Source organism: Natator depressus, chromosome 23 (assembly GCF_965152275.1).
Source record: "Natator depressus isolate rNatDep1 chromosome 23, rNatDep2.hap1, whole genome shotgun sequence".
Classification (NCBI taxonomy): domain Eukaryota; kingdom Metazoa; phylum Chordata; order Testudines; family Cheloniidae; genus Natator; species Natator depressus.
Window position 1 is genome coordinate 17709849 of NC_134256.1, and position 71006 is coordinate 17780854.

Consider the following 71006-nt stretch of genomic DNA (forward strand, 5'->3'; position numbering starts at 1 on the left):
TAGTTTCAGTTTGGGGCTGGGTGGAGGAACACAGGGAACCCCAGGGCTGGGGTCTAAGCTCCCTGCTCCCCCAGAAGGACTTCACTGAGGGGTCCTGGGTGTACCCACAAGCTCTGTTTTGGACTGTGTTCCTGTTGTCCAATAAACCTTCTGTTTTACTGGCTGGCTGAGAGTCTCAGTGAATCCCAGGAAGAGGGGTGCAGGGCCTGGACTCCCCCACACTCCGTGACAAGCACCATCTCCACTAACCTACTCAAGGGGTCATGGCTTCCCTCTCACCCAGTTCAGCAAATCCCCCCACCCCGATGCATAATAATTACATGGCAAAGAAGTTGGGGACCCAGTGGGGTCAGTTCTGCCACTAGCCAGATGCAGGGGCTCCTTGTCGTGGGGACTGTCACCAGTGAGGTGGGAGAGGAGGGCAGCGGGTAACTGAACATAGCGTGATGGTCTCGTGTGCCCAAGGGTGAAGGGGCTGCAAAGGGCGGAAGGAGCTGTCACGTTCAATAGCTGTGGTTTTCTTTCTGTGGCACAGATGAAGGTTTGCGTACAGGGAGCTCCTGGTCAGTGCCAGACAAGGACGGGGTGCGGGCTATTGGGGCACCGCTCCAAGAGGGCAGAGTTTCGGTGGCGTGGGTTCTTACCTTCACTCCGTGCTGCCCAGTGCTCACGAGTTTGAGTTTTGCTGAATTTGACATCCTGGAAGGACACGAACCATTGCTGGGCAACATTAACTGTGTGTTAACAAAGCTTTTTGCTATTTAATTTCCCAGCTTTTGGAACAGAAAGAGAAAGCTGTTGGTGGAGTTAGTGGTCCGATGGGTTGTTGTAATTATCACCTAGGTGTGCAGTTCAGACGCCCCTGCAGACAGATAATGACAACACCTAGATCTTACAGAGCGCTTTCCCTCTGTAGCGCTTAAGCAGGGGAAACATAATTATTCACCTAGTCATAGGCGCTGACTTTCCCTCTTTCCCGTGGGTGCTCGACCCCCCTCTGCGCCCGGCCCTGCCCCCACTTCACCCCTTCCATGAGGCCCCACCCCTGCTCCGCTCCCATTCCAACTCCTTCCCCAAATCCCTGCCCTGCCCGGCCTCTTCCCCGCCTCCTCCCCTGAGTGCACCACGTTCCCGCTCCTCCCCCCACCCCGGAGTGTGCTAACACAGCCAAACAGGTGTTTGGCGGCAGCTGGGAGGGAAGTGCTGGGAGGTAGGCAGAGAAGTGGGGATGCGGCGTGCTCAGGGTGGGAGGAGGAGGTGGGGCAGGGAGCGAGGGGAGCCCTGGAGAACCCACAGGGTTCATGCCTATGCACCTAGTTTACATGTGGAAACTGAGGCACAATGTCACTCTGCAGGCCAGTGGCAGAGTCCCAGGCTTTCTGAGTCCCAGTGCACTGTTCTCCCCACTAGACCACACTGCTGCTGAGTGATTTCTAAATACTCTCCACCCTCTGTACAAGTTGTGGTAGTGGACTGGGGAGAATGGTCATGCTTTTAAATGGTTGGAGTCTGTAGCTGCTAACAGAGCCAGTGAGAGAAACCTCCAACGTTGTCTGTGTCCCAAGAACTCATCATTTGTATTACGTAGTGGTTACAGTCACTTTGCATCTGTCTGTGCCCTCCAAAATGCTGTATGAATCTGTGAAGTTTAAGCCAAGCTATTTTTTTGTGGCATTGTCTCAGGAACTTCTTGCTCAAATGACCCCAGATTTGGATCTCTAGCCTTGCCCCATGCCCCCAGCTTCCTTAGCCCCATGCCTTTGGTTCCTTAGCCACTGGTATCAGCTATTTCTTTTTTGTTAGTGGCAAAGGGGGCACAGGATGGGGGTGCAGGGGTTGGGGTGTCTATGGGTGCCAGGGAAAATGGGGGGGTGGTGCTAGGCCCATGGGGGCCGAGCTGCCAAAATACAAATTTGCCCAGGGTGCCATTTTCCCTAAGGCTGGCCCTGGGTGGTAAGGTGTTGTTCTGGACTTCTTAATTCCTGCCATCCTTAGCACTTCCTGCAGGAGGTGACTCTCAAAGTCCCATCCCTGGTCAGAGTGTATCCGAGCCAGGAATCCATACACTGAAAAATATTTCTCCCACAACAATCAAGCAATGGTGGTGGCCCTCTGGTCACGTGTAGGATATGCCTGAGCATAGTGGGTAAAATGGTCAGTCACTACTGAAATGTTCCCAACATTCCTCCTGTCCACTTCTAAAGACAAGAAATCAATGCATACCAGCTCCAAAGGTTTGCTGCTGGTGATATTCTTCAGATATGCTACTCTAGTGGGCAGAGTTTTCCTTTGAACACACCGGGCGCATGTCTTGCATTTCTTGCATACATCCTCAGCCAGTAGAACCTACTATGGATAAGTTCCAGGGTTCTCTCCATTCCCAAATGTCCAAAGTCATCATGCAGGGCCCACGGCCAGGGCTCTGTATCCTTTTGGTAGCACTGATCGCGTTAGTTGATTCTGTAAAGGGTCTACTGTGATCCGGTGCAGCACGCCCTGTATCAGTCTTACTTTGCTCCATTTCCTCAATCGCAGTCTACCCTTGGGGGAAGATGGAATAATTGCAACAGGGTTTCGCCCCTCTCTTTTTGCAAGTCGTGTGTCAAGAATGTCAATATCTTGCCCTTGGGCTTTTTGCCAGTCAGCGGCATTGAGCATGGGCAACGGAGATTGGTCCAACACCGTATAGTTCACTGAAGCAAAAGGCACACTCTAAGGGGGCAGGCCCAGAGTTTCTGCAACACAACCATGAAGGCTCTCATGAACCTCTGGCTCTCGACGACTCACACTGCAAATTGCTCTCACTCCATCCATAGGAATCATAGCAACTTCCGATGGCCGCGGATGCCAGGACAACGCATCTGCATCTACATTGCTTCTCCCTGATTGGTACTGAATGCTGAACTCATAGCTAGTCAAGGCGGCCACCCATCTCTGCCCTGTAGCTTCCAGTTTAGCCCTTGTCAACATGTAAGTCAGCGGATTGTTGCCTGTCCACACTTGAAACCTAGCACGATACAAGCAGTCACAAAACTTCTCACTGATGGGCCAATTCAAGGCCAAGAACTCCAGCTTGTGGATGGGGTAGCGAGTTTCACTGTCACACAGCCCTTGGCTGGCAAAGGCCACAGGTTTATGTTTGCCTTCAACCTCCTGGTATTGGACCGCTCCTAAACCCTCCAAACTGGCATCTGTATGTAGGATGAATGGCTTGCTCAGGTCAGCAAAGACTAGGACAGGAGCATGAGTTAAGCAGTTAATGATTTCTCAAAAAGCCCTTTCACTTCTCTCGTCCCATCATGGTCCAAAGAGCTCTAGGGACCCATTGTGTCTCTGTTCAGGAGGCCTTGGGGACTTCCCCTTACTCTTGGTCTTACATTTGTTCTTGCTGGATGGGTATCCCCTGGTAAGACCATTCAGAGGCTTTACGATGAGGAAGTGGGGCTGAGGCAGGTGACAGGGGAGGTCTGACCACGGTGATCGGCTACTTGGGCAGGTGGGTCGAGCACCCACCACACAACTGCACCCGCCCTGCTGTTTACAGGCACTAGCATGGGTCCGTCTACATGAGCTGAGAGTGACCCCTCCCAGCTTCTGTGCAGACAAACTTCCCCGTCATGTCAGTCACCTGTGGGCCCTGGCTCTGTGCACACACTGGTGGGGTGTCATTTCTGTGGCTGCCTTCAGTTTTGGGCTGGCTCTTAACAACCTTATGAAGAGCACAAACGTTATAGATCCAGCTTAGAGAGGGGCAAACTGAGGCACCCAGACAGGAGGGGACCCGCCAAAGACAGCGGCAGAGCTAAGGCTGGAACCCCAATGCCCTAGTACCCGGACCAGGCATCACCCCCAGAATCATTCTCCCCACCCTCTGCAACAGAAGGCCGGTGTCTGGTCAGTGCCCTGAACAAGCTTCTGATACATTGTTGAAAAATAGAGGGGTGTGTGTGTGTGTGTGCGTGTGTGTGTAATAGCATCGTTCACAGACCAGATATTCCAAGAATGCTGTTTTTAGGAACATCCGTATTTTTAAAAAATACTTTAAAGTGATCGTAATCAGTTTTGTGCCTCAGGTTTTTGAAGCTGCCAAATTTGAATTTGATGACAAAATGTGGTGTGGGAAAAAATGTCCAGGACCCAGGTCTCTAAGATGACAAAAGCCACTGCTACAGCCCCACGCTGTTTTCAGAGTGACTAACCCAGGTTAGGGGCTCAGATTTCTAACCACTAAGCCACACTCCCCTCCCAGAGCCGGGGGGAGAATCCAGGATTCCTGGGCACCAATACGCTGCTGACAAGTGAATACTATGATAACCCAATGAGAAAACATTGCTCACGTCCTTCTCTGGTGGCTGGTTGAGGAAAGGGCTAGTAATTGCTCCTGCAGCTCAGAGAACAAGCTGGGGATCTGAGCAATTGAAACTCTGCTGCTGATCTATGTGGGGGCTGAGTGTCTTTTCATTCTGCGCTTGTACAGCGCCTAGCACAATGGGGCCTGTTCCAGGGTTGGGGTCCTAGGCGCTACCATGCTCTGGTTTCATGCAATTCACACAGTGAAAAGCCCCCTTGAAAATGGGTTTGTGCTTCACAACTCTGTCGCTCGCTGGGTCAATTATGGTGTGAATCCCTGACACACGCATGTCAGGTGATTGTCGCACGTTTTGCCTGTGGAGCTCTTCTCCTCCAGTGCAGGTGTGTGGTCGGTCTCCCACGTCCTGCCCCACATGCAGACACTCAGCCTGGGAGTCTGGCACTTTGGCATGAGCTGTAAAGATTCGTGTGTTTAGCTCTGGATTCATTGGTCTCGTCCCCAGCGTTGACCAAGGTGGCAGCCAGCCCACTGGCAGGTGTCCCTCATTAGCCTGCTCCAAGGGGGTGAAGTTTGGTTCACAAGGGAGGGCAGGGGAGAGTCCGGGCAGATCGGCTGGTGCCGCAGAGGCCTGGCTGCTCCTGGCCACAGCCAATTTCCCTGAGCTCTTTGGCAGGTGAGCGATGGTGCACTACGTCCCCTGAACTGCCTCGCTAATGCAGCCCCTCAGCAGTGACCCCTCTGCTTGTATCTGTGTTACAGCAGCCCATCTCTTGACCCCACGCTCCCTGCACTGGCGACACCCTTGCGCCTTAGACCCAGCAGAGGTCACTGTGCCGGTGCTGCCTTCCCTGCAGTTTCGGTGGAGCTGAGGACGGATTGTTCTTGGGTGTCCGTTTGCGAAGGCCGTGAAAAGTGAGTTATGGGCAGCCTTGTGGGCAATGAGAAGGTGGGGTGCACAAGTCTTTCCCTGTCACTTCCTAATTGTGCAATTGAACGATCCTTGTAATTTCCCATTAAATAGAATTCTTTCTGATTGCTACAATCCCATCCCTGCGCACTGTCCAGATTTTAAAGCTTTACGGGGTTTCTCTTGTGTTTGATTGGAGCCGCCTTCCCAGAACAGAAACCTGTTTCTTCTCCTCTGAATTGTCTTATGAAGCTCGGGATTTAGCAACAGGCACCTGACCCTAGCCGAGGCCTTTACCACCCACCTGTCCACACCAGAGGATCCCTGCCTGGTTAACGAGCAGGTGAATCTGGCTCAAGGAGAGAAGCTGATGAAATGAAACAGGCCTGTACGACTCACCAAGCCAGGGCAGGCCCATGTTTCTGTCTAACTGGCTCTCCTGCCCCTGTTCCCCACCCCCAGCGCAGCACCTCAGAGTCTCCAGCCACTGACTGGAGCCTCGTCCCGTCAGCCCGGGAGCTGCATGTCCCCGTGGGGCGATGGGGCACCTACACGTCCCACTGCAGGTGGACGTGCGCCCAGCGCTGGAGCCAGAGCGCTTTGCCCAGCAGTTCTCATGGGGCAGCGCGTGTGGCCTCCATGTCATCATGCTCCCAGCCGAGGGCGTAAGGGCAGGTCTGCCCCAATCCCCTCTCAGCCCCTTCCCACACAGGGTTGGGTCTCCCTGCTGCCAGTCGGGGGCTGGCAGGAAATATGCAAACCAGGGTCTGTTCCTTGTGCTCGTCACGTGTCTTCCTCCAGTTCACCAGCAGAAGGCAGCAGATGGTCAGGTTAATCCACACCGAGCTCGGTGTTTGGCAAAGGCCGGCCTGTGTTGCTCCCAGGGGGTGACTCTGCCAGGGGTCTGGGCTCAGGGGGAGCCCCAGGCAAAAAGTGGGGGCCCAGGCCTGGCCTGATGAAGGGGGCACTGCCAGGGAGACTGGGAGGCCTCACGTGCCCTGGAAATAGGGTGACCAGGTGTCCGTTTTTTTTGACCAGAACACCGGCGGTCCTGGCAGTTCCGGTCAGCGCCGCCGACCTGGCCGTTGACTGTCCAGTTGGTGCTGCAGCGCAGAGGGGCTGACAGGCTCCCTGCTCGCCTCTGCACCGTGTGGCTCCCAGAAGCAGCTGCCATGTCTGCCCTCTTCCTTCTACGCATAGGGGCAGCCCGGGGGCTCTCCACACTGCCCCACCCCAAGCACTGCCCCCACTGCCCCCATTGGCCAGGAACCTTGGCCAATGGGAGCAGCAGGGGCGGCGCTTGAGGACGGGGCAGCGCGCAGAGGGGGGGACATGCCGCTGTTTCCAGGAGCTGCTTGAAGTAAGCGCCAGCTGGAGCCTGCACCCCGGAGCCCCTCCCAGGCCCCAACCCCCTGCTCCAGCCCTGATTCCCCTCCCGGCGGGTTGGGGCCCCCCACTCTCCGAACCCCTCAGTGCAGCCCAGAGCCCCCTCCTGCACCCCAAACCTCTTGTCCCTGGCCCCACCCCAGAGCCTGCACCCCCAGCCAGAGCCCTCAAATCCCCCAGCACCCCAACTCCCTGCCCCAGCCCAGAGCCCCCTCCCGCCCTCCAAACCCCTCATCTCTACCCCCACCCCAGAGCCTGAACCCCCAGACGGAGCCCTCACATCCCCCAGCGCCCCAACTCCCTGCCCCAGCCCAGAGCCCCCTCCCGCCCTCCAAACCCCTCATCCCTACCCCCACCCTAGAGCCTGAACCCCCAGATGGAGCCCTCACCCCCTCTCGCATCCCAACTTACTGCCTCAGCCTGGAATCCCATACTGCCCCCCAAATCCCTCGTCCCCAGCCCCTCCCCAGAGCCCGCATCCCAAGCTGGAGCTCTCACCCCCCCTCCCCCGCACCCCAGCCCCCTGAGCCACCCTGGTGAAAATGAGTGAATGAGGGTGGGGAGAGCGAGTGACAGAGGGAGGCGGGGATGGAGTGAGTGGGGGCGGGGCCTCGGAGAAGGGGCGGGACGTAGCTATGTAGGAGGGGTGGGCGGGGCAGGGGGAGGGTCAGAGGTGTTCTGTTTCATGTGCATAGAAAGTTGGCAACCCTACCTGGAAAGCTGAGACGCACGGACAGAGACGAGGGCTCTAGACGCCCGGACAGACATGAGGCCCCAGGATGCTCTGACACTTTATTGGTGCTAATCATATGGTTGGGGGGGACTGCAAGAAGAAATATCCCACCACCTCCAACCCTGCATCCCCCCATCAGTGCCCCCCGCCCCATAATCCCCCCACCCCTCCAATGGTGTCCCCACCCCGTCATCTCCCCAGCCCTCCGATGGCGTCTCCTGCCCCGCCACCTCCCCATCCCTCTGACAGCGCCTCCTGCCCTGCTACCCCCTCCCAACGGTGCCCCCTGCTCTCCCCCGCATCCTCTGCTCTCCCCTGTGTCCCCTGATTGCCCTCCTGCCCCACCGCTCACTTCCTCGGCAGGCAGCGATTGGTGTTGGGGTTGTTCCCGCTGCAGTCCCTGCAGCTTTTGTTGTCGCAGAGCAGCAGGGGCACATTGTCCAGCCGGTGCCAGGCCCGCAGCAGGCTCCGGCGCTTCTCATGCTCCCAGTCCACCCAGAAGATCTGTTGGAAGACGAAGGCCTTGTAGTTCTCGCTGATGTTGAGGAAGGTGTCCCTCACCATCTGTAGGATGTTGTAGGGCCCGTACTCCTGCAGGCACGTCCCCACGCAGGGCGAGTTGAGGGTGAAGAAGATCAGGCAGCTGCTGCTGTTGTAGGTCCGGGCCAGGAGCTTCCCCACGGGGCTCTGCCGGTGACCCCAAAGCAGGCTCCGCTCAGTGTGTTCCGCCGACCCGCCCTGACTTGTCACCTGGGCAGCCACAATGTGCCCTTCCTCCGGGTCATACAGGCTGTCCTTTTGGTTAATGGCCGCCCACATGCTCGTCAGCTCATCCTCACGCAGCTCCGGTCGCAGATCAGATGGGTTGTCACAATAGGTTCTGTTCAGGCTGACGGCGAAGGAGTATTGAGCCCTCACCCGAAACCTAAGGGAAGGCAAAGCAAAGGGCAGTGAGGGCCCGCGGGGCTCCAGACCATCCTATCCCGAGCCCTGAGCGGCAAACGTCTGCAGCACAGGACACTTGGGCTGGGTCGCATATTGCGCCGTCACTGGCCGGTTCTAGGCTCTCAGGGCTCCAGCCTGGGTCAGGGGATGTTTGCGCCCTGAGAGAATGAAATACACTTGGAGGGCGGTTTTAAGAAGATCAGAAACTGCCACAGGTACCCCCTGGAATCATCAGCCCGGTGTGAGCTTTGGTCCGTCAGCTCCACCAGGCTGAGTGTTACCACTTGAGCTCCAGGAACAAGAAGGAACTTTTATGCGGAGCTACCCCAAGAGAGGGACGTGACACACAGTTGGCCCCGGGACACACAGCGATTTGCTGGAGAGTTAAAGAATACTGGAGATCGGGGCCCCCCATTTCTCCCCCCAGCTCTGGGAGGGGACTGTGACTGTGGTTAAAGGGAGGCTAACAATGGCACCTATATGTGGCTCATTCCCTGGGAAAGGCTCTGTGTCTGCCACATTAGAGAGCTGGGTTCTAGTCCCACCTCTGCCTGAAGTGGCCTTGTGCAGCTGATTTGGAGAGGGTTGGGGGCTCATAGCTGGCCACCAGCCTGGGGTACAGGGCCCTGCTTAGTAACAAGGGCTGTGATGTGTACTATACAGCAGATCTCCTGGCTCCCAGCCCAGTGCACCTTCGCCTTAGCTATGATCTACTGGGAGGGAATCTTCCTCTAGATGGACAGAACATGTGCTTGTGGAATTACTGGGGTCACCTCTGGGGGCAGAGTTCACCCTGCAGACCCTTTATCCTCTAAGCTGAGTCCCCCAGCCTTTGGAGCAGGGGGTAGGAATGAAGCTGGGGCCCCTTGCCCCTGTGCTGAAGCTGCCCTGGGAGGGAGTCACTCACCTCGTGATGTAGTTGATGATGGTGTGGAGGTTTTCTTCTCTGATGTGTCCGAGTGTTCCCATCCCCAGCCATAGCAGGAGGGCAGCTGTCCAGGGAGCGCTATGGGGCAGCCGGCCAGGCAGCTGGGGAGAGATGGGGGCATCAGGAGTGCCGGCAATGTCCCTCCACTCCCCAGAGCTTGGCTACTGCTGGGGCGTGGGCCCCTCTGGCCGAGGGAGCGGGGGCAGAGGCAGGGCAGGCGGCTCCTTGGAACTGGATCCATGCACCTGGCCGGATGGGAACAGTCAGTCGTCCATGTGATATGCCCAGGGCAGGAGAGTGTATGAGACACGGCTGCCCCCAGCTGGAGGGGCTGAGCCCTGCTCAGTGTGTATGTGAGATGGGGGCAGAGGGCACCTCCCTGAGCTCCATGGGGCAGGAAGGAAGTGGGGGGCAGAGGGAGCTGCCCTGGAGCTCCATGGGGCACGGTGAAGGTTAGGGTGGGGGAAGAGGGGCAGGAGGCAGGGGCAGGGGGGACTCACCATTGTTTCCATGGGGCAGGAGCAGGGGGTGCCGTCACTCACTGACAGATGCTCACACTGGATCCCTAGTGATGGGCTCAGCTCCCAGCTCGTCTTCTTGTAGCCCCATTCTCCACCCTCCACCCCCTCCGCACTGCAGAGGGGCGGTGCACACTCTTGCTGTCCCCGTGCCCAGCCCAGGGGAGGTGGCATCAGGTGGGACTCAGCTGCTTCATTCAATATTCCCTTTAAAGGAAACTCCATGGGGCTGAGCTAGGGGGGCTGGGGCAGACAGGAGACGGGATGGGAGGTGGAGAGGGGTGGGCAGACAGGGATGGGGGATGGGAAGTGGCGATGGGTGGGGCAGACAAGGCTGGGGGATGGGACGTGGCAAGGGGTGGGGCAGATGAGGGTGAGGGATCGGGCATGTGGAGGGCCAGGAGAGATGGGTGGGGGATGGGAGGTGGCGAGGGCTGCGCAGACCCCAAGCTGGAGCGTTGGCCCAGTCCGGGTGGGTTGGTTTGTCTCACTCTGGGGGTGATGGGGTGAAGTTGCCAATTCCCTGCCTCATGAGCAAGGGCCACCAAGCTTCAGACCATTCCTGGGGCCTCACATCTCTGTCTGTGTGTCCGGCACCCACGTCTTTGTCCGTGTGTCCGGCTCTCTCTCACCCTGTCAGGTCGGCCACAGACAGTTGGGGACAGGGCAGGAGGCCGAATGCGCCCATCTGTCACTCAGCAAGATCAGGTTGCCGCTGTCTGTGTCAGCAGCACCAAGGAACGAAATGGGCCGTCAGGCAGGTCCCAGCGGGTGCCAATCAGCCCTGATGTCAGTGGAGCTGCTCCAGCTGGGAATCATAGAATCATAGAATATCAGGGTTGGAAGGGACCTCAGGAGGTCATCTAGTCCAACCCCCTGCTCAAAGCAGGACCGATCCCCGACTAATCATCCCAGCCAGGGCTTTGTCAAGCCTGACCTTAAAAACTTCTAAGGAAGGAGATTCCACCACCTCCCTAGGTAACGCATTTCAGTGTTTCACCACCCTCCTAGTGAAAAAGTTTTTCCTAATATCCAACCTAACTCTCCCCCACTGCAACTTGAGACCATTACTCCTTGTTCTGTCATCCTCACTCCAAGCTCACCCCGGGCTGGGGAGAGGTTCTAGTGGGGAGCTTAAAGCATGCTCGGGTTGGGGTGGGCTGGGGGTTCTAGACTGGAGTTCAGCACTTTCCAGGGAAGAGACAGAGGTTCTAGACTGAAGCACAGAGGTCGCTAAGAAGTGAGGGGAGGGTTCTAGATTGGAATCTGGAGCAGAGTCAGGATGGGGTGCGGGTTCTAGATTTGAGCCAGGCGTGCACTCCAGATGGGGCAGAGGTTCTAGGTAGGAGCCACATGCACATGGAGGCTGGGGTTCCAGATGGGAACCCGGTGCACACTCAGGACGACAGGATTCTGGACTAGCAGCCATTACACACTCGGGCAGGGGTGAGGTTCTAGACTGGAGCCTGGCACATACCTGTGGGTTCCATACTGGTGCTCAGCAGGGTAGATTTTCCCCCTGGAAAGCACCCCGCAGGGACTGGGCGGAGTCGCAGCACTGCCTTTGCCAAACCAGCTGGTGTTTGTCAGTCACCAGGATCCAGGATTGAAGAGGGCTTGGGGTGGGTCTGGGACAGTGGCTTGAGAAATAAAGGGTCTTTGTGGCTGTGATGGTGGTGCAAGAGCTGAGGGGCCAGCAGCCTCCAGCCCCTGAGGGACCAGCCTCTGGTGGCCTGGTCTGTGGCAGGGAGTGGGGAGCGGGCGCGGGCCTCCCTCCCTAGCCCCTCATCCTTCCTCGGGTCCCAGCCCTGTGATTCCCAGGAGAATGCAGCTGGGATCCAGGTTAGAAGGGGGGAGCAGGGCGGAGCAGGGGTCCGCAGCGGGCAGGATGGGGGTAGAGCGGCACAGTGAGGGTGTCTCTGGGGGGGATGCGGAGAAGGTATTTCTGGCAGGCTGGGGCAGAACAGGGGGTGCAGGGGAGAGCATGGGGCAGAACAGGGGACACGGGGGAGAGCCGGCAGTGTAGGTGTTGCTCAGTCTGCCCTTCAGTCCCCCCAGCTCAGCCCAGGGAAGCTCAGGAGGTGCCAGGCATCCAGCCTGGACACCCCCCCCCATCGGGGGAGCTGTGACCCCCCAAAACCCCATCCTCTGGTTGGCTGGAGCAGGGCCACAGCTGCTGGCCAGGGCTACAGGGCGCTCGAGTCCTCGGGGAGCCAGTGTGGGGAATTGGGGCTGGGGCGGCTTCCTGGAGGGATGGGGCGATTTACCATCACTGGGGTTCTATGTTGCTTTCTCTCTGGCTGCGTCCAAGGCCTGGGCTGGATATAGGGGGTGCAGACCTAGGACACACGAGTCCTGCTGGATGGTCCCAGCCCTGTCCTGGCCGTGGACCCTGCGCTAAGGGAAGGACATTGGCTGGGCTTCCCGCCAGTCCTCTGCTCTTCAGGAGCTCCCGGTGCCATCCCTGCCAGCGATGGCCTCGTGGGGATGGGCTGGACGTGTGACCGAGGGGAGGCCATTGGGGGTCAGGGCTTGGGAGGGAAACACTGAGTCCCTAACAATAGGGGGAGCCATCGGGCTGCGTGTCCCATCTGCGCCCAACCAGCGCCCCCGCCCCAGGGAGGATGCGTGTGGGAGCGGTGCCCCTGCAGGGAACGATGGGGCAGGGAGGGTCATGTCACTCGTTGGCTGGGCTGGGGCCTGTCCCTGTGGGACGCTCACCCTGGCAAAGGGGTTCATGGCCCAGCCTGGCTGGGCGACACCCCATCCCAACTCCCTGCACCAGGCCGAGCACAGGGCGTCCCCACTGGCTGAGTTCCCCACACTGTCGCAAACGTGACTTGGGAAACAAACGGCCCTCGTGGCGGTGATGGTGGGGCAAGAACTGTGCGGCCGGGAGGCCTCGCTCCTGAGCCTTACGTCAACCTGGCTGGGCTTCCCCTGTGGGCACAACCGCGGCTTGAGAAATAAACGGCCTTGTGGCCTTGATGGTGGCACAAGGGCTGCAGGGCCGCCGGCCTCAGCCCCGAGAGAGCAGCCGCTGGCAGCCTCATCTCCTGCAGGGAGCGGGTGAGGGCCTCCCTCCCGAGCCCCTCATCCTTTCTACGGGGTGAAGGGACCTCCCTGCCCCCAGCCCCGCCAAGGGAATCCAGCTGGAACGGGCTTTGGCCTGGGTCAGAACTGGGGAACAAGCAAAGCGCATGTCTCAGGGCATGTACCCGGCGTAGCCCCGGGCTGAGCTAACCCCAGGAACGTGAGCAGGAGCTGTGGGGCCAGGTGCTGGTGGGCCAGCTGCCAGGGGCTGAGCCGGGGCCTCCTGTGCTACAGGCACGAGCTGCTGCCGTTTGGGAACCAGCCCGGGAAGGGGTTTTCTGGGCAGAGCTGGATGCAGACGTGAGCACCTGACGTCCAGGCAGAGATGCCAGGTGCCAGGCCCCAGGGGCTTTATTGGCCTCGGTCGCCCGGCAGAGAATCAGCAACTTCATCACACGTGTCATGAACAGAGTGAGCAGGAAATTCCTCCTGACACCACCCTGATGGCACCCCCTGCCATGGGGACCCGCAACCCTGACTGCACCCCCTGCCCTGGGACCCCCCAACCCTGACTGCACCCTCTGCCCTTGGACTTCTGCCGCAGGTGCACCTATTTCCCCAGGACCCCCACCCCAATTTCACCCCCCCACCTGGAGACCCCCCCCCCCCCGATTGTGCCGTCTGCTCCACGACGCTCATCCCCAATCAGGCCACACCCTCAGGAGGCATCCACCAGGCTCAGGGAGTGGCCACCCCCCATAGCCCCATAACCCTCTCCCCTGCCCTAGCGCTGCAGGATTTGCTTGCCTCCCTTTGCACCAGTGAGGGTGTTACAGAGATAAAACTATACAGGATCATTTCAGGGGACAAGACCCTCATCCTTCCTCGGGTCCCAGCCCTGTGATTCCCAGGAGAATGCGGCTGGGATCCAGGTTAGAAGGGGGGAGCAGGGCGGAGCGGGGGTCCCCAGCGGGCAGGATGGGGGTAGAGCGGCACAGTGAGGGTGTCTCTGGCGGGGATGCGGAGAAGGCATTTCTGGCAGGCTGGGGCAGAACAGGGGGTGCAGGGGAGAGCATGGGGCAGAACAGGGGACACGGGGGAGATCTGGCAGTGTAGGTGTTGCTCGGTCTGCCCTGCAGTCCCCCCCAACCCAGCCTAGGGAAGCTCAGGAGGTGCCAGGCGTCCAGCCTGGACACCCCTCCCCTCGGGGGAGCTGTGACCCCCCAAAACCACGTCTCCTGGCTGGCTGGAGCAGGGCCACAGCTGCTGGCTAGGGCTATAGGGCGCTCGAGTCCTCGGGGAGCCAGTGCGGGGAATTGGGGCTGGGGCGGCTTCCTGGAGGGATGGGGCGATTTCCCATCACTGGGGTTCCATGTTGCTCTCTCTCTGGCTGCGTCCAAGGCCTGGGCTGGATATAGGGGGTGCAGACCTAGGACACACAAGTCCCGCTGGATGGTCCCAGCTCTGTCCTACACTGGGCTGTCCTGTGGACCCTGCGCTGAGGGCAGCACGTTGGCTGGGCTCCCCGCCAGCCCTCTGCTCTTCGGGAGCTCCCGGTGCCATCCCTGCCAGCGATGGCCTCGTGGGGATGGGCTGGACGTGTGACCGAGGGGAGGCCATTGGGGGTCAGGGCTTGGGAGGGAAACACTGAGTCCCTAACAATAGGGGGAGCCATCAGGCTGCGTGTCCCATCTGTGCCCAACCAGCGCCCCCGCCCCAGGGAGGATGCGTGTGGGAGCGGTGCCCCTGCAGGGGACGATGGGGCAGGGAGGGTCATGTCACTCGTTGGCTGGGCTGGGGCCTGTCCCTGTGGGACGCTCACCCTGGCAAAGGGGTTCATGGCCCAGCCTGGCTGGGCGACACCCCATCCCAACTCCCTGCACCAGGCCGAGCACAGGGCGTCCCCACTGGCTGAGTTCCCCACACTGTCGCAAACGTGACTTGGGAAACAAACGGCCCTCGTGGCGGTGATGGTGGGGCAAGAACTGTGCGGCTGGGAGGCCTCGCTCCTGAGCCTTACGCCAGCCTGGCTGGGCTTCCCCCGTGGGCACAACCGCGGCTTGAGAAATAAACGGCCCTTGTGGCCTTGATGGTGGCACAAGGGCTGCAGGGCCGCCAGCCTCAGCCCCGAGAGAGCAGCCGCTGGCAGCCTCATCTCCTGCAGGGAGCGGGTGAGGGCCTCCCTCCCTAGCCCCTCATCCTTTCTACGGGGTGAAGGGACCTCCCTGCCCCCAGCCCCGCCAGGGGAATCCAGCTGGAACGGGCTTTGGCCTGGGTCAGAACTGGGGAACAAGCAAAGCGCATGTCTCAGGGCATGTACCCGGCGTAGCCCCGGGGGCTGAGCTAACCCCAGGAACGTGAACAGGTGCTGTGGGGCCAGGTGCTGGTGGGCCAGCTGCTAGGGGCTGAGCCGGGGCCTCCTGTGCTACAGGCATGAGCTGCTGCCATTTGGGAACCAGCCCGGGAAGGGGTTTTCTGAGCAGAGCTGGATGCAGACGTGAGCGCCTGACGTCCAGGCAGAGATGCCAGGTGCCAGGCCCCAGGAGCTTTATTGGCCTCGGTCGCCCGGCAGAGAATCAGCAACTTCATCACACGTGTCATGAGCAGAGTGAGAAGGAAATTCCTCCTGACACCACCCTGATGGCACCCCCTGCCCTGGGAACCCACAACCCCAACTGCACCCCCTGCCCTGGGACCCCCAACCCTTACTGCACTCTATGCCCTTGGACTTCTGCTGCAGGTGCCCCTATTTCCCCAGGACCCCCACCCCAATTTCACCCCCCCACCTGGAGACCCCCCCTCCCCGATTGTGCCGCCTGCCCCAGGACCCTCATCCCCAATCAGGCCACACCCTCAGGAGGCATCCACCAGGCTCAGGGAGCGGCCACCCCCATAGCCCCATAACCCTCTCCCCTGCCCTAGCGCTGCAGGATTTGCTTGCCTCCCTTTGCACCAGTGAGGGTGTTACACAGATAAAACTACACAGTATCGTTTTAGGGGACAAGACAAGATGTCACGTTTATTATAACACAATTTGATTTAAGACCAATAACTAATATCTAATACCTATGTATACACACACACGCACACACACACATTACCCCCCCCCCCCAAAATGTTCTGCAGCTGCTAGATAGTTACCAGTCCTGAATGTAGCTTGAGTTCGTGGCTTGGGTTCGTAGCTTGTGGCGGCTAACTGGCCAGGAAAGCCGGGCACAAGGAAGAGCTGGGTCTCTGTCGGGCATGCACCGATGCCCTTCCATGTTGGCAGCAGAATGTTCCCCTCCAAAGTCTTCCATCTCACCCGTCCTTTTTGTAGGCTTTAGTTTGAATCCAGAGTCTATAGGTCTTGCTGTGTCACGCTGCCTCTGGGTCCGGGGTGATTGATCACCCGTCAATTGCAGACGTGACTTTCAGCCTAGGACCTGGCTTTGATGTTTCTTCAATTGTACTTTTGTTCTTTTCTTTTTAGGGTGGACTCTTCTTGCTTTGTCAGGGCTGTTGTCTGCATCTTCAGCCGTTGGTGTTTACACTTTATTTCATCAGGACCGGCTGGGGCTGGAGGTTGATTCCATCATCCGTACATAACTCATTCACACAGCTAAACTACACTAGTAAGATTACAGCAGGGTTTTGCAAAAAGGAAGGTTGCCGCAAGCTTTTACAAAATGGAGTGAGCATTTTAAAATGGAGTTTGGGACAAGTTAAAATGGAGTTTGAGTTACAATATGGACAAGTGTAAGGAATGGCAAACAGGGAACAGAAATTCCAATGTAGACAAGTATAATAAATGACAAACAGTGAGCAGAAGTTACAATGTTGAAGCAGTGCAAGTTTCAGCGATTTTAGCAGCAATTGGATTGAAAGTGAAACTCAATTAGCCAGTTATTGGGGTAACCGGTTTTATGAATGAATGTTGTTTCATTCCTAAAATTTGCTTATGAAGTTATATTAATAAAGTGAACAATTAAAAACAATTTCATTGATCAGTTCTACAAAGGTAGCACTGGGTCTTGTGAACAAGGGCAGCAAAGATGGCTGCTCCCTTCCCCTGTGGGAGACAGACTGTTCGGGGCCCACCCATGGGGCTCTGTTATCCGCCAGAGGCTACAGGATCAGCCTCACAGTGTGGCGGGAGGACACATGGGGGCTGTTCTAGAATCACGGTGGGAAGCCCAGGGAGCCCCTGGCTTGGCCACAGCCCGAACCCCCGTCTCTGACCCCTTTGGGCCTCCAGCCAGGACGGCTGCATCCCCACACTGGCTAGACCCTGGATGTCAGCGCGGCAGGGTGAGAGGCACTGGGCCAGTCACCCCCAAAGGGCTCAGGGTCAGGCCGAGGCCTCCTCAGCCCCACAGGTCCGTGACTGGCCCGTCTGGCATTGGCAGGGCCTCTCTGTGGGTCCTGTGGGGGCTGGACATTGCAACCGCCCCGGAAATAAGAGCTGTCTGTGAGCCAGCAGGCTCCCTGTGCTGTGCTGGGAGCGACGCACTGGCCAGGGTACAGGCAAGTCTGGGGCTGGCTCCAGGACAGCAAGAGGAACAGGGCCACCCAGTGCACCCAGCTCCAGTCATGGATTCTCCATCGCTGGCAATTTTAAAACCAAGTTTGCATGTTTTTCTAAAAGATCTGCTCTGGGAATTATTTTGCGGCTGTTCCCCGGCCTGTGCTGTACAGGGCTCAGCCTAGATCACCCCGGTTCCTTCTGGCCTCGGAATCTATTAATCTATGTGCAGAGATAGACGGAAAGTGGAATGGCCGCTCCGTGGGAAATGCCGACATTTCTGAAATCTGTTGTCAGTCCGAAAACCAGCGAAAAGCATCCCCTGCCCAAGACTGTCTTGGAGCATGGAAATGCTGAAAAATGTCAAAGCAGGAACAGCGAAACATTTGGATAATGTTGGATTGTCTCCAGAACGGCACAGAAATTTGTTTCTACGTGATGAAAATGCGTCCTTCTCGTAATTTCAATATTCAATATTGTAATTTAAAATATAGTTAGAATTAAAATTAACAAAATGTTGCATTAATGTTTTGAAACATGAAACTGTAATATACAGTAACACATATAAAATATGATAGATACCATAATATTAAGATTCAGATTTCAATATAATATTAAAAGTTGAGACGACAAGAATTGAAATGATAAATTCAAAATGAAATGTTTTCCCCTCCTTAGAAGAAAATGCTTCAAATAATATTTTGCAATAAAGTAAAATGTTTCAGTCCAATATTTAGAAAACATTATATTTTAATAAAAAATAAAATATACACTATAATATTAACATTAATATTTTGTTTCGGTACGGTAAAATGCTTCACTCTGATAATTTTGAAACATTAAACTACAACATAAAATAAAATATAGAAAATATAATATATACTATAATATGAAAATCCGGATTTTAATACAGAAGTTGAAAAGAATTAAAATAATAAATTCAAAATATAACATTCTCCCTTCATCAGAAAGACATGTTTCAGTTAATATTTTGAAATAAAGTTACATGTTTCATTTGGATAATTCATATTTTATAATAAAGTATAATGTTTCTGTCCAAGAATTTCAAAACATTATACTCTATTATAAAATAAAATATACACCATAATATTCACATTAATATTTTGTTTCAGTAAGGTAAAAGGCTTCACTCTGACCATGATGTAACCTAGAGGTACTGAGACCACTGAGAGACACATTAGAGCAGTGGTTCCCAAACTTTTCGGCATCATGCCCGCTTTTTAATTTTCGAGAAACCCTCACACCCCCCACCTCTCCTTTACCATCATCCAATGCCCCCCCGATCCTTGTCCCCTGACTGCCCCCTCCTCGGACCCCCCCCCCCGGGACCGCACCCCCTATCCAACCCCCCCTGCTCCCTGTCTCCTGACAGCCCCGACCCCTATCCACACCCCTACACCCTGACAGGCCCCCCAGGATTCCCACACCTATCCAACCTACAGTGACCAGATGTCCCGATTTTATAGGGACAGTCCTGATATTTGGGCCTTTTTCTTATATAGGTGCCAATTACCCCCCACCCCCGTCCTGATTTTTCACACTTGCTATCTGGTCACCCTAATCCAACCCCCCCGCTCTCTGTCTCCTGACCTCCTGCACAGACCCTTCGCCCCATCCAACCGCTCCCTGTCCCCTGACTGCCCTCACCCGGGACCTCCTGCCCCTTATCCAACCCCCCCTCCCGCCCCTCGCTCCCCACCCACTTACCAGGCCACTCAGAGTGGCAGGACTGGTTTATCGGGAAGCCTGGGAGGTGGGTGGGCGCAAGCGGTGCCCACGCGGCGGCGTAGCTGCAGGGGAGGGTGGACAGGAGGGGAGGGGCTGGGGGCGAGCCTCCCAGGCCAGGAGCTCAAGGGCCAGGCAGCCTCGCGCCCCCCTTGGAATTTCTTCATGTCCCCCAGTTTGGGAACCAAGGGATTAGTGAGTCTGCTCTACAGCCTAAGCTGAGCAGCACTTGGCTTTTAGCTCATGCGGTAGAGGCTCACGCACTGAGCTCCAAAAGCCCCAGGTTCAATCCTGCCTGTGGCTTCCAATGATGAAACCTTTAGCTATAAGATAAAATAAACTGTATAAAACATTATATATATATACATACAAACACACGCACACACCATATTAAAATTCACACTTTAATATAATATAGAAGTCAAAATGAAAAGAACTGAAATGATAAATTCAAACTGAAACTTTCCCCTTCATTGGAAGGAAAAATCTAATCAAAATCAACACAGTTTGCCGAACCTGCGTTTGCCGATGGAAAACTCATTCGGTCGGCAATTTTACCGACCAGCTCCACCGACGTGCATTAACTTCGTCACCCAATGACCCCAAGATTGCTCCTTTTGGTGGCGGTTTCTAATATTCATGTGACGGGAACGTAGGGACACCCAACGGTGTGCACGGCAGTGTGTACCACACAACACACGCTATCGGATGGGGCGCAGCAGACGTGCTGCTTTCCAGGCCCTGTAGCCAAAGCCGTGCAGCTCTGGGCACTGATGTGCCCCATTCGCTCCAACTCACCCTCACTCACCCTGATAATCATAGAATATCAGGGTTGGAAGGGACCTCAGGAGATCATCTAGTCCAACTCCCTGCTCAAAGCAGGGCCAATCCACAACTTTTGCCCTGGATCCCTAAATGGCCCCCTCAGTGATTGAACTCACAACCCTGGGTTTAGCAGGCCAATTCTCAAACCACTGAGCTATCCCTCCCCCTAGATTCATGGGCCTTTAGCTTTCCGTAGGGCGTCTTTCCCCTTTGATCCAATGGCGAAACAACAATAATCCCTCACTCTTACGCAGTAGATCTCCAGGTGCAAAGGAGGTCAGAGTCACTATCTCTACTGTACAGATGGAGAAACTGAGGAAGGGTCCTGCAGCAGACCCCAGGTCTTGTGCCCTCCCTCGTCCCCAGGCTGCCCCACATCCCTGCAGTCTGCTCTGGATTAACTCCGGAGGCGCAGAGATCAGGCTCTGGTCCTGACCCCAGGGCAGTCGGTGGGAGTGAATTGGGGGGTTGACTCAGTAGGGGTGAATGGACCTTCTGGTCTCCAGAGCAGTGGCTGGGCTCCCTGCATCCCTCCTGTCCCTGGCTGGCTGGCTCCCCAGCTCTGTCTCCAGCTGCTGCTACAGTGAGCATGGGACTCTGGCACGCAGAAGGAGCCACCCTCCTGGTAGATCCTGCTCAGCGGGTTCCAGAGCTGCCGCCCTGCGCGCCACGTGGCTGGGAGCGATAGAGACAGTGGCACTGGGGAGACTCTAGCAGGCTCGTGGGGGCAGCATCTCCGGCTCTAGCAGGCTCCGTGCAGTCTGGGATGATGCCGTCTGGTGTCAGGCTCCTGGCCTGGGGCTGGCTGCTCCTGCCCTTCTGCAGGGCGCTGGAAGGGGAGACCCAGCTCCATTGAGCTGTGTGATGCAGGACTGAAGAGGGCTTGGGGTGGGTCTGGGACAGGGACACGTAACTGAGAGCCCCAGGCCAGCAGCGTGTCACCCCCTCCCTCCCAGCCTCTTGTGGACATTGGGATGAAGGTCTGGTTTGTGTTAGTCCCCTCCAAAGGACTCGCTGTTTGGGACCTGAAAGTCTGCTTTCCACGTGACGGGAAACTGAGGCAGGCCTCGCCCACGGTGCCACATTTGGCCTTAAGGGGGTGTGATGGGACAGCTTGCGCTATGACCAAGCTGCTTCTGTCCATCGCTTGGCTGCCCAAGGGGGCTTGGCACGCAGGGCTCCATGCAGGCTGGGATGATGCCGTCTGGTGTTAGGCTCCTGGCCTGGGGCGGGCTGCTCCTGCCCATCTGCAGGGCGCTGGAAGGGAGACCCAGCTCCGGGGAGCTGAGTGATGCGGCACCTGCGTGGAGCCCCCGGGGCGCGGTTGGGGTGGCGGGGAGGCCAGTACGGGGGGTCCGGCCCTGCATTGCCCATCATGGGGGTGGGGTGCTGGTGTCGGGTGCCATGGCAGGGCTGGGAGGAAGTGCGTTTCACGGGCAGATGGGATCCCGGAGCAGGGCTGAGCAGGAGATGCTGGGGCTGGACACAGCACATGGGTGATGCTGAAACACTGAGAACAGCTGCTAGCCACATCTTCCGCCAGGGGCGGACGGAGCCTTCTAGAGCATCCTCCGAGATGCCCCGGGCACGGCCCAGACCCCACCTTGTGCTTTTCCTGGCATGGCCCCAGCCCCCAGCCCATGTTGCCCCCGGCAGAAACCAGCCCCGCACCCCCAGCGCTCGGTGCTTCCTGTCACTCTGGGTCTGTGTCTCTGGCCCTGTCATAAATATAAAGGGAAGGGTAACCACCTTTCTGTGTACAGTGCTATGAAATCCCTCCTGGCCAGAGGTAACATCCTGTTACCTGTAAAGGGTTAATAAGCTTAGCTAACCTGGTTGGCACCTGACCCAAAGGACCAATAAAGAGACAAGATACTTTCAAATCTTGGGGAAGGCTTTTGTTTGTGCTCTTTGTTTACGTGGTTGTTCTCTCTTGGGACTGAGAGAGGCCAGACAGAAATCCATCTTCTCCAACCCATCCTAATCCAAGTCTCCAATATTGCAACCAGTAGAGGTAAGCCAGGCAAGGCAGATTAGTTTATCTTTTGTTTTATGTGAATTTTCCCTGTGTTAAGAGGGAGGTTTATTCCTATTTTCTGTAACTTTAAGGTTTTGTCCAGAGGGGGATCCTCTGTGTTTTGAATCTGAATACCCTGTAAAGTATTTTCCATCCTGATTTTACAGAGGTGATTCTTTTACCTTTTCTTTAATTAAAATTCTTCTTTTAAGAACTTGATTGATTTTTTCATTGTTCTTAAGATCCAAGGGTTTGGGTCTGTGTTCACCTGTACAAATTGGTGAGGATTATTATCAAGCCTTCCCCAGGAAAGGGGGTGTAGGGTTTGGGGGGATATTTTAGGGGGAAGACGTCTCCAAGTGGGCTCTTTCCCTGGTCTTTGTTTAAAACGCTTGGTGGTGGCAGCATACTGTTCAAGGCCAAGGCAAAGTTTGTACCTTGGGGAAGTTTTTAATCTAAGCTGGTAAGAATAAGTTTAGGGGGTCTTTCATGTGGGTCCCCACATCTGTGCCCTAGAGTTCAGAGTGGGGAAGGAACCCTGACATGGTGGCAGAGCGGTGGGATCATTTTGAACCAAAAGCACAGACCTGAAGAGGTTTGTTTTTTAAGCTGAGAGCAGCTAGAGGGTTTTCTGTCTCTTTGCCTGGAGACAGAGGTGTTCGTTTTTTTACAAAGGGATCTTTCTTTTTTGAGCTGGAGTTTTCTCTACCTAAAGACAGGGTAGTTAACCTCCGGCAGGGAAATTCACAAGTGTTCCCCTCCCCCCGGCCCCAATTCTTGGGTATAGCTAGAGTTAAGCACAAGAAAACAGAAATAAACGTCCCTCTTAACCCAGGAAAAATTCACATAGAACAAAAGATAAACTAATCCGCCTTGCCTGGCTTACCTATACTGGTTGAAATATTGGAGACTTGGATTAGGATGGATTGGAGAAGGTGGATTTCTGTCGGACCGCTCTCAGTCCCAAGAGAGAACAACCACGTAAACAAAGAGCACAAACAAAAGCCTTCCCCCCACACCCCACCCCACGATTTGAAAGTATCTTGTTCCCTTACTCGTCCTTTGGGTCAGGTGCCAGCCAGGTTAGCTGAGCTTCTTAACCCTTTTAAGGGTTACGTGGGGTACGATCGCCCCCGGTCGATGAAGGGGAAGACGCACCATACTTTATATTTATGACAGGCTCACTCTCTCTCCCCGTTTCAGACTGCACCGCCTGCGTCTTCCCCTTCATCGACCGGGGGCGATCGTACCCCACGTGCACCTGGGACGGGAGCTGGGCCAGGAGGACACTGTGGTGCGCCAACACCTCCCGCTACGACCAGGACTCCCGCTGGAAGCGCTGCTATGAGACGGGTGAGGGCTGGGGCGTTCCCCTTCGTCCTGAGGTGGGGGCACCCTCTGGCTCCCCACGCTCCCTCTGCAAGACCAGAACCCCCGGGTGTCTGGCCACAGAACAGCCAGGAACCCACCAGTCGCATCCCGCACTCCTTTGTGGCATGGTGGGGGGCGCATCAGGAAGCCAATAGCGCTTCGGGGCCCCTGACAGTCTCCCCACCGGGAGGCCATAGGCAGGTGCTTTGAGCCAGGAATCAGCTCCTCTGGATCTGAATGTTCAGGGCTGAAATCAGGGGGTGCCCAAAGTCTCCCCCCCGGGAAGTGCCATAGCAGGTGCCAGCTCCAGCCTGACACCAAATCCTGTGGCAAAACCCTTTAGCCCCTTTGGCGCCCTGGGGAAATGCCACATCTTGTGACTGCAGAATCGCAGGTCCCAGGGGGCTGGACTGAGGGGAACAGGGCCCTTTGCACCTCTCCCAGCTGTGGTTTCAGGCTCCTTGCAGATTCAGGAAGGGTTGGTTACATTGGAGGTAGCTCCCCCTCTGGGAGCGATGGGCTCAGGCTCTCAGCAGATTCAGGCAGCCTTGCTGTGTTGGTCACACTTGGAGCAGCTCTCCTCACTCACAGCTACAGGCTCAGGTTCTCTGCAGACTCAGGCAGAGTCGCTGTGTTGGTCACACTCAGTTCACTATTTTGAGGTTTTCTCCACATCCATAAGGGTGGAAGGCGGGATTTTTTGTTGAAATGAAAAGGTGAGAAGCAGAGAGAAACAGACCCAGTGGAGATGTCCCTGGGTATGACCCACCTTGTCCACTCCCGCCCCCCTGCCACCTTTGCTCAGACTCTAGGCAACAGAAACCTATTTCCTACAAGGAAATTGTCCCCGTTCCAAAGAACTTTCCAAATTTTTCTCGGACAATAGTTCACTATGTGCTGGACTTAATGATCACTAAGTTGCTGTCTGTCTTTCCATGCACAGGAGCATCTATCGTTCCTTCCTCATCTCAAACTCAACAAACAATTCCTTTCTGTCCATGCAAACAAACAAAAAGTTTGACATTTCTGGTGAATCAAAAAGTAAAAAAAAAAATCCTTTCAGGTTGAAAAAATTGTTTCATTTCAAGCATTTTTAAAACTTTTTACTTTAAAAAATAAAATGAAAGGATATTTCAGCTTGGAAAAGAGATGATTGGGGGGGATATGAATGAGGTCTATAAAATCATGACTGTTGTAGAGAAAGTGAATAAGGAAGTGTTGTTTACTCCTTCTCATAACACAAGAACTAGGGGTCACCCAATGAAATTAGTATTCAGCAGGTTTAAAACAAATAAAAGGAAGTATTTCCTCATACAATGGACAATTAACCTGGGGAACTCCTTGCCAGAGGATGTTGTGAAGGCCAAGACTATAACAGGGTTCAAAAAAGAACTAGATAAATTCATGGAGGATAGGTCCATCAGTGGCTATTAGCCAGGATGGGCAGGGATGGTGTCCCTAGCCTCTGTTTGCCAGAAGCTGGGAATGGGTGACAGGGGATGGATCACTTGATGATTCCCTGTTCTGTTCATTCCCTCTGGGGCACCTGGCATTGGCCACTATCAGAGGGCAGGATACTGGGCTAGATGGACCTTTGGTCTGACCCAGTCTGGTTGTGCTTATGTTCTAAAGGGAAATTTTTAGGTTTTTTTGCCGAACAGAAACAACCTGCTGAGGTGGACATAAAGTTGTAAAACATTTTGGTCGACCTGAATTAGCATTTTTCACTGAAAAAAAGATTTGCTTAAAGATATTTTACCCAGATCCACTTCCAATATGTCTGTATCGTGGCCAGCAGTGTGGGGCCTGATCTCGGCTGGGTCTCTGGACACTGCAGCAAAGCTCGTCTGTAAGAACCGTGTGCATCGGTCCCCGGCGCCGTGTGTCCTGCCTGTGCCACGCAGCTGAGGGCAGCAGCTCTTGCGAGGTGGGAACGGGCTGCGGGTAATGGAACGGGCACAGCCCTGCCCAGCATCAGCCTGTGATGCCCAGAGGCCGGCTGGGCAGGGGGGCAGTAGAGGGGATGTTGCTTAGGAATCTCAGCAAAGACCTCAGCGAGCATCCCCAGAGCCCCAGGATCTCCGGGTGATGGGCTGTTCTCAGATCCTGCCAGGTCTAGGATCAGGTGAGATGCAGCCACTGTCATGGAAGGGAGACGCGTGGGAGGCATGGGAGTAATTGGCACAGCCAGCCCCCCATGAGGATGCTCCAATCCCACGGTGGGCACCGTGTTAGGATATAGATATTCAGGCCTGTCTGCAAAGGCCTATACTTTAAGAATTTAGGTGTATTCTAATCACTCAGCTAGTTATCGAGGGATAAAAGAAAGAATCAAAATCACTGTCTGCCGGTGTAAGGGCCTCCTCTTACTGTGACAGTCTGAGGGCCTGCTCTTAGGCTAAGGCCTCTTGCTAAGCAGCAGAGGCTGCCATAAGCTGGGAAGCGACCGGTCACATCTTCACATTCCAAACTAGTCTCATCGAAAGAAGGTGCTATTGGGCTGTTAGGAATACAATCCTGTCCTGATAATGCCCATCGCCTCCAGAGAAAGGGAAGTGCCTAGAAAATGTAAAAGGAAACTTAGTTTGATAGCATCCTGTCTGGCAAGAACTCACTTATCCATAGCTGGGATGTGAAATCCTCATTTCTGAGTTTGTTCTATCACTGTAGTCTCCACTTCCCTATTGTTTGTCTGCATAATCTCTGTCTGGTTCTGTGATTGTTTCTGTCTGCTGTATAATTAATTTTGCTGGGTGTAAACTAATTAAGGTGGTGGGATATAATTGGTTAAATAATCATGTTACAATATGTTAGGACTGGTTAGTTAAATTTCAGTAAAATGATTGGTTAAGATATAGATAAGCAGAACTCAAGTTTTACTATATAGTCTGCAGTCAATCAGGAAGTGAGGGGGGGAATGGGAAGAGGGAATGGTGGTGGGGGAATTGGAATCATGTTTTCTAAGGGGGGGAATGGGAAAAGGGACACAGGTAAGGGTCTGTGGTGTCAGAGCTGGGAAGGGGGACACTAAGGAAGGAAACTGGAATCATGCTTGCTGGAAGTTCACCCCAATAAACATCGAATTGTTTGCACCTTTGGACTTTGGGTATTGTTGCTCTCTGTTCATGCGAGAAGGACCAGGGAAGTAAGCGGGTGAAGGAATAAGCCCTCTAACACACCGCTGTGCTAATGGAGGGTGGGTTGGGGATGAAAGCCCACTCCTTTCGCCTCACCGTGCCTCAGTTTCCCCTTCTGCCTTTTGTTTGCAAGCTCTCTGGGGCAGGGACAATTTCTGGCTCCCCAGGGGTGTAGCAATGAGAACAGCCCTGCAGAGCCCCGAACACATTGGTGACACCTCTTTGTCCCTGTCTCTCCCCTCCCAGAATATGGAGGCAACACAGGTGGCCAGCCCTGCGTCTTCCCCTTCGTGTACCGGGGCCGGGCGTTCTACACCTGCACCGACGAGGCTGCCAAGCCACGCAGGTTCTGGTGTGCTACCACTGGGAACTACGACTGGGACTGGCTCTGGAGCTACTGCCCTGACACTCATAAGGATGGGCAGCATGGGGTGCGGGGCGGGAAGGGGGTCAGTGCAGGGTGGTCAGGGGCCACTCACTTCGCAGCCTCCCTGAGTGGAATCCCAGCTGGGATCCCTACCGCACCCTCCTCCCAGTGCAGGCATGTCTGGTCACAGGGTGACACTGCTGGGGATACTTCAGCCCAAGATGCTTGAGCAGAGACGCCAGACCCCGGTTCCCAGCCCTGGTATCTGTAGCGGGTTTATCCCAAGTCTCCCCACATTTATCGTTATTCTTATTATTTATTAGGTGTGCTATGGTAGGGCCTAGAAACCCCACTCATGCCTAGGATCCCAGTGTGCTAGGTGCTGTACATTATTTATTAGGTGTATTACGGTAGCACTAGGTGCCCCAGCCATGGCCCAGGGCCCCATTGTGCTAGGCTCTGTACATTATTTATTAGGTGTATTACAATAGCACTAGGTGCCCCAGCCATGGTTCGGAACCACACTATGCTCGGGGCTGGGCAAACCCGGAACATAAAGGCAGCCCCATGTACTTGTCAAACCCCAGCTCCTGGAGTCCTGTGACTGTGGGGGAAACTCAGGTTTTGGTTTAAAAGGAGAAAGGAGGTTTCTGCCCCTTGGAGCTGCAGGGAGAAGCTGGGGTTGGGAGAATGGTCCGGGAACCAGCCGCGGAATGAGAAGACCCTCCCGCTGTTTGTTAGCAACCTCCTGATTTTGAGGGCCAGAGTCCCCGTTGCTGAACGTGTTGGGCTGGCAATACTGAATCTGCCCATACAGCTTCCGACCCCAAACCGTGCCCTGGAGCTCAGCAGGATGAGGCAGACCCATGTCCCAGGCACGGCGTATAAGGCGGCTCGGGGGTTTTATAAATATAACAGCGCAGGGGTCCCTCCCAGAGAAGGATTTGAACTAGACAGCCAGGGGCTGGGGCTGGGGGCAGGCCGGTTTCCCCTCCATGCTGTAAAAAGAAAAGGAGTACTTGTGGCACCTTAGAGACTAACCAATTTATTTGAGCATAAGCTTTCGTGAGCTACAGCTCACTTCATCAGATGCATACTGTGGAAAGTGTAGAAGATCTTTCTATACACACAAAGCATGAAAAAATACCTCCCCCCACCCCACTCTCCTGCTGGTAATAGCTTATCTAAAGTGATCACTCTCCTTACAATGTGTATGCCGTGTCCTTCTGGTTTGGTTTTTCTTTGCTCGTTAGCTGAATAAACTCTCCAGCGCACACGGCGCCGCTTGGCTTCATAAGCAATTCGGGTTGGAACCAGAGAGAATCTTCGGCACGTTGCAGCTGACTCAGGAGCCCAGAGATTTCCCCCCAGCTTGCCTCCAAATTCACCATTTGATTTTAACTGCTTGTCCGGGCCAGGACGCCCCCTGAATGACACTTATGCCCCGGGGCACAGGCAGCCCCGTCCTGCACACAGTTAAGCAAGCGGCACCCGAGACCCAGTTCTATGTTGGCAGCGTCTGCCCAGCGCCGAGTGCCCCGCACCTGTTTCAGGAGCAGGATGGTGAGCGACCTGGGGACTGGCCCAGCTCCTGTCAGACGGGGGATCTGGTGTCACGGCTCCGTGCGTTCCGCCCCCTCTCCCGCCGTGTTGCTTTGATTGTTACATGTGGCCACTAGGGGGCCTCCTGGATGTGGGAGGTTCACTGCAGTGGAACGGGGCTGATTGACCCCCGTAGGGGATCTGGCCCTGGCTATCTAATACCTCCGCTTCTTCCCACACCAAGGGGGTGTGAACTGAACACAGACACAGCCCTGCCTGCAGAGTCCCCAGTCCCCAGTGCTGCCCATCCCCACGTCCCGCAGATGATGCCATGAGGCGGGGACCGGGCGGCCCATCCCGCAGGAACCGCAGCCCCAGGCAGGAGCCCTCCGCCCCCGGGGCAAATCCCGGGTGAGAGTGACCTGCGCCGATTCCCCGATCCTGCGCTTGGGGAATCGGCGCAGGTCAGTGGGAGTCACTGGGACGAGGAACATTGACCCAGCCCTGGATGGGTCCATGGGGAGCGATGGCGAGTGAACGGGGCTCGCTGGGAATGAGACCCCACCCCTGGGAGTGCAGAAAGTGGGGACCATGCTCAGGGGTTCGGGGGCCCTTATGAGGGGCACCATTCCCTATGACGGGGCTCCCAAACGTTCCCCCCAGGTAATGAAACTGTTCAAAAGCCGTGTGAAAAAGCGCAATTCCCGCTCTCACCACATGGGTGCAGCCCAGCTCCGGCACCCAGGTCACGCTTGCGTCGGTCTGAGAGCGCAGGCAAACTTTGCCCAGTGAAACCGGGGGGTGCTCAGCACCCACCGCATCCCCAGTTCCCGCACCTCTGGCGCCCTGGCTGCAGGCTCCAATGTGCGCTGGGTTCCAGCTGCTGGTCCTGGCTGGTCTGGGGAGGGACAGGACGTCTCCTCTTCCCCGGGAAAGGCTGCACCCGGAGCTGGGTCAGACTCATCACCGGGGACCTTCCTCCAATTGCAGGACGCTACGCAGCTCCCACCCAGGCTGCCATTTTCCCTCAGGCCTGGCCGAAGCAGATGCTTGGCCGGGCCCAGCCATCACCTTGATGGTCCTGATCACCCACCGCCAAGTCCCGATCCCAGGGGCCCCGACAGCAATGGCTCCTGGGGGTGCGGCGGTTTGGAGTGGGAATGGCTGTGAACCATCCAGCCTCCTCCAGCCACCCTGGGAGGAGCCGCCTCTCGCGGCCTGGCCTCTTCTCCTCGCCCTCTGCCCATCACCCTGCAGCTCTGCTTTGCCCTCTGCCACCCGCTGGGGGCACTGGGCTCCTCCAGCCCTGGGTGGGGGCTGTTGCCAGTCACCACTCTGCTCATGTATGCAGTTCTGGGGGTGTCAATACTCCCCATGTAGCCCCCAACTCTACCCACGGGAGACCAGCCAGGACTGCGTAGCAGCCCACCTTTGGGCCACGGCCCACAGTTTGGGAACTCTTGCCACGTGGGATCCTATAATGGGGGCACAATTCCCCACAGCTCCTCTAGGGGGCACCATTCTCAGTGTGATCCTGTAATGGGGGCCCCATTACCTTGCGATCCCGTGGGGAGGTCTCCCTTAGAGCCTGTTCCCACCGTGGAACAGGCTGCTGGACCCAGAGCTGGTGCCGGCCGGCTGGAGACCTGGGCGCTGCCCTGAGTGACCCCAGCTGAGCCGAGCCATGGGAGTGGTACAACCCCATGGCTCCTCCAGCTGCCCTTGCCCCCCAAGGGGTGAGCTCTGGGTACGTATCTGTCTCTCCAGTCAGGATGGCATCCTGGGCTGCTGCATTGCAGCCGCTGGCCCCAGTGCTGCCCCTCTTGGTCGCAACTGCAGCAGGTACCAGGGTAGGGTTGTTCCCAAGACAGCTGCTTGGGCACAGAGCTCGCTGGGGGCGCAGGTGTGGGGATTTTGCAGCCAGGAAGCTGCCTGCTGCCGTTCGTTTCTTTGGGGTCAGGCAAACGGGACATGGCACGCTTTTGTGTGCGAGCACAATTGCACCGAGAATCTCCCTGACACATTTCTCCTCCTAACAGAAACACCCAGCAGTGCCCTGGATATCAGTGCACCACTCAGGCCAAAGGCCAGGCACTCACACTTCAGACTTAATCAGACTCTTTCTGTCTCGGTGTTCCTGTGGCTTAAAACCCTGGTGCCCAGAGAAATCCCCTTCCAGACACCATCGCCCCTTGTTACTGAGCAGCGACTGCCCTGTGCACATGGCCCTGTCTCCCCGGGTGGAAGGAAGGCAGGGCCTGCCACGATGGTGAACAGAAGCTGCCCTGGGTAGAAATGAAGCAAAGACACTGCCCGGAAAGAGCCTTTATTTTCAAGGGCAGTGAAAAGTGGGAAATGCACCAGGCCGGCCAGCCCCAACCAGCATGAAGCGCTGATCACACAAAACAGCCCAGGATGGGTCTCAGGATTTTCAAGCCAGCGTCAGGATTTTGGGCACCCACGTTGTATCGCCTTAAAGGGGCAGTTGGTCAGCACCTTAAACAGAGCCTGATCTTCCACAAGCACTGAGCACCTGCCCTTTGAAGGCATCTCGAGGTGGACACCCAAAATCACTCATCACTTCTGAGAATCTTGGCCTGGGTTTTTATCCAGCAGCCCCCTCCGTCGAAGTGGTGTCACGGGACATCGACGGCTCTGGCACTGCCTGTCCCTTCAGCTCCTCCTTCTCCCTCCTCAGTCGGGACAGAAAACCCACTGGCGGTCCATGTGGTAGCTGTCAGTGGTGGCACACCAGAACCTCCCGAAGAGATTGTCAAACTTGGTACAAGCAGAGAAGCGTTTGCCCTTGTAGGTGAAAGGGAAAACACACGCTTCTCCATTGTCGTAATCTGAGGGAGACAGAAACACTGACTGGTACCACGGCCAGGGGAGATTTCAGCTCGGTTAGGAGAGGAATCAATGTTTTTTTTCTGCAAAGGACACGGTCTGTTAATTGACTGCGAAGGAGCTGTGCTGGGGGAGAGTTTCTTTTCCCCCCTCCCCCTTCAATTTCAACATGCTGTTATTAGGTTTCAGAGTGAACTGCCCTTTAGATGGATGGGGCAGTCCCCCTTCAGAGCCACGGTTCCAGGCTCTATGCAGATGCAGGCAAGCAGCACTGTACTGCTGACATGCGGGTCCCCTTTTTAAATGAGAGCTGAGAGTCTGGCGCACAGTTCTGCGGCTGCGGGATCTTGGAGCCAGGAGGCCCTGCGAATAATTCAGCCTCACAATGCAAAGCCACTGGGCTCCACACAGACCGGAGCTGGGGGAAATGGGCTGTGTCCTTCACTGCACTCTTAATGCTTTAGCTCCAGCATCTCAGCACCTTGACATCGTCACCTACATCCTGCCCCTGGCAAATGTCTCTGTGCACGGTCGCACTTGACCAGTTTCCCTGGGTCACCTCCCCGCATCAGGATCCTGATGTTCCCAGTCTCTGAAGGTTCTACCCTGCCCCGCCCTCCAGCTGGAATCGCTTCAGCAATTTCATCTCCCTTCCCAGCTCCTTCTCCCACACTCTCTGGTCTCTCTTCTAAAATGTAGTCAGTGTCGTCATTCCCCAGGCAGGCTGCAGCCGTTGGGTCTCAGGGCAGGAAGGTTTCACAGGCAGAGATAGGGAGGATTGGACCAGCCTAGGGTGGGAGATTCAAAAGTGCCTCCATGACTGAGCAGCAAACTCCCAGGGAAAATCACCTACCCGGATCAGTAGAAACTCTCGGAATCTTTCATAAATACCTCCCACCAAGCGTGTAGTTCCTAAATGCCACACAGGGCTGGGGCAGAGGTTCTGTCAGCATGAATTTGGGGTGATAAACACCGTTCCGGAATAATAATAATAATGTTTAAGTGTATTGCAGGAGTGCCTTGTAACGTCAGTAACAATCCAGAGCTCCATTATATGCTAGGTGCTGAACGTTACTAATTAGGGGTATTATAGTAGCCCTGGGAGCCCCACTCACAGGCCAGGGTAACACCGATAGACTCGGTTGTCAGCAGGTGGGATTGAACCTGGGATCTCGGGAGCTTAGTGCATGAGCCTCTACTGCATGAGCTTTAAAGCTACCTGGCTCTGAGCTAAGGCTGTAGAGCAGACTCACCATTCTCTAGGGGGCCTAGCCACCACTAGAGGGGGACAGAGCACCACTCCGAGCAAGCAGAGGGTTACAAGGGGTATTATGGTAGCACCGGGAGCCCTCTTCATGGCCCAGGACCCCATTGTGCTGGGTGCTGTGCATTATATATTAGGGGTATTACGGTAGCCCCAGGAGCCCCCGTCATGGCCCAGGACCCCATTGTGCTGGGTGCTGTACATTATATATTAGGGGTATTACGGTAGCCCCAGGAGCCCCCGTCATGGCCCAGGACCCCATTGTGCTGCACAAACACAGAAGTGGCCAAGTCAAACTCATGTGGCAGAAGCCTTTATAGAGCCCTAGACTTGAAGGCCAGAAGGGGCCATTGGCCCAGAGCCACAGAGGGACGTGGGCACCTAAACCCCAGCGTTAGGTGTCACTGCGACCACCACCCCCCCACGCGGCTACCTCCTGCCCGCGAAGGCTCCTGCCCTCGCTCGCCCCCAGTGTCTGCACTGTGAAGGCTTCCCAAGCTGCCTCTGGGCCTGCACGTCCTGCCTCCCTCCAGGCCCCCGGCTGCCTGTCACCCACCTCCTCCCCCAGCCCCCAGTGGGAGATGAGCCAGCCCCGGGCTGATTTGCCCTGAGGCCTGATCCACTGGGTGTGCTGGGAGCACGGGGACTGGCTTAGGCCCCATTCAGAGCCCAGCTGGAGAAGGCGATGGGGGTGCGTGTCTCCCTTATAATGTGTAGCCCTGGATTTCGAGCGCTCACCTGGGATGTGGGAGACCCAGGCCCAATCCGCCCTCGGTGTGAGCGAGAAAGGACTGAACCAGGGGCCTCCCATCACTCCAGGGCGGGCTTGAACCGCTGGGCTAGGGGACATTCTCATCTGCAGCACCGCAGTCGCTCCTGCTGAAGCACTTCGGATACCCACTTAAAGAGTCTTTGGGCCAAAGAGAGGAGGAAGAAGAAGAAGGGCTGTGTAACCTGGTGGTTAGAGCACCCCATGGCAGACGCACGGTCCGGTCCCCCTGCTGCAATAGCTGGACCAACCCAGTCTGGATTGGTCCAGCGTCACCTTCCAGCCATTGGCTTTGGCTCTGCTTTGGTCTGCTGGACTCCAACGGCCTTATTTTTTAACATTTGAATGCTGTCTTGTGTGCTATAAGATGTCATCGCAGCACGTGTGCTGTCTCATTCCCACCCCGCGTGCACGTGTGTGTGTTTTCGGGACACGTGTGTGGCATTGTGAGAGCACCGCTGTGTCACTGGGCCGAGCCAGAGCGGATTTTTGCACACGAAGGAGCAGTGGATATCCTCGCGAGTGGCAAGAGGGAGGGCGACCGACCGATCGTTAAATCAAACTCTCCCAGGAGGGAATTAACTGGCGTCTTGGAAAAGTTTGGCCAGCAGATTTGGAGCTGGGTCGTTCCCTTGCAGCTAGCGGGGGCTGCTTCCCGGGCCAAGCCGAACGGCCGCTGTGCCACGCAGGGGACCGGGGTAAGAGGCGAAGCCTGCCAGGACTCACCCGTCACGCTGCAGTACCTCCACCTGCCGTCCTTGTCGTAGTTCGTGGTGGTCGCGCACCAGCGCAGCCTGCTTCTGGTCCCATCCCGGGTGCAGGCCGAGTACGATTTCCCCTTGTAAATAAAGGGGAAGGCGCAGGCGGGAGAGACTGAGAAGTGAAATGGAGAGAGATCGAGAGAGACAAATCACAACCACAAGCAAAATAAATTGGCATGCTCCATTGGAGTCAATGGACCAGATCCCCAAGAGGGTGTAAATTGGCCTGGCTCCTTTTGAATTAAAAGGCCAGATTCTGAGCCCGCTGTAAATCAGCACAGATCCACTGAAGCCGGTGGAGCGATGCCAATTTACACCAGTGGCGAATCTGGCCCTGTGAGAGGGGGCAAGCAGCCAATATCTACACCGGCACAGACAGGGAGGTCTTTGTTCCCATGAAGGAACTGGTCTGATGTGCAAATTCACCCCTGTTCTTTACTTGCTTGCTCTGATCTGATTTGTTATTGCAGATTATTTACACTAGAAATGCTAAGGGATATAACTGCATCTTGTACCTAGGGACCAGATCCGGACTGTAGTTACTCCGGAGTGGATTTGGAGTCATGCTAATGACTGCAGGTAGAATCAGCCTCAGATTCTCATCTCAGGATTTATTATTAGAATGACCCCCACTGCACAGACCCCAGCCGAGATCAGAGCCCCACTGTGCCAGGCACTGCACAGACCCCAGCTGAGATCAGGGCCCCACTGTGCCAGTGGAGAAACATGGAATGCCTCACAGAGATTAAAATCAAAACAGATGAGATAGACAAAGGGTGGGAAGGGAAACTGAGGCATAGGGCAGGGTTGTGACTGACCCAAAGGTTACAAAGGAAGCCATGAATTGGTCAGAGCTAAACCCTAGGTGTCCTGACCCCCAGGGCAGAGCACTAGTCCTGGCAGCAAAAGCAGGGACGGAGAATCGTTACAAATGACAAACCTGGAGGATCTCCAGTCTCTGGAGAGCTGAGCTCATTAGCAGCAGCCAGGCTGAGCGTCTCTCTCTCTATTTCCCCTCCTCTCTTTTTCTGTCTCTTTTTTCCCATTCACGTGTATTTTCCCAGCTTTTCTTTTACATCCTCAGTCCTGTTTTCTCTCCCCCTCCCTCCTGCCGCCCGGCTCTCTCTTCCCAAATGCATCCATTGCTTTGGTTCCCCAGGGATGCTGCTGGAGTTGGTCTAATGGCCAGAAGTTTTCCCAGGCAGAGATAGGAAGGGTTGGACCTGCCCAGGGTGGGAGATTCAGCAGCAGTTCCATGACTGAGCAGACATGTCCCAAGGGAAGTCACTCACCCCATTAGACACTCTTTGAAACTTTGCTAAACTACCTCCCGCCAGACGTGTGGCAGGTAGATACACAAGGCTGGGGTGGGTTGTGTGGGAGAGGTTTTGTTGGCATGAATTCGGGCTGAAAAGCACTAATTCCTGCCACTTCTTCCTGGACAAATGTGGCCCAGTCAAATTCATGTGGCTCAAACCTTTATAGATTCTTAGATGTTAAGGCCAGAAGAGACCATTCTGGTCATCTCGTCGGCCCTGCTGTATAGCACAGTGGTTCCTACATCCAGCCAATAGCTTACAGTTGAGCTGGAGCAGATCTTTGAGAAAGACGCCCAGTCTCCAGAGAGACACCGAGGGATCCGCCATCACGTGGCAAGTTGTTCCAGTGGCTAGTTATCCATCCGGTTGGAATTTGTGCAGCTTCAGCTGCCTGCCAGTGGATCTGCTAAACGTTGGCCTGATAGATTAGAGAGCCGTGTTTCTTAATACCTGAATATCCGTGACACCACCATGCATTCCCTGCCCTGGCTCATTCCTTCTCTGTGTGAGTCTGAATGGTACAGCATCGTGGGAGTGCCATCGTCTGATTGCGCTGGGTGGGGGCACGGTAGCCTGGAAACGTTGAGAGCCACGGCCTTACATCATAAAGTCCAGTTGGCTTGGGTGATAAACTGGGGCTGGAATGTCAAGGGGATTGTCTGTGATCCAGGCATGCTCCATTATGACTGGCTTGGTGAATCTAATGATAGAATATTCCCGCAGTTTGGGGGTGTCTGCTCTGTTCGCTGGCGATCAGTCCTGAGTCTGGGCGTTCTCAGCTGCGACCCGATCTAGGCAGCGTGACACAGAGCTCAAGGACTCACCCTTCTGGGTGCACAACTTCCATTTGCCGTCCTTGTCATAGTCGCTGGTGGTCGCGCACCAGAGCCGCTTGTCGGTGCTTCCGTCCCTGGTGCAGGCCGAGTACGATTTCCCCTTGTACTTAAAGGGGAAGGTGCAGGGCAGAGAGTCTGGACCTGAGAGTGAAACGGGGAGAGAGCAAGGAAAGGCAAGTGACAATCAGCAGCGGCCATTGAGGCCAGTGGCCAGCTCCCAGCTGGCGTAAAGCAGCGCGGATCCAGCTGAGGGTCTGGCCCTAGGTATCACGGGGGTGGGGATGTGTGTGTGGAGAGGGCGGGGGAGAGGAACCAGCTCGATCCCCAGAGACAGCTACACTGCCACTCACAGGGAGTTCTCCATTCTCATTTAAGAATTGATCTGACCCCCCCAACTCCTCTCTGTCCTGTAGCAACTGGCTTTGATCTGATTTAACTGCAGCTTGGCACAAGGGGCCAGATGATGAGAGCAGTGACTCTAGAATCAGTTTGCAGACACCCCTGATGACAATGGAGTCAGACCCACATTCTCATCTCAGGATTTATTAGTAGTAAGACACTCCCCCTCCCCCCACAGCGGGGCCAACAATGACTTTTCGATTCACTGGCAGTTCTGAAAATGTTTCAGAAAAGTTTCGCTTTGGGTCGCACCCAAACCAATGTGTTTCAGATTTTTCGTCAGCCTGAAGTGGAGAAAGTGAACGGGAATGAATAGCTAGAGCGCGGCCTCGAGTCTCCTCCAGCCTCAGCGAGCGCCCCGGCACCAGAGTCATTCTCTGGAGCTGGTCACAAATTCATTAAGTGGTTTTGGGTCATCTGGTGCTGCTTTTTTTCAGCAGCTAAACTATTTACCAGGAAACTCACTCAGCTCCGTCATCAGCCAAGATCAGGGCCCCACTGTGCCAGGCGCTGTCCAGACACGCAGGGAGAGACAGTCAAAGCTCACAATCAAATTAGGGTTGACAGAGAAAGGGTGGGATGGGAAACTGAGGCACGGGGTGGGGAGGTGACTTACCCAGGGTTAGAAAGGAAGCCATTGTGTCAGTTGACCCGGGTCCTGAGACTTGCGGCTGTGTTTTTTGGGTTTTTTTTTTGCTGTGTAGACGTACCCACAGTGTCTTAGGTGTGTAAGTCCCATTCTTCAAGTCATTTAGACCCAGATTTTTAAAGGCATTCAGGAGTTGCTGCGCTCAGTGTTGCAAAGCCAACTGTGGTGAGAGACTAAACCTTGTTTTCCAAAGGGATTTAGGCACTTAGTAGATGAAACTCACATAGGAGCCAAAATCTCATTGACAATCAGAGGAACTAAATACATTTTGGAAATGACATTTAGGCTCTTAAATCAGTTGGCTTTGCAACACTAAGGCAGCAACTGCTAAATACCTTTGAAAATCCAGGCGTTAGGCACCTGGGGCTAAATTTTCAAAGGTCTTTAGGCTCACAGAGACGCAGGCAGGTGTCTAAGGGGCGTTTCCCAAGGCACCTCGCTCCAGCTGGAAGCTATGGTCTCAGAAAAGTCTGGCCAGTGGATTTGGGGCTGGGATGTTTCCTTGCAGCAAGTGGGCCTGTGTCCCTGGCATTAGGGCTGCTGTGCCGGGCAGGGGAATGGAGTGAGAAGCGAAGGCAGCCAGGCCTCACCCATGGGAGAGCAGAACCTCCATCGGCCATCCTTGGCGTAGCTGTCGGTAGTTGCGCACCAGAGCTTCTTGTCCCTTCGTCCGTCCGTGGTGCATGAGGAGTACGATCTCCCCTTGTAAATAAAGGGGAAGGTGCAGCGGGGGGAGCCTGAGCCTGTGAGGGGAGCAGAGAGAGATGGAGGAACAGAAAAATGAGGCGCTCTGCTCTCGTGAAGGCTCAGACCAGCTTTCTGTCGAAAGCTCAACTCTAAGTACACTAAAATCCGCACGATTACTCTGATTACCTTGAAACTTGGTATGTTTCATGGGGTCAGGGGGTTCGATTTCTGATCCAGATTTGGTCCCATTTGACTAAGGGGTTCCCAAGTTACAGCCCCCCTGAAAAAACCAGCTTGGCTTAAAGTTGACTTTTTTTTTTTTGCATGTGGCTAGAGATGAAGCCGGGGCTCAGACTGTCACGCCAGGGCCTCAGCCACTTGAGGCGCACTCCCAACCGAGGGCATGGCACCAATTAGCCCTCTGGGGAGAAATCTAATTCCAGTGTCATTAGCCGAAGTTTGGGTCTCCGGTTAGGCGCGTGGCGAGCAGGTTTAAGGCTCATGCACGGAGCACAGTGCACGGGGCGTGATTCACTCAGCATGGACTATCACAGCCTCTGGACCCACGCAACACAGAGCTAGCACTGTGAGCTCAAACCCGACCCCAGGCAAAAACTGAAAATTAAACAAGGGGGCATCGTGCTACGTTCTGCCTCTGTCACAGGGGAAATGAAATCTGAGCACAGCTGAGTATCCAGGCAGTGCTGTACTGAGTTCTGAACGGAGTATAAATTACAGGTGCAAATCCCCACTGGGAGGGGAGGGTTATTGGGGTGGAAAAGTAGGTGGGAATAGGCAGTGGAGGGGGGATTATGGGAAGGGGTGGGCAGGAGACAGTTGGGGGGTCAGGTGGAGTGGGACACTGGGAAGTGGGACATGGTTTGAAGGACTGGGGGAGAATAGGGGCTGTCTGCCAAGATCTGGAGGGGGGAGGTCCTGATCCTCTTTCCCTACCTTTGTGTGTGTGTGTGTTTGAACATGGGGGCCCCCTGTCCCTCTAGGTGGGTCTGAGCCCCACTGCCTGCCCCTTTTTGTGTGTGAGGCTCTGGAGCACCCCGTCTATCTATTGGAGTCTAACCCCCCGCGCTTCCTCCCCGCTCATGTGAGCAGGTTCTGGTTGGCTTGCCCTTCTTGGGGTGGCTCCCCTCTCCCTGCCCCCTCCTGTGATCTGGGACCTAGGGGTTCCTGCCCCTCTGGGGGTATCTGAGCTCCTCTCCTTGCCCCCATAGGAACCAGTATGTGGGGGAGCCCCACCCCTCTGCATGGGGAGCCGAGAACAGCCATCCTGGTATCATGCCCCGAGAACACACAGCTGAGTTGGGGTGAGGAGCTTAGGATGGGCAGGCTTGGTGCATCTCACAGTTTCCCCAGCACTGGGGAGGGAGTGGGGGACTGCCCACAGAGATGAATGGAGCAGTCCTCACATCTTAGGACCCTGGTGTCCAGCTGTGTCCATCTACAGGGGACATTCTCCTTCTGCTGACAACACCTCTCTGCTCTGAACAGGCCATGTCACTCTGCGTGGAGGCTCCCATGTCTTTGGACTGACCCTGGGCTGGGGACCTGCAGAGAGCAAAGGTGCTGCTGCTGGTTAATTTCATCAGTATCATGATGCAGCACCATTGTGCCAGAGCTGCCCCGGTGATGCCAGACACAAAATCTTGCAAAATCCACATGCTCCTCCAGATTTTCCTGAACTTTGCCTTGCCTTCTGGGGGTGTGGGGCAAGGCAAGAGATCTAAATCTGGGGTCATTTGAGCAAGAAGTTCCTGAGAAAACAGCTTGTCTTAAAGGTCACATATTCTCCTAGCATTTTGGGTGGCACACCTGGCTTCCCAAATGCAAATGGCTTAATGGGGTGGAGGCTGAACTGGAACTGATGGTGTGGGGGTGGGTGAGAAAAAATATGGCGGGGAAAGGAGAGACAGCTGTAACGCAACTATAACCACCATGTAATAAAACGGTTGAGTAGGACAATGTTGAAGATTTCTCTCGCCGGCTCTGTTAGCAGCTACAGATTCCAGCTGTTTTAAAGCACAACTAGTCACCCTAGTCCACTACAACAATGTGTACAGAGGATGTGCGGGGGTATTTAGGAATCACACAGCAGCAGTGTGGCCCTGTGGGGTGGGGATAGCACACAGACTCAGAAAGCCTGGGACTCTGCCATTGGCTTGCTGAGTGACATTGTGCCTCAGTTTCCCCCCTCAATTAGGTGAATAATGATGTTTCCCCTGTTTGGAAGCTACAGATGAAAAGCGTTTTGTAAGCACAGGGGCGTCTGAACTGCACACCTATGTGATATTTACAACAACCCATAGGACCACTAACTCCAATCAACGACTTTTCTCTTTCTTTTAAAAAAGGGTTAGAAATTAAATAGCAAAAAGCTTTGTTAACATTGAATTCAGCAAAATCCAAACTAGTGAGCACCAGGAAGTACAGAGTGAAGGTACGCGCCCACACCACCTAAATTCTGCCCTCTTGGAGCGATGCCCCAATAAGCCTGCACCACGTCCTCACCCAGCACTGACCAGCAGCTCCCTACACTCAAATCCTTCGCATGCATGACAGAAAGATGATCACAGCTACTGAATCTCACAGCCCCTTCATCCTTGGGCACATGAGACCATCACTCTGCTTTCACTTACCCATCATTTAACTCACTGGCTGCCCTCTCCCACCTCACTGCTGACAATCCCCATGGCAAGGAGCCCCTGCACCCAACTAGTGGCACAGCCAACTCCAGTGTGTCTCCCACTTCTCTGCTGTTTAATTATTACGCACCAAGGGGGGAAACCGCTGCTCTGAGGGGAGAAGCTGTGACCCCATGAGTGGGCTAGTGGAGATGGTGCTAGATTTGAAATCTGGCAGCCACCTGTCTTCTAATCCTGCTGCTGATCCCGGGCAAGGTTATGCCTCAGTTTTCCCATATGACAAATCTGTCATTTACCTTCCCTGCGTAAAAGTTTTAAAGCTGCAGAGGAGAGGTCTATGTACACAGAAGCAAGGTGGGTGAGGTAACATTGTTTATTGACCCAGCCTCTGCCGGTGAGAGAGAAAAGCTATCAAACGGCATAGGTTGGACCTGAAGACAAGCGCTGTGTACACTCCAAAGTGTGTCTCTCTCCCCAGCAGAAGCTGATCCAATAAAAGCTGTTACTGCCCCCACCTCATCTCTCCATATCCCGGGATTGACATGGCTACAACATCACTGTATAATACAGTGAGCAGCTGGTACTCTCCACTTCCCCCGTTCTCCATTTGGGGTGTGTGTGCCCAGGCAGCTACCTCACCCACTGAGCTGCCCTCGGGTGCCGGAGCCCCACACCCATGAGCTATTGCCAGTGCTCTGTGCTGCACCCCCCCCGCCCTATGCAGGGACCATGTATCTGCCCCCGGGACGCTCTCTGCAGCTGCGTTTGGGACACGCTCCGCCACTTGCAGCAGATCAATAAATCAGAGCAGAAGTTAGTGCACAAGAAAGAAAAGCTTCCGAGCCATTCTCCTGTGTGTTCAGTTCTCCCCCAGCCCCCACCCAGGGGACCAGTGAGATGAGGGTCCTGGGGGGCACAGCCTGGGGCTACCCACGGGGAAGGCATTACCTGGGGCTGCCACGCACAGGGCCAGGGCGACCAAGCCCCAAGCCAGGAGCTTCCTGCTGGATGACATCTCCCTGGCTTGTTCTGGGTGTCCCTCAGAGTCGCTCTCCCCTTATGGAGTTGGCAGGTGGGCCGCCCCCCAGAGCCACCTGCTAACAAGGAGATTTCACAGCTGCCCGGCTGCACATTGTTTCTGTTCCACCCACCCGGATGTGCGGAGAGAGGCAAATCCTTCTGAGGCTGGCATCTGGCCCTGGCCCCTGCCTTCAATAAACTGCCCTGCTCCAGTTGTGCAGCCCAGACTCAGCCACATGCTCTGATTCTTGTAACTTTGAAGATGCCGAGCTAGGGAATGGGGGGCAGGGGGGCACTGGAGCAGTGCTCAGGTGTGGAGGTTGATGCAGGGTGGGGTCTCTCCCGCTTGCTCAACCTTCATCCCGCCAGGCCGTGCTCTGGCACCAGGACCCTTATTCAGGGGAAGGGACCATCCCAGCAGCTCGGTTCTGAAACACCCAGTTCGATGGCTGCAGCTTTACCCAGGAACTGGGTTTCCAAAACTGCCATTTTTCTATGATCTCTCAGTGAACAAGGACCCATCCTCAAAGGGCCCTTTGCTCCATGTGCTCCAACGTGCTGACAGAGCAGAGCCAAAAGGGGGGAAGCCAGGCCCTTTCCCCACATGGGAAGGATTTGGGGGAAGGGAGATGGAGCCATCTCAGACCCCCCACCCATCTCACTCCCTCCCCATCGCCCCACAATTCCTCTCCATCACTGCTGCCCCAGGCCAAGGGAGGGGGCTCCAGGCTCCCCCACCCCAGGATAGAAAGGGGGGTCAGAGCAGTGCAGGGGTGTGTGGGGCGGGGGTCAGAGCAGTGCAGTGGGGAATCGGGGGGAGGCTTTGGCTCGGCTCCACCTACCGCCACCTCCGCACCCCCCATTTGTGACCCCCCTAAAAGGTGCCCCCCCACTGACTCCACATCCCAGCCCTGCTCCTGCATCCTCCCCCAGCTCCTGGTCCTGTGGGGCCCCAGCAGACCTCCATCCCAGGGTGGGGCACAAGCTGGGGTGGGCAGAGTGGGCTGGGCTGGACAGGCAGAGATGGGACACAAGGAGATGGTGTCCGGGGAGCAAAGGGACTCGCATGCACGCAGGGACTGCTGAGCCTGGGGTGACCCTTCCTGAGGAGGCAGAGGCTGGGGCGGGTGAGAGCTGGGCTGTGGGACCTGGGGGAGCTGAGGGGAGATTTGCAAGAAACCCAAGGAAATGAACTGCCCGTAAACTTTGTTAGCCCAGAGTGAAGGGCGCCCGACACAAACTTGTGCCGACGCAGAATGTTGAGCGCAGAGACACCCAGATCCCTGCAGGGAATACGGCGCTGAGGGCCACTCCCCCGCCCACAACACCAGCCACCCCCACACCAGTGCTCTGCCCTCACTGGGGCTACAGAGCACACAGGGGAGGGAGCGCATGGCTCCGCCTAGCACCTTTGCTTTGCCAAGGCAGAACATAGGTTTGGAGCAGGCGCAGCGACCAGAAGCCCCCTCCAGCTGCCAATACACCCGAGTCTGCCCCACGCAGCCCGGCCCCGACTGCCCCAGCATCTCCCGGGCCCCGACTTAGTTCACGCTGCCCTGGAGGGGGCAGGGCCGTGCGCTGCCAGCCTGTGGACGGTCCTCCTAGCCAGGGGACCCTGCCAGAGATGCAAGCGGCAGAAGGCAGCATTGGCATGAGGCTTCCTGGGGCTCCCAAGAGGCACACACTCCTCTCTGGCCAGCTGCTGCCCCCCGCCATGTGGCATGGCCCACCTGAACCCAGCGAGGGCAGCTGGAGAGTCGGCTGCTGAACGCTGCAATTCACAGCTGTGCCGCCCAGCACGACCGATGGCATGTTCAGAATTGTTCTTCCGTCCATTCACCCTGGAGTCCTGCCCCCCCCGGCTGAACCGTTCATGCTGCCGCCTTCTCTGGGCAACAGGCTGCTGCTGGCATACCCTTCCCTGTCCCCCCCCCCAGCCCGTGTCTGCCCCCTCATGCTGGTGTGTGTTGCATTGATGCCAAAGGCAGGAGCAGGCTATGGCTCAGAGCTGGCTCCATGCCTGGGCACTGGCTGGAATGGAGGCCACGGGCCAAGATTGGGAGCACGCCAAGCCGGGTTACTTTTCTGGGCTGCCAGGCTCAGAGCACAGGCCCAGAAAGGCCAGTGACATTCTCCCACAAGTCACTGCGAGAGCGTTCAGAGAGTAACACAGCACTAAGAGCCAGCGGAGGCTCCCTTTGAAGGCCCAAGGCCTCCTCTGGGTTAGTGCAGCGCCACTGGGATGCAGCAACTCACGCGTGGCTTTGCAGTGTGCATGGTCCCACCCGGGCACTCAGCCCTGGGGGCCGATCACCTGGGTTAGCTCAGCAGTGAAGACAAACCCAGTGATTCATAGGTCCCAAGGCCAGAAGGGTCCACTGAGATCATCCACTCGGACCTCCTGTATCACGCAGGCCGGAGAACGGCCCTGCAGCAATTCCTGGAGCAGAGCTGGTAGAAAAACATCCAATCTTGATTTAAAAAATTGCCAGTGATGGAGAATCCACCATGACCTTCGGCGGATTGTTCCAATGGTTAATTACCCCCCCGCCCCCCCGTTAGACAAAAAAACACTTAGAGCAGGGACTGCTGGGTTATGACTCCAGGACCTCTTGTTTAGTAGGGAGAAACCACAACCACCAACACTGTGCCCACCCTCTTTGAAAGAGCATTCTTGGAACTACACGTCAACCAACTCAAGAGAAAAAGGGATCAATGGACCAGCTCCCCAGCTGCTGAAAATCAGCCCAGTTCCATTGGCATCAATGGGCCATGTCCCCAGCTGGTGTGAATGGGTGCAGCTCAGCTGAATCATAGATGGTAAATTCCCACACAAGTACGCCAGCCCTATATGGGGAGGTCTTCACTGCCATCCTCTACAAACTAGCCCTGAGCTGGTTTGTTTTTGCAGATTATTCACCCCAGAAATGCTGAGGCCTCTAACTGCAGTGGGGCTCAATGGGCTACATTCTGACCCCAGATTCTGGGCCTTGTTAGGGGTGAATCCAAAGTGAACCCCAACATTGGCAGAGTGAGGCTCCGAACTTCTATTCATTAACCTGGCCACTTGCTGCCGTCTGCTGGTGAACAGGAGGAAGACACCTGACGAACGCAAGGAGCAGACCCTAGTTTGCATGTTCCCTGCCAGCCCCGCACTGGCTGGATCAGACGATGGAAGCTCACAGAGCAGCACCTCCAGTCCAGACCCCAGTTTCACACTGGACAATTTAAGGGCTGTGGGCAGGGCTGTGGGTCAGGAAACCAGTGGGAGCAGGCAGAGTCAGGGATGGTGAGTTGGAGTGAGTTGGGCATGTCAGTGCCCGGAGCTGCACTGCCAGGTTCCAGCTACAGGGCCTGGAAAGCAACATGTCTGCTGCGCCCCATCCGATTATGTGTGTCGTGTTGTACACACTGCTGTGCATGTGGCTGGGAGTCCCCGTGTCCCCCCTGTCCCCTCGTCACATTAATAGTGGAAACCTCCATGAAAACGAGCAATCTCGTGATCATATTCCAGCATCAGGTGACGAAGTTAATTTACGTCAGTAGATCTGGTCAGTAAAATTGCTGACAGAATAAGTTTTCCATCAGAAAATGCAGGTTCGGCAAAAAGTGGTGTTTTCGAGGTGTTGATTTCGATGAGATTTTACATGGGAAAGGTTGGAAACAAGTTGCTTGGAGGTTCTCAATTCACTGCAATAATGCTGAAAAGTTTCCTTCCCATGAGGGAAAAACATTTCAGTTTGAATGTATCGTTTCAGTTAATTTCATTTTGACTTTAATTACATTATAATATTACAATGTGAATTTTAATATGTTATATATATCTCATGTTTTATATAGTTTATTTGATATTATAGTTTGAAGTTTCAAAATGATCAGAGCCTTCAACAAAATATTAACATTAACATTATAGTATATATTTTATTTTATAATGTTTTGTAATTATTAGACAGAAATATTATACATTATTGCAAAATATTAATTAATTATCCAAACGAAACATGTCACTTTACTTCAAACTATTAATTGAAATGTTTCCTCCTGATGAGGGGAAAACGTTACATTTTGAATTTACATTTCAGTTCTTTTCTTTTCAACTTTTATATTGCAATGTGGATTTTAATATTATTGTAAATATATTTTGTATATTTTATTTTATATTGTAGTCTAATGATTCAAAATGATCAGAATGAAGCATTTTACCATACTGAAACAAAATATTAATGTTAATATTATAGTGTATACTAGATATTTCATTTTTTATTAAAGTATAATGTCTTGTAAATATTGGACTGAAACATTTTATTACAAATGTTATTTTATTACAAAATATTAATTGAAACCTTTCCTTCTAAGAAGGGGAAAATGTTTCATTTTGAATTTATGGCTTCAATTCTTGTCATTTCAACTTTTATATTATATTGAAATCTGAATTTTAGTGTTATAGTATATATAAAAAAATATTATGGATATAACAAATCAGAATGCAACATTTGAAAGAATTTAAGACCGTTGGCAGTTTTTCAAAGAGACATTATTAAGGGCACAAGACGACACTATTCCACTGTGTAGGAAAGATAGGAAGTATGGCAAGAGACCACCCTGGCTTAACCAGGGGATCTTGAATGATCTAAAAATCAAAAAAGAGTCCTACAAAAAGTGGAAACTAGGTCAAATTACAAAGCATGAATATAAACAAATAACAGAAGTATGTAGAGGCAAAATTAGAAAGGCCAAGGCACAAAATGAGATCAAACTAGCTAGAGACATAAAGGGTAACAAGAAAACATTCTACAAACACATTAGAAGCAAGCGGAAGGCCAAGGACAGGGTAGGTCTGTTACTCAATGAAAAGAGAAAAACAATAACAGAAAATGTGGAAATGGCATGAGGTGCTTAATAACTTTTTTGTTTCGGTTTTCACCAAGAAGGTTGGTGCGATTGGATGCTTAACATAGAGAATGCCAGTGAAAATGGGGTAGGTTCGGAAGCTAAAATAGAGAAAGAACAAATTAAAAATTACTTAGACAAGTTAGGTTTCAGAGGGGTAGCCGTGTTAGTCTGTATCAGCAAAAACAATGAGGAGACCTGTGGCACCTTAGAGTCTAACAAATTTATTTGGCCATAAGCTTTCGTGGGCTATAACCCACTTCATCAGATGCATGTCATGTTATAGCCCACGAAAGCTTATGGCCAGATAAATTTGTTAGACTCTAAGGTGCCACAGGTCTCCTCATTGTTTTAGACAAGTTAGATGTCTTCAAGTCACCAGGGCCTGATGAAATGCATCCTAGAATACTCAAGGAACTGATTGAGGAGATATCTGAGCCATTAGCTATTATCTTTGAAAAGTCATGGAAGACAGAAGAGATTCCAGAAGACTGGAAAAGGGCACATATAGTGCCAAACTATAACAAGGGAAATAAGGGCAACCCAGGTAATTACAGATCAGTCAGCTTAACTTCTGTACCAGGAAAGATAATGGAGCAAATAATTAAGAAATCCATTTGTAAACATTTAGAAGATAATAAAATGATAAGTAATAGTCAACATGGATTTGTCAAGAAGAAATCCTGTCAAACCAACTGGATAGCTTTCTTTGACAGGGTAACAAGCCTTGTGTATGGGGGGAAGTGGTAGATGTGGTATATCTAGACTTTAGTAAGGCTTTTAATTCAGTCTTGCATGACCTTCTCATTAACAAACTAGGGAAATACAACCTAGATGGAGCTACTATAAGGTGGGTGCATAACTGGTTGGATAACCATTCTCAAAGAGTAGTTATCAGTGGTTCACAGTCATGCTGGAAGTGCATATCCAGTGGGGTTCCACAGGGATCCGTTCTGAGTCTGGTTCTGTTCAATATCTTCATCACTGATTTAGATAGTGGCATAGAGCAGGGGTGGCCAACCTGAGCCTGAAAAGGAGACAGAATTTACCAATGTACATTGCCAAAGAGCCACAGTAATACGTCAGCAGCCCCCCCCCCCCCCCATCACCTCCCTACCCTGCTCCCAGTGCCTCCAACCCACCGGCAGCCCTGCCAGTCAGTGCCTCTCCCTCCCTCCCCGCACCTCCCGATTAGCTGTTTTGTGGCATGCAGGAGGCTCTGGAGGGGGAGGAGTGAGGGCACAGCAGGCTCAAGGGAGGGGGTGGGAAGGGGTGGAGTGGGGACAGGGCCTGTAGAAGAGCCAGGGGTTGAACAGTGAGCACCCCCTGGCACATTGGAAAGTTGGCACCTCTAGCTCCAGCCCCAGAGTCGGTGTCTATACAAGGAGCCACATATTAACTTCTGAAAAGCCGCATGTGGCTCCAGAGCCACAGGTTGGCCACCCCTGGCATAGAGAGTACACTTGGCGGATGTACCAATATGGGAGGGGTTGAAAGTGCTTTGGAGGATAGGATGAAAATTCAAAATGATCTGGACAAACTGGAGAAATGGTCTGAGGTAAATAGGATGACATTCAATAAGGAGAAATGTAAAGTACTCCACTTAGGAAGGAACACTCAGTTGCACACATACAGAATGGGAAATGATGGCCTAGGAAGGAGTACTGTGGAAAGGGATCTGGGGGTCAGAGTGGATCACAAGCTAAATATGAGTCAACAGTGTAACACTGTTGCAGAAAGAGCAAACATCATTCTGGGCTGTATTAGCAGGAGTGTTGTAAGCAAGACAGGAGAAGTAATTCTTCCACTCTACTCCGCGCTGATTAGGCCTCAACTGGAGTATTGTGTCCAGTTCTGGGTGCCACATTTCAGGAAAGATGTGGACAAATTGGAAAAAGTCCAGAGAAGAGCAACAAAAATGATTAAAGGTCTAGAAAACATGACCTACAGGGGAAGATTGAAAGAATTGGGTTTGTTTAGTCTGGAAAAGAGAAGACTGAGAAGGGATGTGATAACAGTTTTCAAGTACTGTGGCAGTGGTCTGATCTTGTCCCCATGGGTCCTGTGCTTCCAGGCGGTTTATGCTAGCCTCAGAGACTCACTGCAACCCTCCATATAGCCCTTCTCTCTCTAGGGCCAGGGTTACAGTCTACTGAGCCCTTTTCATCATAAGCCAGCAAGGAGGTTGGTGAGAGAACTCCCACAGTCTCTGTTGTCCCTACGGGCTTATTCCATAATAGTTTAGCCTCCTGTCCTGACACGGGCCTATCTTCCCCTCCCAGGAGGTGTTTCTGTAGTGGCAGGTTGCGGGGAATCCTGGGCCCGCCTTCTACTCCAGGTTCCGGCCCAGGGACCCTAATGGCAGCAGCTGTTGGCAGCTGACCTTTCACTGCTAGAGTTGCTACATTTTCCTCGGCCACTTCCCCACAGCTCTCCCGCTTCTCTCTTCTTCACCCTTACCTTACGGCTCCCTTACCGATGGCTTGAGGGTGTCTTCATTACCCAGCCCTTCATCCCCGCTTCCTCTCCTCTGGCTTCCTGGCTCTCTTCAGCCTGACTGGAGTGAGCCCTTTTATAGTATCAGAAGGGCCTTAATTAGAGTCAGTTGTTCACATTAACTTAATGACAGGTTTCAGAGTAGCAGCCGTGTTAGTCTGTATTCACAAAAAGAAAAGGAGTACTTGTGGCACCTTAGAGACTAACAAATTTATTTGAGCATAAGCTTTCATGAGCTACAGCTCACTTCATCGGATGACTCTTTGCAGGTTAATTGGACTCATTAGCTTGGAGCAGCCCCTGCTCTGGTCAGTCAGGGAACAGAAAACTGCTAATCCAGTGGCCAGTATATCTGTCTTCTACTACTCTGTTATACCCAACTGGCCTGGGTCTATCACAGTACCTAAAAGGTTGTTACAAGGAGGAGGGAGAAAAATTATTCTCCTTAACCTCTGAGGATGGGACAAGAAGCAATGGGCTTAAATTGCAGCAAGGGAGGTTTAGGCTGGACATTAGGAAAAACTTCCTAACTGTCAGGGTGGTTAAGCACTGGAATAAATTGCCTAGGGAGGTTGTGGAATCTCCATCACTGGAGATTTTTAAGAGCAGGTGAGACAAACTCCTGTCAGCAATGGTCTAGATGGTGTTTGGTCCTGCCATGAGTGCAGGGGACTGGACTTGATGACCTTTGAGGTCCCTTCCAGTCCCATGATTCTATTATTTTGTTAATTTCAATTGCTGTGATATCCGTAATTTAAATTGCAGTATAATGCTTCAAAATTAGGAGAAGGATCCATTTTGATTGTATAGAAACAAATTTCTGTGCCGTTCTTGGGACAATCTGACATTATCCAAACATTTCACTGCTCCTGCTTCGACATTTTTCAGCATTTCTGTTCCAAGACAAGCTTGAAACGTCAGCTTTTCATTCGCATTAGGACTGACAACAGATTTTGGAAATGTCATGTTTCCCGTGGAGCTGCCGTGCCGCTTTCCATCTGTCTCTGCACCTAGAGTCATTGATTCTGAGGCCAGCAGGGACCGGGGTGGTCTAGGCTGAGCCCTGTATAGCACAGGCCAGGGAACGTCCCCAAAACAATTCCCGGAGCAGATCTTTTAGAAAAACGTCCAATCTTTGCTTTAAAATTGCCGGTAATGGACGGGGTGGCCCCATTACTCTTGCTGGCCTGGAGCCAGCTCCAGTTGGTAGGGGTGCCTGTACTGGGGTCCATCTGGCAGCCCGGTTACCAACCTGCTTGTGGCTAAAGCCCTTGCCAGTGTGTCAGTCCCAGCGGCATGTGGGAAGCCCACTGGCTCACACTGCTCTGATTTCTGGGCTGTTAGCAATGTTCAGCCCCCATGGGACCCACGGCAATACCAGCTGCCGAACCACCCTGGCCAAAGCTCCCACAGGGGCCCTGCCAACGCCAGACGGGCTAGTCACGGACCTGTGGGGCTGAGATGGCCTCGGCCTGGCCCTGAGCCATTCAGGGGTGACTGGCCCAGTGCCTCCTGCCCAGCCACACTGATGTCCGGAGTCCAGACAGCACAGGGATGTGGCTGCCCTGCTTGGGGGCCCAAGGGGTCAGGGATGGGGGTTTGGGCTGAGGCCAATCTGGGGGCTCTGTCACCCTGGGCTTCAAGCCATTATTATAGCATATCCCCTTTGCCCCCCCATCCCACTGTGGGGTGGATCCTGCAGCATCTGGGGGGTGACGGAGCCCCCTGGGTGGGCCCCACACAGTCTGTCCCCCGCAGGGGGAGGAGGAAGCCATCTTTGTCACCATGGCTCACAAGATCCAGTGCCCCCTCACTGGTGCAAAGGGAGGTGATCAAACCCTGAGGAACTAGGGCAGGGGAGAGGGTTATGGGTCCGGATTGGATGGGGGCTGCTCCCTGAGCCTGGTGGATGCCACCTGAGGGTGTGGCCCTGTTGGGGGTGAGAGTCCTGGAGTTCCCCCACAGCAGCCCTCACTTCCTCAAACTCCACTTCACCCTTACCTCAGGGCCTCCTTCCTTGTGCTGCTATGGTGTGTACTACTCAGCCTCTCCAACAGCGCAACTTCCTCCCACAGCTCCTGACATGCACACCCACCTGACTGACTGGGAGGCTTTTAACTAGTTTCAGCCAGCCCCTGACTGGCTTCAGGTGTCCCAATCAACATAGCATTCTCCCTGCCTTCTGGAAAGTTCTTAATTGGCCCCAGGTGTCTTAATTGACCTGGAGCAGCTTCCATTTCACTTAACCTGGTACCAGGGATTTGTTTAGCCTGGAGCTAATATATCTGTCTCCCACTACTTTTCTATAGCCATCTGGCCTTGCCCCATCACATATCCCCCCCCTCTGCTCAACACCATAGAGTTGGGCAACTTGGGACGCCAGGCAGTATGCTCGTGACAGACCATCAGCATTGCCATGGTGGCATCCAGCCCTGTGCCGTATGCAGAACTGGAATGATTGGAGGGATAAGAACCACCTGATGATCTTTGCATTCTTTTTCTTATTCCGCTGCATCCACTGGAGGGGTGCATGGTCCGTCACAAGAGTAAATTGCTGGCCTAAGAGGTAATAACACAGTGTCTCCATAGCCCATTTGACAGCAAGGCATTCTCTCTTGACTACTGCGTATTTCTGTTCTCCTGGGAGAAGATTTCTGCTTAGGTAGAGGATCAGGTGTTCCCCTTCTCCCACCATTTGCGACAGAACTGCTCCCAACCCCACCTCGGAAGCATCTGTTTGTAAAATAAATTTCCTGTTAAAGTCCGGGGCTATGAGTATGGGGTCATTACAGTGGGCCGTCCGAAGGTCTGTAAATGCCCCCTCTGCTGCGTCGGTCCACTTTACCATGTCTGGAGAGAAACCCGTGGAGGCTTGTGGAACCTCCCGGATGGTGAACATGAGGTAAGGCAATAGGGTATCCCAACCTCTCCCATCCCGGCTCACCACTTTCCTGATCATGGCCTTGAGGGTCCTATTGAACCTTTCCACGAGGCCATCTGTTTGCGGGTGATATATAGAGGTCCGTAGGGCTTGTACATGGAGCAATGAACAGAGATCTTCCCTCCAGGGCAGAGGGTGCAGTCGGGTTGCGGGTCCCTGGGGCAGGGGATGCCATCGGGAATTGTACTTGTCATGTTTCTAAAAGGTCAGCTACCATAGCTGATACTATTAGGGTCCCTGGGCTGGAGCCCAGAGTAGAGGGTGGGCCCAAGCTCCCCCCCAACCTTTGCCCCCTGATTAATCATGGAGACTGGGAGACAACAGAGACTGTGCAAGGAAGGATAACTTCTCCTCACCTCCCTTGCTGGCTTATGATGAAAATGGCTCAGTAGACTGTGACCCTTGTCTCTAGAGAAAGAAGGGTTACGTGGAGGGTCACAGTGAACCTCTGAGGCTAGCGAAATCCGCCAGGAAACGCGGGACCCACGGAGGCAAGGACAGAGCTTTGTCACAGTTGATTGAGGCTTTAGTATCAATAATAAATTGAAAATGGTGACCCTCACCATTGCTGAAAATGTAGGTTTTCCATTTCCATTTCTTTCTAATGAGGCTATAATTTTACATGGGGTCTTTTGGCGTTACACATTCTGTTCCTCTACATTTACATTTTTTGTTTGTTTCTTGGCTTTTATGCTTCAAATGCGGTGTTGAAATTTAGGATGCGAGTTCAGTCACTACTACAATGGGCTGAGGTGGGGTGTATTGGTTGTCCAACATTATGGCATTCATTTGCTGCTGTATTTCTTGCATTTCACGCTTGTGAAAATCTAGTGTTTTTCCAATTTAGTGAAGTTATTTTATAATCATGTCCATTGTAGGACTAGGGGTTGATCATTTGGGCTTCTCAGATGGAAGCGATAACAATTCATGTCAGGCATGAATTGTTTCCTGCTTGTGGTTGGTGAAGATGGTAAGGAGCATGTCCCTGTCCCATCAGTCATATTTCCAGGGTCATACTAACTGGGATTTTGAAGTTGGGGATGTCATGGTAAGGCCCCTTTTTGGTCTGATTTTATTTTAATATTATTTAACCCTCTTGGATGAGATGATTGACTTTGTGTCTCAGTGTGTGAGCCTTCTACTTTCACTACTGCTTTATCAGAGGCTCCTTGAACAGTTGCTATAGGAGGAGGATTTCTCTTGGGATTTTTTTGTTGGGTTTGAATATAACTCTAAGCGTTAGACAATAAATCCAGCAGAATGTAATCATAACATCACACAGTAAATGAATACCAAACTAAAACCATTGGCTACACCCAATAGATGGTCGAGTTCTTTAGTACATAGGTTGGGATTCTCCTTTGCAGCCTGGAGCCACCTCCCCTGTTCACAGTCTTTGTTCTCCAGACGTGCTTCCAGGTGGGTGAGACGCCAAAAGTCACATTCCTTCCTTTATAGGGTCTTCCAGCTTGCTGGAAAGATCTTTTACTATGACATGAGTCAAGCTGTGTCCATCGTCTATGGTCTCCCTCTGAGAAGCCTTCATTGTACACACATGATAGTCCCTGGGAGTGTGCATTTCCCTTAATGGGCCATCAACACTGTCTGGCTTCTTCACTGCTCCCAACCTCACAACATCTTCCAGTGACACACACTGAGGAAAACTTCATAACTTCCCATACAATGACAACACAATCAATCCACCACGACATTATTGTTCAACAGATCAAGCCTTTTAGAATGATACCACACAAGGCACACAACATAGCCGAATTATATCACCATGGTAAATATGGGGATGCAGGGTACTGCTTTGGAGCACAGAGGGCCACAGCACCAGACACAGGGACAGAGATGTGAGGCACTGGGATGCTCTGAAACTTTATTGGCCTTGCTAATGAGTAGGAGAATCAGGAACTTCACCCCGTCACCACCAGCATGAGACAAACCAACCCCACCCGGATGGGGCCAACGCTCCAACCTAGAGCCTGCCTGACCAGCCTTCACCACCTCCCATCCCCCATTGCTGTGTGCCCTGGCCCTCACCAGGCCCCATCCCTCACCCCCATCTGCCCTAGCCCTCACCGCCTCCCATCCCCCACCATGTCTGCCCCACTCCTCCTGGCTCAGCCCCATGGAGTTTCCTTTCAAGGCAATATTGAATGAAGTAGCTGAGACCCACCTCCCCTACCCCTGGGCTGATCACGGGGACAGCAGGAGTGGGCACCACCCCTCTGCAGCATGGGAGGGGAGGGGAACAATGGGGCTATAAGAAGAGGGGCTGGGAGCTGAGAGCCCATCACTGGGGATCTGGTGTGAGTATCTATCAGTGAGTGACGGCACCTCCTGCTCCGGCACCATGGAAACCCTGGTGCGTCCCCCACCTCCTCCTGCCCATGGAAACCCTGGTGAATCCCCACTGCCTCTCACCTCCTGCCCCATGGCAACCCCGTGAGTCCTTCCTGCCTCCTCCTGCCCCACGGAAACCCTGGTGAGTTGTCCCCCCCACCTCCTGCTCCATGTAAATCCTGTTGAGTCGCCCTGCCTCCTGCCCCATGGAAACCCTAGTGAATCCCCACTGCCTCCTCCTGCCCTATGGAATCGCAGGTGAGTACCCCTTTCCCCCCCCTCCTGGCCCATAGAGCCCCACAGAAGACCTGTCTGCCATTCACACCCCACCCCATCAATCTCCAGGGGGTTATCCCCTGACTCCTCTCCTGTCTGTGGCACATCAGGGGTTAGGAGAGGTGGGTTGGCAGGCTCTGGGTCTGTGCCCAGGCTCGGGGGTGCTGATGCTGTGGGGGTCTGTGCAGGTGCCGGGACGGATGCCCAGGGCTGGACTCCTGCTGTTGACCCTTCTCCTCTGCTTCGGGCCAGAGACTGTCGGGAGCATCAACCCCGCGGCGCTCAGAGAGATTGTGGATCATGTAGATAAGTGAGTGAGACCCCAGTGGGGCATTTCCCATCTGGCTGTGACCCCTCTGCCCTCCCGGGGGGGAAATGGCATAGGTGGCTCAGTGCATGGCAGAGATGGGAAGGGTGATTCTAGGGTGCAGGGGGAGCTGGGGCTTGGAGCTGGGAGGGGTGATTATGGGGTTCTGGGGTCAGAGCTGGGAGGGGTGATTCTGGGGTACAGGGGTGTGGGGGTCTCTTTACTATTGTGAAAAACTGGTTGGAAACTGGAATTCCAATTCCCTCCGAAATTCTGTAATTTCTATTTTCTTTTCAGAAATTAGTACTAAATTAGTACCGAATTAGTACTAAAGTTTGAAAACTTCCATGGATTGGGAATTCCAAATTTTGTTTTGGCATAATTAAAAATAGATTTCAGTTGGACCATATCTGAATATTTCATTTCTGTAAGATCAAAATATTTCCATTTCAGCTTCAGCAACTTGAGTTTCCTGCTTTATAATATAATATAATATAATATAATATAATATAATATAATATAATATAATATAATATAATATAATACATGAAAGTCCAGATGTTTTCACCTGTATATTATAAACAGCAATATAACATAACAAAAGTAAAAAAAATAAAGTCATAACCAAATGTTTCAATCTAAACAATTTGTTCTGATCATTTTTCATCCAAAAATTACACAAAATCGATGTATTCGCTTGGAACATTCAGATTTTGTTGAATCAGCCCTTACCTAAGGAAAACCGTTCTGTCAGAAAAATTTTGAGCAGCAGTAGTCATGTGCTTGCTGTACACTCCCTTTGGAATAAATGAGGACCAGATACCTTGCACCCAAGACTCTTTAAAGAACTGGCCTGTAGGATAAGTGCCCCCCAGTATTATCAGGGTGAGGAGGTTAGATTTGGACACAGGAGGCTGAGCATTAGCATGAATATTCATGATAGCGCTCAGGCCCTCTAATAGGACAAACCACCATGAACCTGGCTTCATTCCCACCCCCTGCTCTGGAGGCTGGGGGCTGCAGAACGGGGGGTGGGGGCTCAGCTTAGAGGATGAAGATCTGCAGGGCTAACCCTGCCCCAGAGGTGACATTTGTGCTCCCCCAAGCCTATGCTGTGTTCACCCAGAGCAAGATTCCCTCCCGGTAGATGGTAGCTAAGGCGAAGGTGCACTGGGCTGGGGACCAAGAGCTCTGCTCCCAAGTCTGCTGTCTAGCACACATCACAGCCCTTGTTACTCATTTGTTACCTGCACACTCCACCCACCGTGGGCTCAAGGAATAACCTGGTTAATTTAGGCACCCCAGCGCTTTCCCAGTTCCTAGGGTTCAGGGAGTAATTTTCTACAGGTTTGTGGGGCCTTTTACAAGTGAAAGAGCTTTGCCCAGTCATATCCTTAACTTCTATTTATGAACAGTTACCAAAACAGAATACACAGGGGAAGCAGATGATGCTCACCACTCCCAATAAGGAAGAGGAACTTTTCCTGGTGGCCAGTCAGTATCAGGTCATCTGGGGCTCCAGCTGCTGCATTGAGGGGTGGCAGGGTGCTGAGGGCTGGCAACTCTGATCTTGGGCTGTGCCCTGGAGTTAGCGTCCAAAGAACTTCCTTCCTTTTGGACCCCAGTTTATATAGTGAAACTTGAGTCCTGCTTAGCTGTACCTTACCCAATGGTAAACTAAAATACTACAAAATCTTGTTTTTCACCAATCCTAGCCCATTACAAAACAATTTTTTACCCAATCAGACCCCGCCAGCTTAGTTGATTTAAATCTTGCACAATTAGTTATGCACCAGACAGAAACAATCAAAGAACCAGACAGAGACCATATAGATAAACAATAGAGATGTGCGGGACTATAAGGTCAAAACAATAGAAGTATCGACTGAACAATGACAGCTGCTGATAAATGGTTTCTTGCCAGACCGCTGAACGCTGTCAGACAAAGTTTTCTTTAAAGATCTTAAGAGCTGGTGATGGTGGGGACTATTAGGACAGAAATGCCTCCTTCACAGCCCAATGTTACATTGTTATTTTATAACGTAGAGGGGATGTGAGGACGTGACTCTCCGTTTCCTGGCTGCTCCCGCCACTAATTGCCGAAAAAGGCCTCAGACCTTACAGATTCATGCCCTGTCCTCAGCCAGCCACGAGCCCCACCAACCCTCCCCAGTCCAGCTGCACAAGGCCACTTCAGGCAGAGGTGGGACGGGAACCCAGCTCTCTAACGGGGCAGGCACAGAGCTTTTCCCAGGGAATGTGCCACATATAGGTGCCATTGTTAGCCTCCCTTTAACCACAGTCACAGTCCCCTCCCAGAGCTGGGGGGAAAAATGAGGAGCCCCCATCTCCAGTATTCTTCAGCTCGCCAGCAAATCGCTGTGTGTCCCGGGGCCAACTGTGTGTCACGTCCCCCTCTTGCGGTGGCTCCCCATAAAAGCTCCGGTTTGCTCCTGGAGCTCAAGCGGTAACGCTCGGCCCTGGGGAGCTGACGGACCAAGTCCCACACCGTGCTGATGATCCCCGGGGGGCACCTCTGGCAGTTTCTTCTTAAAACCACCCTCCAAATTTATTTCATTGTCTCACGGAGCAAACATCCCCTGACCCAGGCTGGAGCCCTGAGAGCCTAGAAGCGGCCAGTGACGGCGCCATGTGCAACCCACTCAAGTTTGCCGCTCAGGGCTGGGGGCAGAGCTGTTCAGAGCCCCACATCTCCTCACTGCCCTTCTCTTTGCCTTCCCTTCTGGGTGGGTTGGATGTTGAATACGCCTTCGCCATCAGCCTGGAGAAAGCCACTTGTGAGAATCCATCTGGTCTGGAACATGTGCTGCCCAGGAACAAGCTGCAGGACATGCAGGCGGCCATCAAACAAGAGGGCGGCTTGCAAGACCCAGACAAAGGAAACATTGTAGCTGCCCGGATGAAGCACCTGGGCAGGGCGGGGGAGCACGCCGAGAGGCACCTGCTCCAGGGCAACCAGAACAGCCCTGTGCAGAAGCTCCTGGCCTGGAGCTACAACGAGAGAAGCTGCCTGATCTTCTTCACCATCCACTCGCCCTGCGCGGGGACGTGCCAGCTGGTGAAGAGGCCCCTCAATATCCTACAGATGGTGAGCGACAACAACTACAAGGCCTTCGTCTTCCGGCAGATCTACAGTCAGGACCAGGACCTGGGTCCCAAAAGCCTGCTGGAGGCCTGGCACTGGCTGCCCAATGTGCCCCTGCTGCGCTGTGACACCAAGGGTGCAGGGACTGCAGAGGGAACGACCCCAAAACCGACAACAACACCTGCCTGGATGAGATGCAAGCCATGAGGCAGCCACTGCACCCACCTGGCAGGGGGCAGGAGAGAGAGCAGGGGGCAGAGAGGAGAGCAGAGGATGTAGGGGAGAGCAGGGGTCACCTTCGGAGGGCTGGGGAGATGGTGGGGCAGGGGGCACCATTGGAGTGCTGGGGGGACAGTGGGGCAGAGGGTGCCATTGTAACATTGGGGGGATGGCTGGACATTGTGCTCTGTTGGAAACATAGGAAAAGGTGGGGCTGGGGGCAACAAGGGCAGCATGGGAAATGGTGGGGTGGGAGGCGCCGTTGTAGAGTTGGGGAGATGGTGAGGCAGGAGGCACCATTGGAGGGTTCGGTGGATGGCAGGGCAGAGGGCGCCGTTGTAACATTGGGAGGACAGCCGGACATTGCGCTCCGTCAGAAGCATTGGAAACGGTGGTGCGGGGGGCAACAATGGCAGCAAGGGAAATGGTGTGGTGGGGGGCAGCATGGGAAATGGTGGGGTGGGGGCAGCGTTGGGAGCGTGGGGGACGGCGTGGCTGAGGGGGCCGCTGGAGGGTTGGGGAGATGGTGGGCCATGGGGTGCCGTGGGAGGAAGGGGGGATGGAGGGTTAGGAGGCTCCATCAGAGGGGTGGGGGGGGGTTACGGGGCAGGGGGCACTGTCAGGGTTTGGGGCACTCAGCACCGTTGGAGTGTTCGGGGACATGGGTGGGATGCAGGGGATTGGGGGGCGGGGTGGGACATTTCTTCTCTCAAGGCCTGTAATTTTGAGGAGTCCCCCAACACCCTGAATGATTAACACCAATAAAAGTGTCAGAGCATCCTGGGGCCTCCTGTCTCTGTCCATGTGTCTGTCTCCCTCCTCTCTGTCCGAGCGTCTGGACTTTACACAGCATGGGAGGCCTCCCTGGCAGTGCCCCCTTCATTGGGCCAGGCCTGGGCCCCCACTTTTTGCCTGGGGCTCCCCCTGAGGCCAGACCCTGGCACAGAGCTCACCCCTTTGGGAGCCAGGCAGGGCAGCCTTTGCCAGACACCCAGCTCGCTATGGATCACCCTGGCCATCTGCTGCCATCTGCTGGTGATGTGAGGTAGACACACGAAAAACACACTGGGCAGACCCCAGTTTGCACGTTTCCTGCCGGCCCCCCGCTGGCTGGATCCGACGGGAGGGCAGCTCAGCGGGTGCTGAGAGGGTGTCGGGGCAGATCTGCCCTGTGGGCTCTGGAAGGGTCCATGAGATTGGCTGGCACGTGCCACACCACGAAAACTGCTGGGCAAAGTGCTCTGGCTCCAGCGCTGGGCGCACGTCCACCTGCAGTGGGACATGTAGGTGCCCCATCGCCCCACAGGGACCTGCAGCTCCCGGACTGACGAGACGAGGCTCCAGTCAGTGGCTGGAGGCTCTGAGGTGCTGTGCTGGGGGTGGGGGATGGAAACAGGGGGCAGGAGAACCAGTTAGACAGAAACCGGGGCCTGCCCTGTCTTGGTGAGTCGTACAGGCCTGTTCGTTTCATCAGCTTCTCTCCTTGAGCCAGATTCACCTGCTTGTTAACCAGGCAGGGATCCTCTGGTGTGGACAGGTGTGTGACAAAGGCCACGGCTAGGGTCAGGTGCCTGTCGTTAAAGCCCGTGCTTCATAAGACAACTCAGAGGAGAAGAAACAGGTTTCTGTTCCGGGAAGGCAGCTCTAATCAAACACAAGAGAAACCCCATAAAGCTTTAAAATCTGGGCAATGTGCAGGGAAGGGATTGTAGCAATCAGAACAAATTCTATTTAATGGAAAATTACAAGGATCGTTCAATGCCACAATCAGGAAGTGACAGGGAAAGACTTGCGCTTCCTCCCCGCTTCCCATTGCCCACAATACTGCCCAAAACTTTTCTTTCACGGCCTTCCCTGACAGACACCCAAGAACTATCCGTCCCCAGCTCCACCGAACCTGCAGGGAAGGCAGAACCGACAGGGACTCTCCTGGGTCCGGGCACGAGGATGGAGCCAGTGCATGCAGCGTGTGGCTGTGGGACGGGCTGCTGTAACGGAGATGTAAGCAGAGGGGTCACTGCTCAGGGGCTGCGTTAGTGGGGCAGTTCGGGGCACGTAGTGCACAATCTTCAGTCATCTCCCAAAGCGCTCAGGGAAACTGGCTGTGGCCAGGAGCAGCCAGGCCTGCACGGCACCCGCCGATCTGCCCGGGCTCTCCCCTGCCCTCTCGTGTGAACCAAACCTCACCGCCCGGGAGCAGGCTGACGAGGGACACCTTCTCGTGGGCTGGCTGCCACCGCGGCCAATGCTAGGGACTGGACCAGCAACGCCAGACTCCCAGGCTGAGCCTTGTCACAGACTCCCTGGGTCTGTATGTGAGCCAGGGGGCAGGAGACTGACCACACACGGAGCCGGGTAAGGAGCCTCTCTGCACCACCAACTGGACTTTTAACCGAGCCACCAGGGTCCCTATTTGACCAGGTGTCCCAGTTGAAAACCAGACACCTGGCATTGGGCAGCCCCAACTGGGAGGCGTGACTCTCAGCTCACGTAGAGGGACCCATACTTCTGCCTGTAAACATCACGGCAGCACCAGCTGTGTGGTGGGTGCTTGGCCCAGCCACCCAAGTAATTGATCACTGTGGTCAGACATCCCCTGTCAACAGACAGATCCCCCTCCTACTCTCCCCTGTCGCACCCCCTTCTCCCAGCCCAGGTTATTCCCCATCCCCCCCTTCTAGAAGAAAAGACTTTCCTGGTTGTCTCAGGTGTTTGGTTTCTAACAAGGGTTTTAGGTGAGACTTTTCCGCTCACAGTGACAGGGCTTCCCCCACCCCCAGGCCCGGCCCCATGGTTTAGATCACAAGACATGAACAGCAGCAGAAGGCCCCTGGGTGCCTCCAGATGTCTCCAGTCCAGAGCAGGGAGGAAACTGAGGCAGGGGTTGGGTAGGGAGGGGTGTGTAGATGTGTTTGTGTGTCTGTGATGCACCTCCCAGGGGGGCTGATGAAGGGGGGCCCTCCTGGGGCTCCCACCTTTTGGTGGAGCTCTGCCGGGGGGGGCGGTTTAAGCTACAGGAGAGTCTGAGGGGTCACCCCTGGTTGCAGGGGCTGGGCAGGGCGCTGTGTCTCTAAGCTGTCACGGCAGGGGCTAGGCAGAGGGTCTGCACTGAGAGTGTGCCCAGGGACCCCAAGAGAGAACCCGGGCCTGGGCTCTGTTCAGACTCCCAGATCCAGTGGCTGGGTCCCCTCACAGCATTCTGGTGAGTGGCCAAGAGGGGGCGCTCGTCTGCCACTTGCTGCCAGGGTAAGCGAGCGGGGCGCCCACCCAGGGATGTGGGGTGGCAGGAGGAGAAACCAGGTCTCTGCTGACACAGGCTGGTGCCAGCCGTAAATCAACTTCACTCTGTTCAGTTACTGTTTAACCTCAGGCTCGTCTGAGTTCAGGAGAGCTCTATCCGGCTGTGGAACTGGTCCAACAAGCCAGAGCGGTTTTACTGCCTGGTGCCCCCCGCTCTGCCCCCACAAGGGTGGAGGCCCAAAGCCTAGCACTGGCAAAGCGATGTTTGCAGAGCAGGGCAATAGCACAGGTAGAAATCCAGGGCGCGCAGCCTGCATTCTGGAGAACACTGTCTGCTTGTGGGTCCAGTCCAGAGACAATAGAGAATTGGCTTTCGCCCAGTGAATGCCTGGGGAAATTGCAAGGGCTTTGCTGAGCAACTCCGAAAAAAAACCCCAGTGGTCCTGGCCAGCGGCCAGCAGGAGAGACGGGCCCAGGCATGGAGAACGGAGAGGAAGGGGGTGAACTGTTTCTCTCTGTCATGGCCTGGGCCAAGAATCCTGACCCCAGGATGTATTGTGTGTTGGAAGGGAGTTTGACCGTGTCTGAGTGGCCTGCCAGGGGGCAATCTCAGACGCTGCCCTGCCAGGGGGGCATGGCATCTCAGCAAGGCTAGCGTGGGGAGAGCCATCCAGCTGGCATGCATGGGCCATGGCTCTGGAGGGGCTCAGCTGCTGGCCCATCCCCTGTGGAACGAGGGTGTCTGCAGGTGAGACTGGCCTAGCCAGGGGCATGGAACTTCTGAGTGGGGCCATGGGGCAGAGACAGACCCCTATTTCTGGGGGTGTTCTGCTCTGGGGGGCCAATCACCCCCCCCAAGCCAGAAGGCCGTGTTGGGGAGACCGAGGCAGCGGCAGGGAAGCTGCATGTCCTGAACACGGGCAGACTTGGGTTCATCGAAGTGGGAGCTCGGTGGGATAAAGGGGAGCAAAATCCCAGCTCTGTACTCACTGCTGATCAGATAATGTCAGCCCGGGGCCTGGCCTGCTGCCAGAAGTCAGATGCCCCTTCCCAGCTCCCGCTGGCGTGCACCACGTCGACAGGCACAACCAGGACTAACCCGCTGCAGTCGTTGTCAGACACTGGGCTGTCAGGACGTGCCCGTCAGGACGTGCCCTGCTTTGAATGTTTCCTAGGGAGGTGGGGTACATGGAAGTCTGTTTGTTCTGCCTGTCCTGGGCCATAAATTCATCCGCACCGGGGAGAGATGGTCCTCAGGTATGAGCACCTTGTGTCTAAATGACGGGCTTCAGGAACGTGCGAGATCCTGGACCTCTCAGAGAAGCACAGAGACAGCATGGGGTAGCAAGAGCGGGGAGGGGACTCAAGGGCTGGTCTAGACCCCAAACACGCTGGGTTGGGGGTCAGGACACCTGGGTTCTTTCCTCAGTTCTGCCTCTGACCAGCTCTGGGCCCCTGGGCCAGTCCCTTTCCCGGTCTCTTCCTGTATCAAGGCAGTCCTAGCATCTTGTCCCCTGTCTCACGCAATCTCAGCCTGTCTGGAGAGTCACCGACGCAGTGCACTGCCAGGGCCTGCAGGGATACCAGGTGTTGTCAGACGTCACCGGTGTGGTGCTCTGCTCTATCCAATGTTGATAACAGTCGGCTGCGTGCGTGTGCTCCCTCTGTGTGCTGCCCCGGCTCTGCACAGATCGCTGACACAGCTGACCCTGAGAGAACCCCCAATGACCACAGACTCCGATAAGGTACGAAGGCACCCGGCCAGGTTTATTTTGCCTAACGAAACACAGTCTCCAGCTCCCCGGATCAGATGTCTGCAGTTCTGCTAGTACATATGTGCTCCCTGACAATGGACCGGCTCAGTCAGTGGCGGGATTCTCCACTGCCCCCTAGGCCAGACAGAGACAACCCCTCAGGGGTGCATTCTTATACAGAGGGCCAAACAAGTTACACCTCACTCCTGACGCATTGAGGTCCAGCTCCTCTACGCGTTAGGGTGCCGCCTCTCTCCTGGTTATTTGTGTGGAATGTGCAAGTATCGGAGTGTTCTGGTACCATCCTGGCACATGTTTCTCTCTCTCGTGTCCAGGACCTTTTAGGAATGTGTATTTTTGCAACATCAGCCCTTTCCTTGCCAGACTCTGAGCAGGGCCTGCCTCTTGCTCACAGCTTAACTTGGCTTTATGTTAACAAAGGCTTGACCATTACTTTAGTACAGGCCTTAGGCCTCATACCAGGCCTCTGATACAAGGGTTTATGTTTCAGGGCCTCATCTTACTACATTCCCCCACTTTTTGTCTTTTATGGGGAGGATGTTTACTCATTGTCCCGAGAAGCATCGTGCATGGACTAAAGGTAACCGAGTGGGCTAGACACTGTTATGTGGTTACCTTATGTTACCATCCAGACACTCATGCCCCATCTGTCTTTTTAGTCTGCACATTCCCTCGTACGACTGATGGACAGATTTTATTATCCAATTAGTTTTTAGTCCCTTATGGTGGGCCTGGGAATGTTAGGCCCGGGACTATGACTGAAGAATGTAGTATTATGATTGAGCCTTAGAGGCACTCCCAAATAATTAATGTATATGAATAATATGGATACGGCGTATATATTTGTAGTGTATATGGGCATCTATGTATGTTTACATATCACAGCACTTTATATCCAAGCATAACAATTCTTTTCCAATCTGGTGTTGTAGTTTGGTCCTTGCGGTACTGCAGAGAGCAGCCCACTTTTATGAGGGCAATTACAGTTACCATCTGTGTCATTATTAGCCGTAGGTTGAGTGTTTTGAAATACTTGGATAGGGATTGTGATAATGTGTCCCACAGTGCTAGGAAAAGGAGAAGTAAAAGAGAAATTTGGAGTAGTGACACTACCACTGAGGCCTTTATATATAAATATATTGTAATTAGTTACTACACAGGACTGTCCATTCATGTTGTAGGTTACCCTTCCTGCTGGTTGTCACCCTGTGGTAAGCGTCACTGGGCAGGAAACAGAAGTGGCCAACTTCTCTGTTCCATTGGTTGAACTGCTCTGTGATACCCCAGTAGATGACGTAGATCCAGTTGTTTCTGGTGGATGCTGTCTTCCAGATAAACCTACTGCATGGACAGTAACCAATTTAGCAAGGATTGCAGTGTCAGGATGGAGTACTGGTATCCAGACACTGATCAGGATTGTTTTGAATAACATGTGCCTCAGTTAGGTTGCAGTGTCACTGACCCAAATTGTGATGGGTACTAACAGGCAATTTGTTTACCCAATCTGTAGTTACCGTGTAACTTAATTTCTTTACCAATTTGTTTTTTTCCTTGCCTTCATGTTCTTTGCTGCCGTTCCTTTGTTAATTTTTACCTGTGTGTTGGCTAAACAGTTTAGCCATGTTATGCATGTTGTAAATGATATAGAGCAAGAATACAGCAAGAATACAGTAATACAACAATAAGACAACACCACAACAATAATACGGTAATACAGCGATAATAGTTGCTTTTACACAGTAGCCAAATTCAAATGAACCGACAGTGATTTCTAGCTGATGGCCAACTTAATTGTTCATATATGGAAGACTGAAGTGTATTTGGCCAGTCCCTTATTTCTAAAGCACTTCATTTTTCTTTTCTTGATGCTTGGGGGGCTTCTTCACTGTTTACTGATATCATCTGGTATTTTGTGGTGTGATATCTTCTGGTGTCTTTGTGGTGCGATATATTCTGGTGTCTTTGGTCTGTGGGATGCAACCTTAAACAGCTTAAGTTAACATAATACATTTTTTGTTTGTTTGTTTTTACATTTCTCTTGTTTTTAGTAACAAAAATTTAATACACTGATTAATTTAGTGTGTTTACAATGTAATAGGGAACAAGTCTTTTATAACAGAATCTATACTTTTGCAATTGTTGTGTAAACATTCATTTTCACTTGAGGTGCATTACTAATATTTTATAAAAACAATGAGGAGTCCTTGCGGCACCTTAGAGACTAACACATTTATTTGGGCATAAGCTTTCGTGGGCTAGAATCCACTTCATCAGATGCATGGAGTGGAAAATACAGTAGCAGGTATAAATATACAGCACATGAAAAGATGGGAGTTGCCTTACCAAGTGGGAGGTCAGTCTAATGAGACAATTCAATTAACAGTAGGATACCAAGGGAGGACAAATCACTTTTATGGTGGTAATGAGAGTGGCCCATTTCAAACAGTTGACAAAAAGGTGTGAGTAACAGTAGGGGGAAATTAGGTTTTGTAATGACCTGACCCCTCCCAGTCTTTATTCAGGCCTAATTTGATGGTGTCCAGTTTGCAAATTAATTCCAGTTCTGCAGTTTCACATTGAAATCTGTTTTTGAAGTTTTTGTTGTTGAAGAATTGCCAATTTTAGGTCTGTTATTGAGTGACCAGAGAGATTGAAGTGTTCTCCTATTAGCCACTATGGATGTAGAAGCTCTCTACATTAACATAAATGGCATTCTATTAAATTTCTATTTCAGCCAGTTGTTCAGACAAACAAGCTTGTTTACCATAGAATATCAGGGTTAGCAAGGGACTTCAGGAGGTCATCTAGTCCAACCCCCTGCTCAAAGCAGGACCAATCCCCAATTTTTTCCCCAGATCCCTAAATGGCCCCCTCAAGGATTGAACTCACAACCCTGGGTGTAGCACGCCAATGCTCAAACCACTGAGCTATCCTTCCCCCCTCCCCCTTTATTTGCAGGAGATAATGCTGCCCACTTCTTGTTTTCAATGTCACCTAAAAGTGAGAACAGGCATTCACATGACACTCTTGTAGCTAGTGTCGCAAGATATTTACCTGCCAGATGCGCTAAAGATTTATATGTCCCTTCATGCTTCAACCACCATTCCAGAGGACATGTGTCCATGCTGATGACGGGTTCTGCTGGATAACAATCCAAAGCAGAGCAGCCCCACGCATGATCCTTTTCATCATCTGAGTCAGCTGCCACCAGCAGAAGGTTGATTTTCTTTTTTGGTGGTTTGGGTTCTGTAGTTTCCCCATCAGAGTGTTTCTCTTTTAAGACTTCTGAAAGCATGCTCCACACCCCGTCCCGATCAGATTTTGGAAGGCACTTCAGTTTCTTAAACCTGAGGTCAAGTGCTGTAGCTATTTTTAGAAATTTCACATTGGTACCGTCTGCATTTTGTCAAATCTGGAGTGAAAGTGTTCTTAAATGACCAACATGTGCTGGGTCATCATCCGAGACTGCTATAACATGAAATATATGAGAGAATGTGGGTAAAACAGAGCAGGATACATAGAATTCTCCCCCAAGAAGTTCAGTCACAAATTTAATTAACACATTTTTTTAAAATGAGCATCATCAGCATGGAAGCATGTCCTCTGGAATGTGGGTGAAGCATGAAGGGGCAAACGAACGTTTAGCATATTTGGATGTAAATACCTTGCAACACCAGCTACAAAAGTGCCATGCGAATGCCTGTTCTCACTTTCAGATGACATTGTAAATAAGAAGTAGGCAGCAGTATCTCCCGTAAATGTAAACACATTTGTTTGTTTTAGTGATTGGCTGAACAAGAAGTAGGACTGAGTGGACTTATAGGCTCTAAAGTTTTATATTGTTTTGTTTTTAAGTGCAGTTATGTAACTACCCCCCCTTACATTTCTAAGTTACACTTTCACGATAAAGAGATTGCACTACAGACGCTCCCCGGGTTACACAAGACCCCACTTACACAAATTCACACTTACGGAAAAAGCTCCATAAGCCAGAAATAGGATTTTCAAGTTGCGGAAATTTTTGTGTAACATACGGGTATATGTTTCCGACTTACGCAAAATTTGAGTTATGCAAGGCTTGTTTGAGGTGAACTGAAAAATACTATTTCTTTGTTTATCATTTTTATAGTACAAATATTTGTAATAAAAATAATAATATAAAGTGAGTGCTGTACACTTTGTATTCTGTGTTGAAATAGAAATCAATATATTTGAAAATATAGAAAAACATCCAAAAATATTTAATAAATTTGAATTGGTATTCTATTGTTTAGTAGCAAGTTTATTCACGATTAATTTTTTTCATTGCTTTTTTTTTTTTGAGTTAATCATGTGAGTTTTCTGCGCATTACCTCAATACAGTGCACATAACAAAATTCATTCCACACAAGTCTGGAAAAAAATTAGAGGGAAAATTGCTAATAGTACTGGTACTTCAAATGAGGTCCCACTGCACCTGACCCCACCACCCCTCTCCTACCCACGCCTGCCCATTTATCCCCCATCCATAATCCCCCCTCCCATCACTGTGCCCTATCCCCACTGTGATATGTTATCACCCCTGGGGTGCAGTCTGGGAGGTGCAGGAACCACTGTGGGCTTTGCTGGAGATAACAGGGCCTGGGGAGGCTGAGTGTGTCACCCAACACGACAGCAGGTAGTGCCACAAGCCCAACTGAGTTAACTGAGTGCTTTACCTGAGCCACTCCAGGACATACAGCCAAGCTTCCCAGCCTGGCACCCCTGCTGGAATATAAACCCAGAATTATACTGTCTTGCACTGAACAAGGATCTGTACAATGTGGTGAATTAATATAGTTTGCTCTATAGTTCCCTCAGTGTGGGAAAGCTATGCACAACAAGCTTGCGTTAACCAAGCTGAGATTTTCCCCGGACACTTCATTCAAAACACATTGATAAAGAGAAAACATAAAGAAGTTTATTAACTACAGAAAAATAGATTTTAAGGGATTGTAAGTGATAGCAAACAGATCAAAGCAGATTATCTTGCAAAAAAAACAAAAACGCCAAGTCAGCTTAACATACGTAATTAGATGAATAGGATTTGAATTAGCAATTTCTCACCCTGACTAATGGTCCAAGCAGTCCACCAAGTTTTCATACACAGGCTAGAAATTCCTTTAGCCTGCGACCAGCGAGTCCCCCAGTTCAGTCTTTGGTCCTCAGGTGTTTACAGGAGTTCTCATAGGTGGGGAGTGAGGCCCTGAGATGATGTCACATCCTGCCTTCTATCGTTTTTCCATATGGCAGGAACCCTTTGTTTCAAACTCAGTTTCCAGGCCAGTTTGTGGAAAAATACACGTACCAATATGGAGTTTAGTGTTATATGGTCTGGTCACATGCCCTTGCATGTCATAGCAGCCATTATCCACAGGCTATCTGGAGCATTTTCAGGAAGGCTCACCAAGTGTGGGATAAGCTTCTTCAAAGGCCTATTGTTTCCCCTAATGGGCCATTACCTTGAATAGGCCCTTCACAACCAGCTGTCTAGACTGGAAGCATCTTGCCTAGTGGGTGGCACCCAGTTGTGTCTACATGTGACATACAGATAGATAGTCAATATTCATAACTTTAGAAACAAAATGGATACATGCACACAAATAGGATAATCATATTCAGCAAATCGTGTCTTTTTCCATAGACACCTAACAAGACATACCTTGTACAAGATACAACATAATGATGTCAGAATTATATCATAATCATACCACTATGAGGAATATGGTGTGTAGTGTCACAGGGCTGTAGCACCTTTCGTTTTGTGTAATTTTTATCCCTTACGCTTTCCCAATTCAGCTCTCTTGCAGAAGTAAAACCCAAACCAAAACAAGTTATATGATAAAAAGGTCCTTTTTACTTTGCGGGCTACGTTTATAAGCAGCACAATAAACAATGGGAATCACTTTTTAACTTTCCCTCTTAGAAATGTACCGGCTGAAAAAAGAATACCCAAGTGGTTAAAGGTGTAAATAAAAGTCTCGAACAAAAATTAATGTGTGCTTTATTGATGCACATTTTAAACTCATGGCAAGACAGATGTGTCTGGATTACTGCGTGGTCTGAAGGGGCCTGTGGCCAGGGGTCCCAACCAACTGGGTACTTCCACAGACTGGAACTCCAGCCCCACCACCCTGCTCCTCCCCTGTGGTAGGCTGAGAACATTCCCCCTGCCTTCCCATGTGGCGCTGGCCCCCCGAGTCCTTCCCCCACCCACCCCCGACATTGTAAACCTGGGTAGAGTGAAACACCCAGCGGCCAACTGAATTGCTTTCAGTCACACACAAAGTAAATCAAGTATCACTGCTATTAGAGAACTCAAGAGTCCCGACTGCCAGCCTCCAACACTGACCAATAAACAAGACTGTTTTAATAAAAAACCTCATGTCTCACCTGCAGCAATATTTGGCACATAGGCAGAGTTCTCCGGCATAATGCTGTATTAGGCCGGCCTGCAAGGTCTCTTGGCTGGGGGAGTCTCCCTGCACTGGGCCCTCTGCTCCGTGTCCCCTGTGCTCTCTCCAGCTGCTCCCTGCACCTGGCTCTGGACTGCTCCAACCCCAGCAGTGCTGCAGCTCTGCTCCCAGCACGGATCTGCTCGCTGGCCTGCTTCTCTGGTTCTCCCTGGCCGGCACGGCCCTGCCCCAGCTCAGCCCAGCCCAGGCTCCTGCTCTCTCCGTAGCTCTGCCCTGTTCTGGCCCAGGTGGCTCCACCAGCTCACAAGGAGGATGGGACCCCCCTCCCTCCCTCGTTAGCCTGTCTGCCCTGTTGATCAGGCTGACCTGGAGCATTGGCCTCTCCCCATTGCCCCTGGGATTGTCACACTCAGGGTCCTGATTTCTTATCCACCCTTCTGCTTGGTACTGGGAGCTACCCAACCAAAAACCGCACCGAGTTTAGTAAGGGGCCCACAGTCCCCTTACATAAAGGACAGATCCACCCCAGACCAGCCCTGCTAGGAGCCAGTACTGCTCCCATGGGGTCAGTGGGGCTGGGCCGCTCACGCCAGAGCTCGGCTAGGCCTGGCAGGAGCCAGCACCCCCAACATGTGGTCAGTGGGGCCAGGTCTGGGAGGCCCCGTCACTGTGAACAGCTTATTCTCACCTAAAACCCTTGTTAGAGACCAAACACCTGAGACAAACCAGAAAAGTCTCTTTTTGGGGAAGGGGAATAACCTGGGATGGGGGAAGGGTGGGATGGGATGGGAGACAGGATGGGGATGGGGGCTGAGGGTGGAAGGGGGATGGGGCAGGTGACACATAGGGTTGCCAACTGTCTAATCACACAAACCCAAACACTCTTGCCCTGCTCCCTGCCCTTCCCCTTCCCCAAGCCCTACCCAGCTCCCTTCATCCCCCCTCCCTCCATTGCTTGCTCTCCCCCACCCTCACTCACTTTCACTGGGCTGGGATGGGGGGTTGGGGTGCAGGAGAGGGTGCAGGCTCTGGGAGGGAGTTTGGGTGCAGGAGGGGGCTCAGAGCCAGGGCAGGGAGTTGGGATGTGGGAGGGGGTTTGGGGTGCAGGCTCTGGGAGTGGCTGAGAGCTGGCTCAGGGGGTTGGGGTGTGGAAGGGGGTTTGGGGCGCTTACCTCAGGTGGATCCAGTCCGCGGTGCAGAGGGGCTAAGGCAGGCTCCCTGCCTCCCCTGGCCCCGTGCTACTCCCAGAAGCAGCTGGCATGACCAGATGAGCTGGTCGAGCGATTTAACCACACTCTCAAGAGCATGATCTGAAAGGTGGTGGCCTAAGACGGAAAAGACTGGGATACCCTTCTACCATACCTGATGTTTGCGATACGAGAAGTTCCCCAGGCATCTACTGGATTCTCCCCCTTCGAGTTACTGTATGGACGCCACCCACGTGGCATATTGGACATTACGAAGGAGGAAGGGGAGGGACAACACAACCCAGGA

The 71006-nt window shown here is 53.3% G+C and overlaps 1 protein-coding gene across 1 annotated transcript; it reads right to left on the minus strand.

Annotated features, from left to right (window-relative positions):
- Positions 1–30965: 30965 nt before the first annotated feature.
- Positions 30966–50097, minus strand: LOC141976849 (matrix metalloproteinase-9-like). Its single transcript, XM_074938013.1, has 5 exons — positions 49908–50097; positions 37706–37852; positions 36056–36202; positions 33878–34024; positions 30966–31120 (listed from the first exon to the last, which is right to left on the minus strand). The coding sequence occupies exons 1-5, from the start codon at positions 50095–50097 to the stop codon at positions 30966–30968; spliced, it is 786 nt and encodes a 261-aa protein (XP_074794114.1).
- Between the last annotated feature and the right edge of the window lie 20909 nt (positions 50098–71006).

Bases quoted from the DNA above. Each gene is read 5' to 3' on its own strand.
- LOC141976849 (XM_074938013.1), bottom strand. From the start codon at position 50,097: ATGGACCCCAGTACAGGCACCCCTACCAACTGGAGCTGGCTCCAGGCC. The intron at 36,203-37,705 runs GTGAGGCCTGGC...TCTCAGGTCCAG, and splicing joins GAGGTTCTGCTCTCCCATGG to ACTCTCTGCCCTGCACCTTC. The intron at 34,025-36,055 runs GTGAGTCCTTGA...TTCACTTCTCAG, and splicing joins GAAGTTGTGCACCCAGAAGG to TCTCTCCCGCCTGCGCCTTC.